The sequence below is a fragment of the Phascolarctos cinereus genome, unplaced genomic scaffold (genome assembly GCF_003287225.1).
Source record: "Phascolarctos cinereus isolate Bilbo 61053 unplaced genomic scaffold, phaCin_HiC Scaffold_726;HRSCAF=1367, whole genome shotgun sequence".
NCBI classification, from domain to species: domain Eukaryota; kingdom Metazoa; phylum Chordata; class Mammalia; order Diprotodontia; family Phascolarctidae; genus Phascolarctos; species Phascolarctos cinereus.
The window spans coordinates 197,519,563-197,591,651 of record NW_027556098.1 but is presented as its reverse complement, the minus strand read 5'-3'; the positions used below and the strand labels follow the sequence as shown (position 1 = coordinate 197,591,651).

Here is a 72,089-nt window from a genome sequence, read left to right as displayed (position 1 = left end):
AAAGGAGTTACTTAGCAATAACATTAAAAGGATACTCAATAAGGATTCTAAAAATACTTAGCTTGGCTTGGCACTGCGCATCTTTCCTCTATATGTTAATGAGTCTGGCTAACAGAATTAGGGGGGTGCCGTGACTTACATGATCTTGAGATGAATTCCATATTGGAAAGGTCCAGATTTCATGTCAGTTGACCTTTTGATACTTTTAGGTGACTAGATCATATGGCCAGAGACCACTAGGAAGCTAATTTAATGAGGCAGGGGAATGGGGAATTTGTTCATTAGTGGCCCCAACTCAATATAGATATTAACAATTTTAAGTATATTCAAAGATTGGTTAAGTAAAAAGTATGTTGATGATGAGGGGTGGGAGGAAGAGTATGTAAGATCACACTAGCATTGAGGCAGGTTAAGAAAAAAAGCTAATCACAGGGACAAATTGTAGACATAACAAGGATAGAGAAAACATCGATATAAAAAGCATTATATATAATATACATAAGTATTAGATTTGAATAAAATAAAAATAAAGAAAGCAGCAGAATCGATAATAAAATATAATCCAATCATTTTCTATTTCAAAAAAACTGAAAATAGGCATAAATATTAAACAAGAATGAAACAAAATTCACAATTGGTTATTTATTCAAAAAAGGGAACAATTTTACCATTGGTTATTTCCTCAAAAAAGGAAGAGTTACAACCATGCTATCAGATAAAGCAAGGGAAAATGTTATATGGTCAAGAGAGTTAAACAGGCAAGGAAAATACATTTAAGGTACCACAGTCAATGAAATAATATGTATTCTAAACATATATATATACCAACTAACATAGCATCTAAAGTCATAAAGAAAATATTGATGGAATTTCAAAGATACTTAGGTAGAAATAGTGACTGTAAGAGATTTTAATATTTTCTCAGAATGGACATAAAAGAAAAACAAATGAAAAGGAAACTATAGAAAAGAATGTCTGTGGAAGAAGATAGATTTGTAATGATTATAGCAACTTCCAGCATGCAATTAAAGAATAAGAAACTAGAAAATCAACAAATGCATATAGTCAAAATAAGTACAAAGTAATATATCTTGTAAATTTGAGTCAAACAAGTAAACAGTAAAACAAGAACACTATGATTAAGGACTAAACGCTGTTTCCATAATAAGATTATCAACATTGATAACGTTCAGCTAATTGATCACAAAAGAGAAAAAAATTGAAATAGTTTTTAAATGACCAAGAAGAATTCATGAGAGAGGAAATTAAAAGAAAATATTATCAGAGCCTAATATAAATGATATATTCCAACAAACCAAGAACTTACAGGAAATGGATACTTATCCACAGAAATATAAATTATCCAAATTTTTAAAAATAGATACATGAAAAAACCTAATCTTTTAAAGTGAAATTGAGCAAACCATAATGGAAAATCAAAAAAAGGAAAACCTGGACCAGATCCATTTATTGAAGAATTATATGTATCATTTAAAGAGCAATTAATTATGATACACAAATTATTATCAGTAATTAATGAAGAGCACTTTATCAAAATACAAATACAGTCCAAATTCCTACATTTAAAAGATATTAAAGAGAAGAAAATTCTAGACCAGAGGTGTCAAATATGCAGCCTACTTCCTACCACTGTACCCACAATGCTTCTAAGAAGTGTCTAAACAAGATTAGAATATAATTAAATAATTTATTTAAAATAACTTAATAATACAATAAAACATAGAAAATGTTAATGTGTCTTTTTTCTAAATCAATGTATGGCCTGCAGGGATCATAAAGTTTAATGGGTCCTATTTCTATATGAGTTTGATCCCTTTGCTTTAGATAATTATTACCAATAGATATTGACTCAAACTTTAAAATATAATCCTAACAAAAAGACTGCTGCGATAATACCAAAATATCTTGCATTATGAACAAGATGTATTTCTACTGGAGATAAAAGAAAGTTGCAAAAATATCATTTTCAGAAATATAGAGACAGTAGAATATAAACTCCTTGAGGACAGATGTTGTTTCACTTTGTTGTTGTTTTGGAAATGATACAGTGCATAACATAGTACGTTGCTCATACATACATTTAACAGATATTTCTTAAACTATTGACAGAAAAAGCTTTCAAGATAGCTTTGAGAAGGAAAAATGACTTTAAAGAGGGTAGAAGGAGTACTTGAGTAAAGAACAATCAGCTCTGCAGAAAATTACAATAAATTAAAATATCTAATACAAAAACAAAATAAATGATTTCTAATGTGTTTTGGTCATAAACAGTTAAACATGTGACCAAATGGCCTCCAACTTACTTAATAAAGAGGAATTATGTAGTTATAAGTTGTTATCCTAAATTTGAGATATATTTCTAAATGTAAAATTGAACTAGTAATTCTGTTTACAGACACATATTTACATATGTTTTAAAATTTATTTTATTAATTTATTTTGATTTGTCAACAATCACTTCCATATGCTTTTGAGTTTAAAATTTTTCTCCCTCTTCCTCTTCACCAGCCTCCCCAAGACGGTGCACAATCTGATGTAGGCTATACATTTACATTCCTATTAAACATATTTTCACATTAGTGAAGGTATAAGTAAAAATTAAAACCAATAGGAGGAACCATCAGAAAAAGGAAACTAAACTCAACAGAAGAGAAAAAAAAAGATAGCGATTCAACTTCCACAGTTATGGTCACTAACTGTCTTTTTCTCCATCCTTTTTTCCCCATATTTATGCTTTTCTTTCTCCTTTCTCCTTCCCCCCCATTAGTGTTTTGCTTTTGACCACTGCCTCCTTCAGTCTCTCCTCCCTTTTATTATCCCTTTACCTTTTCTTCCCCTTTGCCCTTCTGTTTACAGACATATATTTATGTTACAATGTCTTATAGGTATTAAATGTAAATTGAACCATACAAGTTTGGTCCATTTTTATTCACATTAATATCAAGAATAGTAATTTTATTATGAGGGGAAAATAAAGATTAAATTGATATGTTATATTCACCAAACAACATTTAAATCAAGTCATGGGAGTGATTTTTTAATTGCACAAACTTTTATTAATTTAAATATTGTACTAATTAGGTTACATGAAATGAAGGTAATGAAGAACGTAGGGCAGAAGGGTAATGTACCAAATGGATTGTGTTTGAGATGCATAAACCTGATGTAAACTACTGTGGATGCTACAAGGAGAAAATATTGAACTTGTTTCCCACAGGGTTGCTGTGTTCTTCATGAGTAATCAGTCATGAGGTTAGACTTTGTAAGTTGTCAAAAAAGACAGTGAAGTGAATTCCAGTTATATATCTATTCCAATAGACACAGGCTAAATGCGAAATTTTTAGTATATAATGAAACTACTTAGAAATATTGGAACTAAGTAGGTCAGAGTGATTTCTTATGTTTTGTCTTCCAAGGGAAGTGAAAACACTCATTTCCATTTCCATAGGGGTATATAAAGGACATCTAGCATCCTTAAATGTCAGTACAATCAATGAGTGTTATATAGAGCAAAGCATTGCCTATTTCCTTTGAGAAAATGATGTGCTAAGTAAAATGAAACTTTATCCTTTTACTATAGTTTTAACATCTGGGGATTATACTCTTATCTCAGGTAGGTTTTCACTTGTCTTTGTTTATCCTTCAGTATCTTTTCAAAGTCAAATGCTCCATCAAGGCTTTATCATTGGATTTAACTCTGATTAAATTTAGGCATTTATTAGGTACCTGATATATTCCTAATTGTTTCCATCCAGTTTATATTAATAGAGTGAATGATAGGAGTACTCCCCAAACTAATATAATATTAGGTTGCATTAGGAGAGCCCCAATATCTAGAACATGAAAAGTCACAGTTTTGTGGTACTCTGTCCTGGTTGCACCACAGCTAGAGTTTTGTCTTCAGTTTTGAGTGCTACATATTTATAGAGATTTTTAAAGTAAAAGAATGTATATAAGAATTAGTTGCAGGAACGGGGACTACTTAGCCTGCAAAAGAGAAAGGTTACATGGGAACATACAGCTGTCATATTGTTGTTTTTGTTGTTCTTTGGTCATTTTCAGTTGTGTCCAACTCTTCATGGCCTGATTTAAGGTTTTCTTGGCAAAGACATGGGTGTGGTTTGCCATTTCCTTCTCCAGCTCGTTTTACAGATGAGAAAACTGAAGTAAACAGTTATGTGACTTTCCCAGAGTCACACAGCTAGAAAGTATATAAGACTAGATTCAAACTCAGGGGAGTGAGTCTTCCTGATTCCAAGCCTTGCACTTCACCCAGCAAACCATTAATTGCCCTTAAATACCCTCTAAAAGAGGGTATAATTCTTCTGATTAGCCTTGAAGCTCAGAATTCAGAAGCAATATGTAGAAGTTTCAGAGGAGAAATTATCAGCTCAATCCATGAACTGATTATTCAATTATTATTCAACATCTTACCAGAAATGCAAACTATATCAATAAGAGAAGAAGAAACTGAAAGAATAAAAATAAATAGTGAATAAATACAACTTTCAGTCTGAGGTGGATATGATGCATACTTAGAAAACTTTAGAGAATCAACTAAAAAGTAGTTGAAACAATTAACTTGAGCATACTTGCAGGATAAATATATTTCACATTAATAATAAATAAACCCACATAAAAGTCAGCATTTCTATATATCACAAACAAAACCCAGCAGGATGATAATGAAAGATAAATTACATTTAAAATAATTGCAGATAGCATAAAACACACAGGAGTTTACTAGCCAAGAAAAAACCCAGGAACTCTATGAACCAAATGAAAAAAAAACACTTTTCACACTAATAAAGCAGATCTAAACAATTAGGAAAAATATTAATTTCATGAGTAGGCTTTGCCAATATAAGAAATTGCAATCCTCCCTAATTTATTTATTCAGACATATATCAATGAAATTACTAAAGAATTATTTTCTAGAGCTAGAAGAAATAACATTTATATAGAGGAACAAAAGGTCAAGAAACTCAAGGGAATCAATGAAAAGAATGTGAAGGAATGTATCTTAAGAGCACTAGATTTCTAACTATATTATAAGGTAATAATCATGAAAATAATCTGGCACTGGCTAAGAAATAAAGTGGTGAATCAGTGGAATAGATTAAGTGGAAACTACACAGTACTAAGTGGCCACAATAATCTAGAGTTTGATAAGCCCAGAGATCTAAGTTTTGCAGATAAGAATGCACTACTTGAGAAAAACTGCTGGGAAAACTAGAAAGCAGTTTTGTAAAAAGTAGGCATAGACCAACATTCACACCATCTAGCAAGATAAGGTCAAAATGAATGTATAATTTATGAGTATATCATAATCAAATTGGGGAACATGAATTTTTTTTCCTGTTAGATTATGGATAGGGGATGATTTTCTGAAGAAACAAGAGATAGAGATGATCACAGGAAATATGATGTGTAATATTGATTACACAAAATTGAAAAACAGATTTTGTGCAAAAAAAAAATCAATGCAGCCAAAATTAGAAGAAAAGTGGGATACAGGGAGGAATTTTTAAGCAAGTTTCTCTGATAAAAGCTTCATGTCTCAAAAATATACAGAACTTTACCATATTTATAAAAATAAGAGCCATTCCTTAGTTGATAAATGATCAAAGGATATGAACAGGCAGTTTTCAGAAGAAGAAATCAAAGCTATCAATACTCATATAAAATGCTCTAAATCATTATTGATTAGGGAAATGCAAAGTAAAACAGCTCTAAGGTACTACTTCACACTATCCAATTAGCTAATATAAAAAAATGACAAATGCTGAGTTTGATGTGGGGAAATAGGAAAACTAATGCTGGTTGGAAAACTAATTGTTGGTGGAGTTGTAAACTGCTCTAACTATTCAGGAAAACAATTTGAAATTATGCCCAAAGTGCCATAAAACTACATATATCCTCTGATACAGCAAACTCACTACTAGGTCTATTTCCCAAAGAGATCAAAGGAAAAGGAAAAGGACTTATTTTTACAAAAATATTTATGGCAGTTCTTTTTGTGGTGGCAAAGAATTAAGAAATCAAGGGATGCTCATGAATTAAAGAACAGCTGGTCAAATTGTGACATATGGTAGAGATGGAAAACTATTTTGCTATAATAAATGTTGGGCAGAATGTTTCAGAAAAACCTGGAAGATATCTGAATTGAAAGAAAGTGAAGTGAGCAGAACCAAGAGAACATTGTGCACAGTAACAGCAATATTGTAAGGATGATAATTTGTGAAAAACTTAGCTGACCAAGACAATGATGCAAGACAATTCCAAAGGACCCATGAAAAATGCTTTCAACCTCCAAATAGAGAAATAATTAAGTCTTGGTGTAGATTGAAGCATAATTTTTTCACTTTCTTTATGTTTTCTTGCTTTCTGTAATGAGGCTTTTATGGAAATGTGTTTTGCATGACTTCAAATGTATAATGGATATCATATTATTGCCGTCCCAATGGATGGTGGAAGCACTACAGTGAGGGAGGGAATTTGGAACTCAAATTTATTTTTAAATGTATATTTAAAACAAAAAAATGAAAAAAATAGTTTATAAAAATAGATATGGGTAAAAAATAGCCATCTTAGCAAAAAAGAACTGTCTAGAATGGACTGTATTGTCCCTGAAGGGTCTTGATTACTTATCACTTAAGGTATTTAACCAGAAACTGGAAAATGTATTTATCAGAATATTGTAAATAAGACCCCTTTTCAGGTACATGTTGGATCAGTCTGCACATGGAGTCACTTTTAATTCTTAGATTCTATGATTCTGTAAGTACTTTGTATGTGCAGATATTTAATTATTAGCATGTATCTACACAAACGAGTTTACTCAAATTGTGTTCCACAAACTACTACAGTTTTTCAAAGCAAACAGTCGAAAGGATTCCATTAAAAATTGTTTCATGGCTTCTGCTTCCAGGAGCCAAGATGGCAGAATGAAAAGGTATTCGCTCTCACCCTCCCCTATCAACCTCTGAAAACCCAGAAAATACCCCAGGAAAAAAAAAAAACCTGGAACAGCTGAGCTAGAAGAAAGACGGGGAACAGCAGTGCAGCAGGCCAGCAAACTGGTCTCCCAGTGCCTCAGCAAAAATAAGGGAAGCAGCACTACAAAGGGACCCAGGCCGATAAGCACCCTGCAGCATTCATCTGAAAGGAGCTGAGGAAAGCAACCTAGAGTCTTCCTAAAGTCCCAGTCTTGCTGATTCCAACCCAACCCCAGGTAAGCTCTCAGAACCCTACAGCCTCCAACTGTCAACCAAGAGGAGATCCAGAAGCCCAGGTGGTAGAGCAGGCAAACACCAACACCTGGACCTCCAAGTGCCTCAGTGAGGACAGGGAACTGGTGGAAACAAGCTCAGAAAACTACCAGGTGCCTCTGCACTATACCTCAAAGGAATCTCCCAGTGCATTACCAGAAATGAGGGAGGCAGCATTGCAAGGGGCCCCAGGCAGATTAAACACCCTGCAGCACCCATCTAAAAGAAGCTGAAGAAAGCTAAAGGAAAGGAAAAGCAGATAACCTAGAATTGCCCAAAAGTTCCAGCTTTGCTGATTCCAGCCTAACACAAGGTAAGCTGCCAGAACCCTACAGCCTCCAATTACCAACATAAGGCCCCCCAGCACACAAAGCTGTAAGGCAAAGTAGCTTGGATTGCAGCCAAGGATCAACTACCCTGCAAAAATTAGCATGATTTTTAAGGGAGGAAATGGATATTCAATGAAATGGGGACTTCCTAACCTTCCTGATAAAAAGACCAGAGCTCAACAAAAAATTTGGTCTTCAAATAAAAGATTCAAGAAAGACATAAACAGGTAAATGGGATAGAAAGATACAATATGTTGTTAATAAGGGCAAACTGTTTATATCCCTACAAGTGAAGATGATACTTGCAACTCTTGAGAACTGTATTGTTATTACACCATGTTAAAGGAGTATACATGAAGGGGGTAGATATTAGTTGACTTTGATGTAATGATAAAAAAAATCTAATCAAGTGGGTTAAATGGATCCAAATAAGTGGATCAATCTGATTTTAGAAAATGTACTGAGAAAGGAGGAGGCAGACAAGGGTAAATTACGTTACAGGAAAAGACACAAAATCCTATTACAGCAGAGGGAAAGAAGGGAAGGGGGTAAGCATTGTTTGAACCTTACTCTCATCATATTTACTCAAGAAGGGAATAAAACAATCAGTTAGGTATAGAAATCTAACTTTCCCTATAGGCAGTAGGAGGGAAAAGGGGAAAGAAAAGGGAGGGGGGATAGAATGGAGAGAAGAAGCAGTAAGGGAAAAGGGGATTGCTTCCTGGCTACCTACAAAACATGCCATGTCTCCCTCATCCACAAAATAAACTCGCTAGACATGTCATTCCTCACTGATTACCCTCCTATATCTCCTTCTCTTTCTTGGCTCAAATGCTTCAGAAGTCCATGTATAGTCAGTGCCAATACTTCCTTTCTTCTCACTCTCTTCATAACTTTCTTCATTCTGGCTCCTGATTTCACAATTCTACTGAAAAAGCTCTCTCCAAGGTTACCAATGATCTCCTACTACTTGCTAAATCTAATGGCCTTTTTTGTTGATCCTTGTCCTTCTGATCCTATGACCTCTCTGTAGCCTATGACACTGTTAATCGCTCTCTTCTCCTAGCTACTGCCTTCTCTATAGATTCTAATGACAGAATGCACCACTGGTTCTTTTCTTACCTTTCTGCTTGTTCTCATTCTCCTTTATTAGATTTCCATCCAGGTTGCACCTGATAACCATGTATATCTTCGAAGTTTCCCTCCTCGTCACTCTTCCCTTTTCCTCCAAAGGTATTTTGCTTAGTGATCTCAATATGTTCCATGGATTTAATTATTGTCTCTATGCATATCATTTTCATATCTATTCATGCAGCCTCAGCCTTTCTCCTAATTTTCTTACTCAGATCTCCAAATGCCTATTGGACATTTGGAATTACATTTCCATTAGATATATTGGCTATGTTGAACTCACCATTTTACCTTTTCTCCCAAACTCTCCCTTCTTCTTCATGCCTCCATTACTGCCAAGGGCTCAACCATCATGCCAGTCTATCAAGCTTACAACCTTGTATTCTCTTTCTCCACCCCCCACAACAATCCATTTTGAATCTACCTTCACAGCATCTCTCAGGTACACATTTTTCTCTCTAACACTGCTATCTCTCTGATATAGGCTTCATTCCCTCACACTCCAACTATGGCAATAGACTTTAGGTTTGTCTCACTGCTTTGAATCTTCCACACTTTAGTCCACTGCTTTAAGTCTTCCACACTCTAGTTCATCCTCTGCTCAGTTATCAGATAGATTCTTCCTAAAACAGAGGTCTGAGCATATCACCCTCCCCACCAATCAATAAACTCCAGAGACTCCCTCCTACCTACAAGAACAAGTATATAATTGGGCTCCTCTACTTGGCTTTTAAAGCCATTCATAACTTGGGCCTTCCCAACCTTTCCAGTCTTTTTATGTTAACTTGCTTTGCATACTCTTAGATCCAGTGACTCTGTCCTTCTGTTTGTTCCTCATACAGACACTCCATCTCCTAATTATGCATTTTCATTTGCTTTCCTCAGTGACTAGAATTCTCACCCTCTTCACCTCCACCACCCAGTTTCCCTGGCTTTCTTCAGGTTTCAAATAAATATTTCATCTCTAAAACACCTTTCCAGATCCTCCTTAATTCCTGTTTTCCCTCTTAAATTATCTCCATTTTGTCCTCACTTCTTTTTTTTTAATTAATATATGTATTTGCATGTTGTCACCACCTTGAAAGCAGGGACTATTTTTTCCTTTCTGTCTCATTTTTAACACAGTATCTGGCACATAATTAGCACTTAGTAAATAGTTATCAGCTTGACATTTCTGGATTCTGAGGACCGATTTTGTTATGTTACATTTTTTTCTAATGAAACACAAATGCATTTGCAAAATACTTTTAAATTGTAAATTTTAAAATTTTAAAGGCAAAAAAATCTGAAAAAAATGAAACAATCCCCCCCCTTCACACATCATGTCAAATACTATAATTTAATAGATGAGTCCACAACTTAATTCATTGATGTTATGGTTGCCATATGTGTCATGTCAGATACAGCTTTCACTTAACACATTGAATACAAGAGGGCACTGCATTAGCTGTCATCATATGGTGTTTTAAAATGACATGACTTTCCCATATGTTTCAGTAATAGGCTTTGTGTATGAATAAATCAATCTGTAAACAGAAGAGTTTCTAAATTTCAAGAGGTGGTTTTAATCTTTAAAGTTCACGTGATGGAGTAATAATGTCAGAAGATCATCAGTTGTATGAAAGTACTACAATGACAGCCCATAAATTTGACAAAGTCAAGTAAATACCATGCAGAAGTCTGAAGCATTGCTAGGAAATTTTGATTAGTCTATCCATTATTAATCAGTAAGGTAACAAAACCTCATAACTACATGTAGAATACTAAATCTACCATCTGCCATGAGCTAAATCATTAAATCTCCAAAAAGATATGACTAAATTCATACTCCAGGCCTCTTTTCTAGATGTTTAAATATTTTACAACAATACTTTAATATTACTCTAAATATCCTTTGACCTCTTTAGAAGAAAGTTCCTCACATAAAATGAGTTTCATTAGATGACTTTTGAGGTTCTGTACATGAAGTCTAAATTCATTAATCATTGATTTTGTTCATTTTTTTCTTCTTTTTCTTTGTGTGTATGTGACAGTAAATTTTTTTGAAATATCTCCATCTAATCTGTTTCTATTTCCTAAAATTACTGCATTGTAATCGGTCTAGTGTATATTCTAAATGGAAACAATGAATACTAGATCTCTCCAATCCTCCCATCTTATCCCCTTCCCTTTCCTAATCTCTATTTCCCTCCTTCCTCCCTCCCTCCCTCCCTCCTTTCCTAGCAGCCAGGATTTATGTGCCATTGTATAAGAGGCTTATGATCTTGTGGCTTTGAAATTCTATTTCTTAATGTGAAGTTGTGATTTAATGCATGGATTCCTTACATTTAAAATTCCATTAAATTAATTTCTATAAATAAATACCTATTAAATAGCAGAATCAAGTAAATTGACTTTAATCAATTTTATGCCATTCAAGGAATAGCATTCTGAAAATCACACTGAACTTGAGTTAATGATTGCTGAATTCTCATCCCACTTTTTTTTACTGATTTGACCTTGAAAAATCCATTCATCTCTTAGTTTCTATATCCATACAATCACAATGATTAAGTCTAGCCTGTATGGACTACATTAAAAGAGCAACAGATTTTGAGTAAGAAAACTTGGTTTGAATATTACTACCTGTATAACCTTATAAAACCCATGTCACTTCTCCAAGATTCTTCCCTCATCTGTAAAATGATAGAATTTTCTAGATTAAACTGGAGTCTGTAAACTTGCTATCTATCTATATTTGTACATATATATATATGTATGCACGTGTATATGTACATGCATGTATACATGTGTATGAATACGTGGTTACATGTACACATGTTATATATATATGTAATATAAACCATATATTTTATAGGTTCATCTCAATATAATTGCTTTCCTTTGTAATCATGAAGATTTTATTTTATGCAATTAAAAACATTATTCAGAGGTATTCATAGGTTTCATCAGATTGACAAAGGGTTCTTGAAAAGGTTAAGGACTTATGCTCTAGATGGTCTTTAACTTTACTTCCAATTCTTTGCATAAAGGTTTTCTTAGATATCCAGAGGATGTTTCTTCTCCCAATGTGATTTCATACATTTTTAACACATTTTTAATGTAATCTTCTGTATGTATATATGTTGTCTTCTTTATTAAAATGCCTTGAAAACAGGAACATCTTTGTATCTCCAACACCTAAAACATTGGTCAGGATACATATCTCATCAGGGCAGAGAATCTCTAGTAATAAAACTCTATCATTGTGGATGAGAATTTTCTGTGCAATTTACTGTCTTAAAAAGATAGTTGGGTAGTGGGGCAGAGCCAAGATGGTAGAGAAAATGCAGGGAATCTACTGAACTTTCCTGCATCCCTCTCCAAACAGCTTTAAAACAATGTTTCAAAATGAATTCTGGAGTTGCAGTAGGGGGGAGGAATTTTTCAGGCCAAGGTAGTTTAGAAGGTCAACAAGATGAGAGTAGAACACAGCCTACCACAGGCAATGCCCAGGCAAGATAGCAGAAGGCCAACCATCAGTGAGACACCAGCAGGTCTTGGGGACAACTGAATAGGCAGCAGCTGCTTCCAGAGATCTCAGTCCACAGATGGTATGGGAATTGATAATGGTCATAAGGAGATTACAAGGGTCCTTTTCCTGGCATTGGGTACAGGCCTGTTGTATTGTCAATATGGGACCCAGGTCGCAGTCTTCGGTCATAGTCCAAGGGTAAGGAGGAGCACTAGCATACCAGAGAATATAGACACAGGTGAGCAGGGATATTGGTCACAGCTCTGTGGTGGAAAAGAGTGCTTGTGGTCAATCACAGACCAGAGCACAGGCCAAGAAAGAAGCAAACACACCCTTCCTTAGATCATACCAACTTAGAAGAACCAAAACTTACAGACCTCCAAAATTAGCTCTGAAAGAAGCTGCATTAAAAAAAAAATCTGAAATGTGGGTCAGTGGCCCCCTTGACACCCGGGGAAGAATCCAAATTTAACATAAAGTTCCAAACCAAGAAATAGACTGGAAAAATGACCAAACAACCACAAAAAGAACCTAACCATAGAAAGTTACTATGGTCACAGGGAAGATCAAAACACAAACTCAAAAGATGACAACAAAATCAAAACCACTACATCCAAAGACTGAAAGAAAAATAGGATTTGCACTAAGGCTTAAAAAGAATTCCTGAAAAGCACTCAGAAATTATTTTTAAAATCAAATAAGAGAGGTAGAGGAAAAATTGGGAGAAGATATGAAAGTGATACAAGAAAATCATGAAAAAAGAGTCAACAGGTTAGTAAAGAGGCACAAAAAGTACTGAAGAATATAACTCTTTAAAAAACAGAATAGACTAAATGGTAAAGGGGCACAAAGACTCACTGAAGAAGATATTTCCTTAAAAATTAAAACTAGGCAATTGGAAGTTAATAACTTTGTGAAACTTCAAGAAACAATGGAACAAAGTCAAAAGAATGAAAAAACTAAGAAAATGTGAAATATCTCATTTGAAAAACAACTGACCTAGAAAATAGATCAAGGAGAGATAATTTAATAATTATTAGACTATCTGAAAGAAATGATAAGACAATGAGCCTAGATATATTCTTTCAAAAATTTTCAATAAAAACTGCCCAGATAGTCCAGAAAAAAAAGGGTAAAATAGAAATTGAAAGAATACACCAATAAAAATCTGAAAGAGATCCCCAAATGAAAGCTCCCAAGCACATTATAGCCAAATTCCAGAGCTCACAGGTCAAAGGAAAAACACTGCAAGCAAACAGAAAAAAACATTTAAATATTGTGGAGTCACAGTCAGAATATGAAAGGATCAGAGGGCTTAGAATATGATATTCTAGAGGGCAAAGAATTTATGATTACAACTATGAATCGCCTACCCAATAGAACTAAGAATAATCCTTCAGGGGGAAAAAATGAGTATTTAATGAAATACAGGACTTTCAAGCATTCCTAATGAAAAGGCTAGAGCTCAATAGAAAATTTGACTTTCAAATACAATACTCAAACGAAGCTTCTAAAAAAAAGGTAAACAGGAAAGAAAAATCATAAGGCATTCCATAAGGTTAAACTGTTTACACTCCTACATGGGAAGAGGATATTTGTAACTTCTAAGAACTTTATCATTTTTAGAAAAGATAGGGTATGCATATACAGAAGGCATGAATGTTAGTTGAATAATATGGGATCAAATCTTAAAAAATAAAATTAAGGGGTGAGAAAGAGGAATGCATTGTGATAAGGTAGAAGGGGGAGGTAGAATGGGATAAAATATCATATAAAAGAGACACAAAAGAGTTTTTACAGTGGAGGGGGAGTGGGAGTGGAGGGGACACTTGAGCCTTACTGTCATCAAAATTAACTCAAAGAAGGAATAACATACATGCTCAGTTGGGTAAAGAAGTCAATTTATCCTACAGGAAAGTAAGAGGGCAAGACTATAAGAAAAAGATCTGAAAAAAGGGAGGGCAGATTGGAAGAGGTGGCAGTCAGAAGCAAAACCCTTCTGAGAATTAACAAGGTGAAAGAGGAGGTAATGGGATAAATAGAGTGAATAGGATGTAGTGAAATATACAGTTAGTAATCATAATTGTGAAAAAAAATTACAAGTTTCTCAAAGTTCTCAAAATTCTTAAATATGTAGAGAACTGAATAAAATTTACAACATCATTCCCCAATTGATAAATGGTCAAATGTTATAACAAACAGTTTTCAGATAAAGAAATCAAATGTATTTATAGCTGCATGAAAAAAATGCTTTAAATCACTTTTGATTAGAGAAGTGCAAATTAAAACAGCTCAGAGGTACTGCCCCCATACCTATCAGACTGGCTAATTTGACAGAAGGAAATGACAAATGTTGGATGGATATAGGAAAATTAAGACACTAATGAACTGTTGGTAGAATTGTGAATTGATTCAACCATTCTAAAGAACATTTTAGAACTATGCAAAGGGGCTGTACAATCATGCATATCTTATGACCCTCTGCTAGGTCTGTCTTCCAAAGAGATAAAAAACAGAAAAGGGAAAATTCACTACATTGCAATGAGATACAAGAATGTATTTAAGGCTGACTAAATTCCAATATCTCCCAGAGGACTTGCAGAGAACTGGATTTGAATGCAATACTAAAAGGGTATTGTAGAGCTGGAAGAGACCATAAATTCCATCTATTCCTGCTCCCTCATTTTACATATGAGAAAATTGCAACCCAGAAATATTTGCCTGAGTGTATACAGATAGTAAATTGCATAGTTGGCACTTTAATACAGTTCCCTAATTCCCAATCTGATGTTCTTTTCATTATACCACTGATTTCATAAATATGATCCAAATAACTACAAATCCATGAATTAAGATGGAACAAAGTTTATATCCTTGATAAGAACAAATACATTCTCTGAAATGAATACTTCAAAACCACTAATATCATTTCTGAATGATATTGGCAGGAAATTGCTCTTCCACAGAACTTTAAATGGCACCAGAGGATTCATCCTCTAAGGTATCATTTAGAAGCCCTAGTCATAAGCAACACAAGTAAAAAAAAAAATCTGTAAGATATCATAGATTTCTGGACCTCCCTCTAAAAATCTTTTATTGGTGAAACCTATATAATATGATAGCTGTTCCACTCTTCCCCTCAGTAATTTGTCTGCAACCTCATGGCAGGGCATGTTATCTTTATTAGCCTCCAGGGAGGCTGATCCCCTTGGGTGTTTTCTAACAGTATGTAAAAATGTACTAGAAACTCACTGCAATGCAAGGTGCTTTAGATTCCATATCCACAAGATAGTTTGAGAGTTAAAGTACTAGACAGAACACCTTATGAAATTGTTCCAAGAAAGAAATAATCCAGGATGACAAAAAACTATGGAGTAATTGCCTCTATTACACATGTCAGAAAGGGCATGGTTTTCCTTCATTGACATACACATAAATATGAGAACCTGGTACCATTGAGATGGCATTCTAAAGTTAAACACTTGCAGATTCATGATGGAATCATAGAACTTTCTTGTATTTCACTACAGTGTAGTGAATTTTCACTACAATGTAGTTGTTTTTGTAGCCTAAAAAGTTTAGAAAGAATGTTGACAAGAAAAACACAATAAATTTTAGTTTATATGGCTATACATACACAAATCAAAACTTTATAGTAATTAGGATTTTTGTGCTGGTTAGATAACTTCTTTTACAATGTTCATAATGATAGCTTTGAACCACTACAAGGCTTTGAAATGCTTTCTAACCACCAAAAACATTTTATGTTTATGTTTAGTAAAGCTTAATACTTAGATAGATCTTTAATATGATCAGTGTGGCCTCTAATATGACACAAAATTTTACCATTCATTTCCATCCTCTGTTCCCTCTTCATGTCCTTATGTCAGTCTTCTTTAAATATTCCACAAGGCAATCAGTCAACAAACATGCCAGGTAGCGTGCTAAGTGCTAAGGATGAAAAGAAGTGCAAAATACAGTCCCTGAAGTAACTTACAATCTAATGAGGGGGACAATATGCAACCAACTATGTACAAAAAGCATCTATAAAAGATAATTTGAAGATAATCAATGAAAGGAAAGCAATAGCATTAAGGGGAATGAAGAAAAAGATTCTTATAGAAGGTAGGAATTTAGCTGGGACTTGAAAGAAGAGGTAAAAATGAAGAGGGGCATATTCCAGGCATGTGGGACAGCAAGGAGAAATGCCTAGGGTTTAGAGATGTTGATTAAATGGGGAGGGAGTAACATGGTCAAATCTGTGCATTAGGAAGATTAATTTGACAGTTGAGTGGAGAACAGACTGGAATGGAGAGAGAATTGAGGCAGGGAGAGACCAATTAGCAGACTATTACAATAGTTCTTGCAATATAGAAGGGCAAAGGGAGAAGTGGAATGAAAACAGGTTTTGATCAAATAAGGGAACTTCAGAGTTCATGTTACATAGAAGTGACATACTTGTGAGTAATGGAAAATGACAGATATTGACATCTTTTGTGTAGGTACGTTGGATGGAAGAGTAGGTCATGAGAAGTATGCAAGCTAATTAACTGGGAAGTTAGAGTGTTTTATTTTTGTTGCTGTTGTTCAGTTATTTTAGTTGTGTCCACGTGACCACATTTAGGGTTTTCTTGGCAAAGATCCTAGTGTGATTTGCCATTTCCTTCTCAAGCCAATTTTACAGATGAGGGAACTGAGGAAAACAGGGTTGAATGACTTGCCTGGGGTCAAACAGCTAGTAAGTGTCTGAGGCCAGATTTGGATTCAGGTCTTTCTGATAGCAGTCCTGACCCTCTAGGCACTGTGCCACCTAGACATTTTAGGGGCTATCAGTATGTGTGTTGGAGTCCCATAAAGCCAGAAGTTGAGGAATAGAAAAAGACTGTGTGCTTTGGCATTGTATTCATTGATGTAGGAGGGACATCATCCTGGATGACAGTAGACAACAACTACCAGAATTTTGATTGTGTGGCAAATGTGGATTGAGTTGAGTTAAACTCACAGTAGGAGATATCTTTGAATAATGGTGGTAGAAGTAAAACCTGAAAGAGGCAATAAAGATTAAGGAGTATTCCAAGTTCTTCTTGACCAGTGAGTCAGGGGAAATGAGTAAAACTACAAAGAGTGCTAAAATCAAGCCCAGAGAGGCTGCTTTATCAAGAAGAAGCAAGGTCTCAGTGAAAGCCAGAATATGGAGGGGATGGGAAAAATAAGATTTAGGATAAAGAAAGTTTGTTATTTATGGAGCAGGCACGTCAGAGAGCAGAATTGAAAGGGTAAGTAGCTTTAAGGGAGACTTCAAAGGGTGTTGAGGGACCTGGGAATGAGAAACTGATCAGTGGTGTACAGGGCTGGAGGTTCACAATCACTGGGATAGAGATGGTATGACCAAATTGAGGTTTGTTAAACATTGATGAATGAGTTCAGTTAAATTAGCAACATTCCTATGGGTTTGGCCTCAGAGTGATGTTCTCTCAGTATGTCAGATAGTTCAGATGAAGGGACAAGAAGGGAGAGCTGAAGGAATAGTATTACTTGCCTTCCCATGAATGCAGAAGACCAGGCAAGAGATGAGACGGAATGGTGTTTTTTCTCTTCTAACAGAAGACAGGAGACCTAGCTCTATGGAATGCCCATTGCAATCTTATAAGTTATAGATGTGTATATGTGTACATATATATGCATGTATATATATATATATGTGTGTGTGTGTGTGTGTGTGTGTACATATATGTATGCACACATATGAACATACATCTATAGCTATGTCATTTCATGTATCTAATATATATCATCTATATATCTCTGTATCTACAGATATACATATATATATATATATACATATATTCAAATTTTCCTAATAAATATTTGTGTGTATATGCACACACATACACACGCACACACACACACACCCTCAAGGGAACCAGTGTACTAAGTGTACTACCCCCAGATTTAATTCTAGCCCTAGTCTTTCTCCTGAGCTTGACCTTTAGGCCAGTATTACCAGTCACAAATTGACTATTTCAAACTGGTTGCCCTATAGGTATACAAACTTAACATACCTTTTTCTAACTCTCACACCTTTGAACTTCCTTAGTACCATAAAGAGTATCATCACCTCCCATCATCCAGGTTCACAATTTCAGTGTCATCCTTGACTCCTTATTCACCCTGATCTCACATATATCATCAATTGCTATGTCTACTTTCACAAGATCTCACCAATATATTCCTTTTTCTCTATGGACACAACCACCATTCTGGTTTAGGTCCTCTTCACTTCCCACCTAGACTGAGGTAAAGACCTTCTAATTAATTCCTAGTCTCAAGTTTTTCCCTACCTTCATCCTCTATAGAACTACTAATGCAATTTTCTTAAAGCATGTGTCTGACCATACGAATGCTGTACTCAAAATACTACAGTGGCTCCATATTACCTCTGGGATAAAATCCTTTGACATTTAAACCTCTTCACAGCTTGGCCTTTCTCAGCTTTTCCAGTCAGCTCTTAAATTTTACTCCTCTTCATGAACACTGATCAACCACAAAATATTATTTTCCATTTCTTAGATAATCTCTTGCCTGTATGCTTTTCTACTAGCTGTCCCTTATGATTGGAATGCCCTCTTTCCTCACTTTTGCCCTTAGGATTCCTAGGCTTCATTCAAGACAATTCAAATTCATCCTTCTATAGCTGACATTTACCAGTTCCCCAGCTGCAAGAGTCTTTCATTATAAGTCAACTTTTCATCTACTATATATCTTGTATTCACTTGTTACTTACATGTTGTCTTACCCACTGTAATATTTTTTCCTTGAGTACAAGGACTGTTTTTGCCTTTCTTTGAATCCTCAGAATTTACCACAAATCCCTGCATATAGTAGGTGATCAATAAATGCTTGTTGAGTGATTGAATGTAGCTCTTGGACTGCCTATCACTTCCACCTTAATCTTTCTGCATGAATACATCCACTTCCTTTTCTGTTCATACATGAAATGATTTTTTTAACAACCAATGAACAAAAAGTTTAATGCTAAGTGTGTCTTTATAATTATTAATTTTAATGGCATACATGGACATTTGCTGTTAAACAAAATAACCAGTTCTTTAATGACGCAAAATACAACAACTTAATGCACTTTTAATTTATGTGGCACAACTTTCAAAAACTTGTGCCATTTGTTATTTCACTTTATACATGGAACTATCCTGGGAACAACATACTACAAATATCATCCTTAAATGTCACCTACTAAACACAAGCCATAGGATGAATGAAGAAAAACAGGCTTTTAATGCCATGTTAAAACTGTTTATACCACTATCTCTGACAACTAAACTTTGAATCAGGTAAAATTTAATAGTGTCATATCATTAATAAGTATTCTATTTTTATGTTAAAAGAAAACTCTCAATTAACTGAAATTCAGCTAAGTAGATCTGTCAAATTGATCCCACCCCCTAAATCATTCTAATTGTAGAAGGAAGGATCTGATGGGAAAGTCTAGAGACATTTAAAACTTTTGGGGAAAAAAATTCTGCCCTATATTCCAGAGTCAATACACTTCAAGATTGTCTTCTACATAATCATATCATGATAGATTCTCAAGATGTTGGACATAAGACACTACAACATCCTGTATCGCTGAAGTGGATCATTTGCATTAAGCATGCTAAACCAACCACAAGGATGAAAACGGACAAATATATTTAAGAAATATTTTAACAACTAGGTGAAACAAAAATTATTTTAAGGGTTTTCACATTAACACCTAGTGAACAAAATAATTAACCAGAAATTCTATGCTTACAAACATATAGTAAATCAAGATCCTATATTATTTTTTAATTTTAGGGATTTTTTTATTAGGATATGTGATTTTATCAGTGAAAGAAATTCTTAGGGTAGATTCTCCTGCTGATGCAGATCATCACTCGAACAAGTGGAAAAGGCAGTGGAATCTTCTTATGCTGATGATTTTAAGAAATATGACTAACAATTCCTTCTTTAGTTAATTCCTTTTGGGAATCTGGGGTCCAGGCATATGATTTCATCTATTTTGGAACTCCTGATGTGGAAATTCTACCCACTGATTTAGAAAGCAATTTCTGAGTAACTTTTGATCTTACAGATTTATTTGGGGGCACAGATTTTAAGTGACTTGCTCACCATAGTCACTCAACTGTGTTATGTTTCTTAAATTCAATTTATATTCAAATCATAGTGACTGTTTTAAAAAAAAGTCTATGAAAAAATGATGTTAGTCCAGGATCCCAGGTACACACACACACACACACACACACACACACACACACACAAAGTGAGTGTGCTACCATATAATAGCTTATATATATTATATATAATAGCCTATTCTATATTCTGTATATATATATATATATATACATAATTATATACATACTTATATATAATAATATATTATATATCATATATTGTATTCTATATATAGAATATATATGTACATACATATACATATATATTCTATATATAATATCTATTACATATAATAGCCTATTATAAAATGAATAAGGTTAGACATAGATGTATACTACTGAATACTTCAAATCTGAAAACTAATACATATGGTATGAAGTAAAAGGAAAAATTTGCATTTAAGGTATTCTTCAGGTAAGAATCTAGAAGAGTTTAAAATGACATCCCAGCTTGGGTACTTACTACTTATTTGACCTCAGACAAGTCAGTCATTTTATATCTCTGGGCTGTAATTTCTTCATCAGAAAAATGAGGGATTAGTCGGAATTATCGTTCAGATCCTGTCCAGTTATACATCTATGATTATATTAACACATTTTAACCCATCATATTAATCCATTATATTAACCCCATTCATTAGGCTCTTTTGTTAATTTCTTTTTGGAAACCATAAAAAGACTCAATGAGCTCATATGACATTCTTAACATATTTCAGAGCTTCATTATGCCTCTACAAGTTGTATGATAGAGGAGGAAAATGTTCATTTGGTATAAGAGGGATATCTAATAGATAAGGACAGAATTTTGCATCTCTATATAGAGGAAAAAGAAAATTATTAATATTATTTTGTACATTGTATTTCAATACAGACTGGTTAGACTGAGCTTCTACACCTAAAGAGAGGACAAAGGACAAGAAGAGAAGCAACTAAAATTATGGATTTATCCATGAATTCAGTGCAATCTTTCAAAAGATCTCTTTAAACCTTGTATTTAGCTTTATCTAACCTATTGTAAATGATACATTCAAAGATTTCTTGCTTCAGCTCACCACAAACTGTTGTGTTTGTCAAAAGTTCCAACTCCCCTGATCTCTGTTGTTTTTAACACTTCAGTCTGTAACTACTTCAGATGATAATGAATGAGTCAATATATAGCCTGAATGGGGACAATTACTTGGATCGTGTTCAAATATGAGGATTCATATTTCAAAGAGCCAAACAAGACTGGGTCACCAGGGTGGCAGTGAGATGGAAGTAACTCTTTTTATATAATTTTAGAGTGAGAGAATATTCCACCAGGGGTTGCATGCTATCACTAAATACTGTTGTTAGCAAGATAATGAGTACAGTTGTATCTCAGTTCCTTAAAATTTTAGGCCATATTAGAAAGGATTCATGCCTGAAAAGTGTGCAAAATATAAAGTTTTTGAATCATATCTCCTTTACCTTTTACTGTAATTATAGCAAGATGTTCCCCTAGAAGAATCTATTGATCCAGAACATTCAATAAAAATCACTCTCAAAACTGTTCACTTTCCCTTTAGTAGAGCATTTTACATCTTCAATACATATTCTGTGTACATTTAATTTTCTTCATGCAACATTCTGAAATAAATTTAGTAAAGATGCAATAAAGTTACCTAAACAATTATTTATTGACTTTTTAAATCTCTAATGGTTAACCCACATTTTAAGCCTACATATTCAAATATTTCACACAGCTCATTCATATTTCACTGAGAATTTTCCAAAAATTCCATAGAACTGGAAATGACATTAGGCATTCCTTTTGGTACTGAACAGAATTTCCTAGCTAAGGTACTTTTGCAAATATCTCATAGGATGTAAATCACTCATAGTGACACTTCATGGAAAGTTATAACTGTTTATCTAAATGAACTTGTAGAGTTCTATATAAATGACTTTAATCACTGGTTGATAAGAAAGCAATTACAAAACCTGATTAGTGAATTATTGATTGATTCAACTGGTGTGGAAAAGTCTTTGAAGATGTTTTAGTGGCAAATCCTTTTTTTTTGGCCGCTCCATGGTTTTGTGTCATTAGTATTTAGTTCAATCAATATATGTTTATTAAGCACCCATGAAGGTGCTTAATATTAATAGTGAAAGTGATATGTTAGATATTGAGGAAAGGAGGATAAAAAGGAAAAAAAACCATCCTTATTATTCTTTTATTTTACATTTAATCTTAACTTTATTTTTTCTCAATTACATGTAAGGAAATTAACATTCTGTTCTTTTGCATTTTTTACTTCTAATTCACTCTTACCTTCCCTTTCCTATCCCCTCTTTGAGAAGGCAAACAATTTGATGTAGATTATACATGTGTGACCATGCGAAACATTTCCATATTAGTCATATTACAAAAGAAAATGCAGACCAAAAAGAATAATAAAGATATTTTAAAAAACAATACTTCAATCTGTAGTCAGACCATCAGTTCTTTCTCTGAAGGTGGATAGCATTTTTCATTATAAATCCTTTCAACTTGTTTTGGAGAATAGCTAAGTCATTCACAGTTGATTATTGTACAGTATTGTTGTCACTGTGTGCAGTGTTCTTCTGGTTCTGCTCATTTCACTTTGCATCAGTCCAGGTAAGTCCTCCCAAGTTTTCTGAAAGCATCCTGCTCACTTTTCTTAAAGTAAAATAGTTTTCCATGACAATCATATACCACAATTTGTTCAGCTATTACCCAATTGATGGGTATCCCCTCAATTCCCAATCCTTTGTCACCACAAAAGAGCTGCTATAAATATTTTTGTACCCATAGGTCCTTTTCTCTCTTCTTTAATCTCTTTGGGATGCAGACCTATTTGGTTCAAAGGGTATGCACAGTTTTATACCTGTTTCACCCTAGTTCCAAACTGCTCTCCAGAACAACCTTTATTATTCTATTAGTGAACATAGCACATAAACAGATAAATCAATACAAGGTAATTTGATGGTGGGGGGAGTATTGTCACATAGGAAACTTGAAAGTATATTTTAGTTAAAGGTGACACCATTCCTGATCCCTGTTTTGAAGGAAGCCAAGGATTTTAGGAAGGAGAATGATTACGTACCAGGTATGGGGAACAGTAAATGCAAAGATATAATAGGAGATAGACTATCATGTTTGTTGAACAATCCATAAACTTGTTTAGCTTCAATAAAGTTTGTAGAAGGGATTAAAATGAAATAAAAATAAAACTAGAAGAGCAATAAATGCTCAAAATGGAGTTTCTATTTTATCCCAGCGGAAAAGGAGCCACTGGAGATTCTTAAGCAAAGGAGTGACATAGTCACATCTGAGTCTTAGGCTGTGAACCCTGATGACTAGATAGTAATATCCTCAACAGCGGTAGGGATTTTGAGAGGAAGAATAATCCTTTCTTTGGGAGATGGAAGGAATGAAGGGGAATATAAGAAGCTCTTTTTGATACGTTGAATCTTATATGCCTAAAGGATATCCAGATGGAAATGTCCAGCAGGCAATTGGCAATGAGAGACTTCTAGTATGGAGTAGAAAATAGGTATCAGGGCAGGACATGGGAATTATCTACACAGAGATGATCACTGAATTGATGCAAGGTGATTAGATCACCAAAAATAAAGAGAATGAAAAGAAAAATCAGAACCATAGGGAACAGGAGATAGATGGTGAACCAAGAAAGAAAACTGATGATTGATCATATTTATAGGAAGAGAACAGTGTCATGTAAACCATGGGTAGAAGATAAAAATCAAGCAGATAAAGTAGTTAATAGTGCCAAAATCTATTAAGAGATCTGGAGGGATAAGAACTTGGAAATGTTCATCAGATTTAGCCAGGAATAGATCAGTGCTATTAGGGAGAAACCAATTGCAGTCCAATGGTTGAGGAAGAAACAGATTACAAGGGTTTTAGAAGTGAACTCAAGGTAATTAATGAACAGTCAAGGCTATGAATAAAAATCACCAATGTACCAACTGGATCATAGTCAGCCTTTTACCAAAAAATGTAAATCTGAAATTTCACTTACTGTGCTCTCAGTGTCGTTTTCCTCAATCATAAAAAATCAGAAACTAATAATGTGCTGTTCACAAGAAACATACTTGAAACAAAAACATACATAAGCATTTCTACATATTACCAACAAAATCCAGCAGTAAGAACTAGAAAGAGAAATTCCATTTAAAATAACTGTAGACTATTTAAACATTTTGGAGTCTGCCTACCAAGACAAACCCCAACACTATAGGAACACAATTACAAAGCAATTCACATACAAATAAAGACAGATCTAAACATCTGGAGAAATATTAATTGCTCATGGGTAGGCCAAGCCAACGTAATAAAAATGACAATAGTTAGCTCACTTATTTAGTGCCATACCAATCAAACTACCAAAATTCATCTTTCATTTCAATCCAACTTACCCCCTGCCTTTTTAACTTCAGCTGAGGTATAATAGATTCATGCTCTAGTACCTTATTTTAGATGAATTTTGTAATTATTTTTTCTAGCTCTATAAAATAGTTTTGGTAGTTTGATTGGTATGGCAGGTACCAGAGTAGCATAGGCCTCTCAAGGAAAAGGTGCATGGATAATTTGGTGTTTCTGGTTAATAATGACTTGAGTTAAACTCTAACTGGATAGCATTCTCTACTTCTTTGAAAGATGGAGTACTCGAGAAGATATGGCGAGAGATGGGATGTTTGCTTCAAAAGTTTCAACAACTCAGCTTTGCAACTACTAGCCACAAGCTCTTTTCTTCATTGCACTGTGAAAAAGCTGCAAATGGGACCAAGAGCCATGCATTTTTTTTCAAATGAGGATAACTGAAGGAGTTTGATCTTCATTGCTTTCTAATCACAGTTGGAATTTCCCCCACAGAAATAGAATGCAAGAAAAAGAAAATCAACAACATCTTGCATGGTCCTTGCAATGGAACAGGATCTGGAACTAGAATTGATATCAGACTTAGGTGAAGATCCCCTGTACTTACACCAATAGAAAATGCAGCAGCAGAAAGCATCTCAAGTGACGAAGATGTTCAAGAACTTGTAAATTCTGATAATCAATACAATATAAAAGGTGGAGGTGGCTATGAATGTAAATATTCTACTTTTCAAATGCCAAATGTTAGCATGTTTACCTTTAATATTGATTCAGAGTATCCCAACATACTGTTAAATTTATCCTATGTTTGTGCTGAGTATAATTTTCTTACTAAAAGATGTGATATACTTTCTGAACATAATTTAAAATGTCATCCTGGAGAAGATAATTTTAAGCAGACTATGGTAAAATGAAATAATCAGACAATCTTTGAGCAAACAATTAATGATCTGACTTTTGATGGTAGTTTTGTTAAGGAGAATTCAGATCAGGTAGAACCTATAGAAACTCCTTAATCAGGGTTTTCTATCAGTAAAACTCCTATAATGAAAATGATGAAAAATAAAGTAGAATATAAATGGATTGCAGTTTTCCCATAATTCTGAACACATTCCAGAAGAGAAGAGAATGAAACTAAATCAGGTCATGAAGAAATGGTAAAAAAAAAAAAAAAATCCAACTTCATCAGCATCTGAGTCTAATACAAATTTTACTTCTATTGTAAATAGTATACATCCAAATACTATAAACACAGTTTGGAATTTCTAAGCAGCAGTTCTTCAATCTGGCCTAGCACAGGTGATAACAGCAGCTGTATGAGTTTGACAGAATTCTAATATGATTTCTAAAGTTTTAATGCCTCTTAGCAGCATTTCCACGTATAATGCTACTTTGGAAAACAATTCCCTTTTGCTCAACACCTACAATAAATTCTCTTGTCCAACAATGTCTGAAATTACAGTTCTATCTGCTCCAACAGAATATGCAGAGGGATAGGTCAACATATGGTTTTAAGCCCAAAACCTGAAACATGGTGTTAGTTGGACTCCAGAAGTAGAGGAGACAAGGAGAAAACCATTCAATGGCACAGTACATACTGTACCACAAACAATAACAGTGATTCTGACATACATCTTAGCTGTTCATAATGCTTTACCTCCCATTTTACAGACGTGCCAAATAGTTGGTCAGCCAGATCTAGGTCTTCCGCAAGTACCCAGCACTAACCAATTACCTTTGTCTAATGACACCTATACCTTTGACAGTTGCAGGATTTCCAAATCAAACTCATATGCTAAAAGTCAGGTGCACAGCACTCAGCCTACTGCAGAAACAGACTAGTAGCTGCAGCTCCAGCCCTAGTCCCAGCTCCTCAGTTAATTGAACATGAAACTACATTGGTAAATCCTGATACATTTGCTATCCAGGCCAAAAAAAAAAAAAAGACAGCTGGCAAAATTGAAAGTTAGCTACCTTAAATCAGTTTCCTCATGACTCAGATGGGATCAGGCTTATGAAAATAATGTACCTCACTAAAGGCAAGATCAAAAAGTGCTTTTGTGACAGAAGCTATAGCCAGAGAAATTCCAAGAGTAATCACTATATCCATCTCAACAGTGAAGCTTGTACCACTGTCATTATAGACCTTAGTGACAAGACTGCAGAATCTCCAATAGTTGTTGCTCCACAGTCTAAACAGCTAGGGGATTCTTTCCCTAACTTTACTCCATGAAAATTTTTTTTAAAATTTATTTTCTTAATTTTTTTTTTAGTTTTCAACATTCACTTTTATAAGATTTTGAGTTCTAAATTTCCCCTTCCGTCGCTTCTCTCTTCCCCAAGATGGCCTGCTATCTGATATAGGTTATATATGGACAATTATACTACACATATTTTCACATTAGTCACATTATCAGAACAATAGGGGAAAAAAACCATGAGAAAGGAAAAAAAGAGAAAAGAATGTTCTTCGACCTGCATTCAGACTCTGTAGTTCTTTCTCTGAAGGTGGATAGCATTTTCCATCATGAGTCTTTTGAAATTGTTTTAGATGATTGCATTGCTGAGAAGACCTAAATCTATCAAAGTTGGTCTTTGCACAATGTTGCTGTCACTGTGTACAGTATTCTCCTGGTTCTATTCACTACACTCAGCATAAGTTCATGCAAGTCTTTCCAGGTTTTTCTGAAATCAGCCTGCTTATTATTTCTCACAGAACAATACTACTCCATTACATTCATATACCACAACTTGTTCAGCCGTTCCCCAATTGATGGGCATCCCCTCAATTTCCAATTCTTTGTGACCACAAAAAAGAGCTGCTATAATTTTGCACATGGAGGTCATTTTCCCGTGTTTATGATCTCTTAGTAGTAGTGTTATTGCTGGATCAAAGGGTATGCGCCATTAGATTGTCCTTTGGACATAGTTCCAAATTGCTCTCCAGAATGGTTGGATCAGTTCTCAACTCTGTCAACAATGCATTAGTGTCACAATTCTCCCACAATTTCTACAACATTTCTAATTTCCTGTTTTGACATATTAGCCAATCTGGTAAGTGTGATGTGGTACTCAGAGCTGTTTTAATTTGCATTTCTCTAATCAATAGTGATTTAGAGCATTTTTTTCATGTTACAATAACTTTATTTTCTTCATCTGAAAACTGCCTGTTCATGTCATTTGAACATTTATCATTTGGGAATGATTTGTATTCTTATACAAATGACTGAGTTCTATATTGTGTTATAAGAAATGACAAGCAGGATGATTTCAGAAGAACCTGAAAAGACTTACATGAACTGATGCATAGTGAAGTGAAGAGAACTAGGAGAATATTGTGCACAGTAACTACAATATTTTTCAATGAAGAACTGTGAATGACTTAACTCTCCTCAGTAATACTACGGCTAAGACAATCACATAGGACTAATGATGAAGCACACTAACCACCTCCAGAGAAAGAACTGATATTTATTGAATATAGAATGAAGCATGATATTTTTCACTTTCTTTCATTTTCTCTTTTATTCACATTTTTTTTTGTACAAAATGACTGATATGGAAATGTTTTACGTAATTTCACATGTACAATGTATATCTGATTGCTTACTATCTCAGAAAGGGGGAAGGAAGGGGGAGGAAGGAAGGATAGAATTTGGAGTTCAACACTGAATAGAAATTGGGGAAAATGTCTCTTCTAGTTACAAGTCTCTGTTTCCATGATTTTATTAATAAAAACACAAGTGCCAAATTATATATATGTGTGTGTGTGTGTGTATGTGTGTGTGAAATTTTGTTCCTTAGGAAATTCATTGATCAAATACATATAAGGACATCTATCTCCTCTTATTAACTGCTAGCAAAACATATCTCTGAGCACGAGGAACTATCAGCTTTGTTTTCCTCATATTTATTTTCCTTAGTAATAATAGCTTATAAAAATATGTTCAAGTTTAGGAATTATTTTATATCCATTATCTCTTGAGCCTCAAAACCATCAAAATTCATGTTTAGAATTAGGTCTAGAAATGCAGTTTCTATTATTATTTCATTCATTTTAGGAAGAATGCAATTATTTTTAAAGCAAGTGAGGGATTATCAACTGTTCTGCTTTTGAAGATAAAAAGCTTAAGAAAAAATCCAGATACCTTTGTGGCAGATACTTTTCTCTGTCTCCTTGTCTAACACTTCCTTTCTTGCAGTTATAGCACTGTGTGCTGGTTGTTACTTCGTCAACCATATCACACTCCCTATTACTTTCCTCAGTCCTTGTCTCTTTTCTCTGTACTCTCTCACTTGGTGACCTCATCAACTTTGAAGGGTATTGTTATCAACTCTACACAAATGGACACCTATCTATAGATCCAGCTCAAATCTTTTTTTTTTCTTCCTCTGACTATTGTGTGGGGTTGGGGGGAGATAAGTGAATGTCTGCCACCTGCAATGAAAATGCCTGCAAAAAGACAGGAATATAGAATAGAAATTAGACCTGTGACTCCCTTGACATTGGGAACTCTAGGTTGAGGAAACTACCTCTACCAATACAGTTAGGCACAGTATAACAGAATAATAAAGACACTTTTCCCAACATCTCATTGGAGCATTCCTACTGGGATGCATTGGCACTCCTAATTAGGCAAGAAAAAAAAAAGAAGTGAATTCTGGATCATCAAAACCTTCAGAAAAATTGAAAGTGGTCTGAGGATTTGAGGAGAGAAATGTCCTTTTTGTGTCACTTCAGGTAGAAGAAACAACAAAATGATGATTTTGTCTTTCCTAAAAACAAAAGTGAGGAGAGAGAAAAAAAAAGATAAAATTGTTAAGATGCATCAGTAGTAACAATACAGAGGGGAGAAATGTCTCTTCTTTGGTATCTATTTTTATTATATTTTTCAAATTGAAGAGTCCATGGGTATAATTATCACTTCTTATTTTTCTATAGAATCAATGTAGAAAATATATTGCTACGTACATATGCACATATGAGACGCAGTGTGTTTTGGACAGAAAGCTAGCATAAGAGTCAAACAGACCTATGCTCAAGACTCACTTCTGACATATATTGACTGTTAACATCTCAGTTGCTCCAAACAACTCTATGAAATATAATGTAAAGAAAAGCTACCAATCTACAATTCTTCACAAGAGGCTTCCTACATTATCAAAATCACAAGTCTGTTTAAAAAACTATATCTGTTTATATAAATGTTTTATTCATATATTTTTTATTTTTGCAAACATTTCTCCTCTATATCAGGAAGATAAGTTATTGAACACTACATCCTTACATAGAAATTTTCTGTGAGAATCATGCTAATTTACTATGGAAGGTAGTTGGAGTTAGGGGAAGAACCTCAACAGGGATTTTTTTTTTTGATCAGGCAATTTCTAGCTTTTTTCTGGGAAAAGTTTGGTTCCAGAATTATCAACTTACATATCTTTGGGACTAATCAAGAAGTAAAATAGTCAGGCCTTTGGTCAGTCATCTTGAGGGGATTGATGGTACATTCAGAAAAAACTCTATTATGGCCTTTATAGGACAATTTCTCCAAACTGTGGTTTTCAGACTTAACACCAATTTCCCTATACCTTTCTGCCTTACATAAAGGTACAGGTGGTGTCTGATTTGTAGTGGTAAGATAATATATTGTAACAAAAATATAGTGAAATTATAGAACAGTAGTAGAAATGAATGGATTTCTTGTGGAAGAACACCTGTGAACAATTTAGGCATGTAAAGAAATAATGAGAGGGTTAGAAGGAATATAGAAGCAGATGTATAAACAAAGACAGGTTTTCTGTGGACACCACTGTGACTTCTCTGCTTTGTTATCTATTCTATTTCTCTCTACCACTATCTATCTCTATATCTGTCTCATCTACATCTATCTATATCTATCTATACCTATATGTATCATGCCTCAATCTCTATCTAGGTAGGTAGTTCTTTTAAGCATAATACACTTTAAGTACACACAGATTGCAAATATTATATGTGGGAAGGAGAGAGAGAATGTGAGATGAATGATATTTTTCTTTCTCCATAACAAGGCACATATAAAAAAGTCTTTACCATTATATTAACCTACTTTCTATCCTCCTTCTCCCCTCTCCTACCTCTCCAATGAAAAAACAAAAAGGCTCATTCTTTCATTTTTATCTTCTTTTCCGTTCTGTTCCAAAATGCTTTCAGGAAAACCATCTGCCCTCTGATACTTAGCTACAACTCTAGTAGTTTAATGAGTTTTGTTTTGCAGTCTTGGCTTCAGGAAATCTTCCACATTTGATACTAAAAAAAAAAAGGTTGCTGACAAAAAAAAATGCATGGCAATTTAGTCTGGATAAAGGCAGCAAAATTAGGTCCATTAACTTCAATGGGAATTGAATAACCATCTAGGGGAATTTTGCCAGTGTAAGGATTATATTAGTGAAATTTAAGATGGGTGCCATGAGTATATCTGAGAGTATAATTTGGCCTGAGGTTGTCCAGTGTAGCCTATTAATCACACCTAGATGTATGTTCTCATAGTTGATGACACAATAAAAATAGCTGCAAGAACAATTAAATACCAATTCAGGGTGCCTTGGAGAACTTCCTTTGGTGGAGAGATTATTTAAAGTAAGCATAGCCCCCACCAAATAACTCAATGATTGTATAATGTTAAAGGAAAGGTCACATTTAAATATTTTCCTAGAATATGGCAAGGGTTTCCCAGGAGTACTAGAAGTTTGCCTTGCTTTACAGAAATTGTTTATAAAAAGTTTTGTAAGCTAAATACTATTTTGAATGCATTTAGGGAAACTTGTTATTTAAAGGAACCCTTTGCTGAATCCTTACTTAAAGTGATCACCTTCAATATGTCTTTTGTATAAATGCAGATTTTAAATGTGCTTTACATATATCAAAGTACATTTTGTTTTTCTACTCAGATTTCTGAGGCAAACTTAACCAAACACATTCAGGAGTCACAGGAATTGATACTAGAATACCAGATCAAGATAAAGGCTCTTAAGGGAACAAGGAAGTGTTTTTGTGTCTAGGAATCCTCATTTACTCCCTTCTGAGAAATTGAGATTGGGGAAATAGAAGCACTAATGTAGGAATTAGGATGCACAGAAAAGTTTAAAGAAAACTAACGCAGCAGTTAACTTCTATAGGCCTCTTTCATCATCTTTAAAGTTAGGGGATTGGACTAAAACATATTTAAACTATTTTCGAACTCTGACATATTTTGCATGTGCCACACAAAGCCTACTCATCTCTGTAATCATACATTACTTGGGTTTATTGTGGGGTGGTGTGGGCAAAAGATGAAATGACTGAGGGAGACAAAGTTTCAGTCTTCCAAAAGTATTGATTTATTAAGTGATGAACACCAGTTGTCTAACAAATTGTGACCAGACCTTCTCAGCTTAGTCTTGGACCCTAAATACAGGGAGAGACAGACTTTTATATATTGAAAACAACAAAATGAGGCCAACTAATTTACAAAACAATGCATTAGATAATTTGATTTCTAAATGGAGGAACTATTAGGGACTTTCCAAGTTGAGAGGGGGAAAACAAACAGGTCTAATTCCCTAATTTCATAAAAAGATGTGTCCTATTCCCCAACGACCAAACATCTGTAAACAATCAAAGGAACAAGGAAACAATGACTGATTGATCAGTACTGGGCCAGTTTTCAGTTAAGATATATGATTGCGTGAAATGTACAACTGGGGGAAAACTCTTTGCATCAACCTTTGAATCTGACTAGGTTTCTTATCAGTCTAACCTAGGTCCTTGGTTAAGCTTTACTAAATAGCAGGGAGAGATGGTTCAGCTTCCCAGAGATGCAAGGCTAGGTTGAAACAGTGCAATAAGGTTTTCTCCCAATTCCAACAACTGAATAAAATTTTATCATAAGACAGAAATTTGGTAGACTCATAACTGAATGGAAACTAAGCTAGCTCCAAAATTGAGTCACAAAATGGAGTCAGCTTGGTTCACTCAATTCCTACAATTAACTGCTTGATGTACTAATCCCCTGAATTCCCTCAGGGGAAAATATATAGCTTAAACCTCCTTATGGGACCTATATTCTATAAAGTCTACTTACCAACCAGGCATGATTCATGAATCAAATCGCAAAATATTTAGTTGAGACAGTATAACCTTGTAAATGATAGGTAAAAGTCAAACAAAATAATAACATACATATTATTTTGATCATCAGAACTATCAAGTTATTCAAGACATCTACCATGTAACTTTAAATGAACTACAGAGCAGATTGGCATAGTATAGTGTATTGGCAAGAAGTTTGGCTCCATTAATTCAGGGACCTGATTACACTGAAACTTTATCTATCTCCCAGTGTTTAATGGATGTCCGTGGTATGCAATTGAACTTAATTGAATGGATGAAGTTATGGGACAAAATATGGTGATAAAAAAGATTCCAGTTAAACCTACTTCATCCTAAAACCATCTTAAGAACAGCAATAAAATATGCGAAAGGAAACAAAAGATCAACACACAAAGTAGATGGATGAAAGGAATGCTGATGTAGGTAGGCCTCTCAAATACTGACTGGGAAATGACAAAATAACAAAAAACCATACTACAGACAACTAGGTCTTCTATGAGACAGTGCAGAATTGAGGGACAGAGGACAGATTATTTACCATTATAATCCTGATTCTTTGCTGAGCCAGTTTGGAGATGGAGGAAGGTTCATGAATGAGTTAGTGTTGAAAATCCAATATGATGTCTAGGTAAGTCTTTAACTTTTCCATACTAAAAGCTCCAAAGTATTGTTGCTTTTTTAATCATTATACTTACCCACAATCCTAGCACAGCACCTTGCATAGAATGGGATCTCAATAAACATTTGTTGAATTAATGAATTTGAAAACTTTTTACTCTGAAGGCTGTTCCTTCTGTCAGACCTGCTAATAATTTCTTTTTAAAGCACAAGTACTGATTTTAAGAAATTATTTTTAATATATAAACAATTGTTTTTATTTCAACATTATTTTAGTTATGAAACAATTCAAAGGTAATAGTCAACTACATCAAAGGTAAGGAAAGTATATAGACACAGTGCAAAGAAATATTACTCACTATACCTTTTATATATATTTGCCTAAATAATATATTTGAATTGTAATAATAAGTCATTCAGGAAGTTCACTATTTATCAGCAATACTAGAGAGAGTTTTTAGCAAGCACACCTAATATCTCACATTCTACCTCTCTGAATTAATATCAGACTTCATTTTTGCTTTTTTAAAAATGTATTTATTTTTAGTTTTCAACTTCCACTTCCATAAGATTTTTTTTTGGGGGGAGGGGACAATCAGGGTTAAATGACTTACTCAGGGTCATATAGCTAGGAACTGTCAAGTGTCTGAGGCCCAATTTGGACTCAGGGCCTTCTGACTCCTGGGCTGGTGTGGTGCTCTATCCACGGTGGCTAGTTCACCCCTTTATAAGATTTTGAGTTCTAGATTTTCTAATCCTTCCTTTTCTCCCCCCTTCCCCAAGATGACATGGATGTGCAATCTGAAATATGCTCAACATATACATTTCACATTATTCATTTTGTAAAAAAGAATTAGAACCAATGAGGGAAACCATGAGAAAGAAGAAACAGAGAGAGAGTAAATAGTATGCTTTGATCTGAATTCAGACTCCATGCTTCTTATTCTGGATGTGGATAGCATTTTCCATCATGAATCTTTTGGAGCTCAGACTTCCATTTTTGAAAGATACTTTGTGTCTCCCATTTTCAGTGAGAAGGAACATGTTAGTGTCTATTTTATGTCCCTAAGATTAGGTAAACTAAACCATCATCATTTAGACATCCAGTTGGTGAAAAAATTGCTAAAGGAAATTAGCATTTGTCTTTTGAATATCCCATGACTATTTCAAAGTATTGCTCAGTTATGTCCTCTAAACTTTATGCTACCTAATCATCAGGGCTTTTCCAGAAAATGTATACCATACTTTGTTCCTTTAATAAGGAGTTCAGAAAGAACAGGATATTCCTGTGCTCTATTGCTATGCAAGCCTCCTATGGAATAATTTTGTCCCAAGAAATTAAGGGATTCTTTGGGAACCCAAAAGATGAAAATGTGTTGCAACTATCTAATTACCAAAAACTGCTTTAGGGGCTAGATTGTATTCACCTAATCAAAGTAAAAATAGCACCCAGAGAGCTTTTTTACTTCATTAAACAGTTATTAGGACAAATATACCTTAACTAATAACACATGAAAGAAAAATAAAACTAAACAAAACATATGGGTGACTGCCTAACTAAATTGTACAAGTATATATATTTTTGTTTTGTTTCATTTTGATAAGTTTTTTAATCAGATTATAGTCCTGTTTCATAAAAATGATCTTTTATGTTGAGCATCAATTTAGCTTTATTTCTATTTTAAGAATCACCAAAAAAGCTTATGTTCCTGAGAATTTACAGAAAGGAAACTTGCATAAGACCCTGTGCTTAGTAGGCTTTCTCTTCAGAAACTAGTTCTGCTCCAATAATATACTCTTCAATAGCACTTGTGAAAATCTGAGGATTTATTACACACTTGGATCATACCTCAGGCAAAATAATAAATTGTCTGTAAATTCAGCACTTTCTAAACCTTTATGAGGCAGAGTTGGCATTTAAGAGAGCTCCTACCCACAAAGAGTTTATAATCTAGTTGGGCAAAGAAAACATATTTTAAAATATAAAGAAAAAAGTGGTATAGAAGAGTACACAAAATTGTGCATTACAATCAGAAAACAGCACAAGGTATTACAAGGCACATTTTTGGTTTTACAGAATAACAGTGCCAAAGGAGTTTAAGAATAAGTAAATCAGTATGGACAGGAATCACTGGGAAAGACTTCTTAGAAGAGCTAGTCTTGAAGGATGTTTAAGTTACATAGAAAAAAAATGTTGAACTATTATCTGGACTATTTCTCAATATTATACAGCTTCAGAAGGACATATGGAAAACTAATTACTAGGTCCAGTAATACTCAATCAACTCACTTTTCTGAACTTTGTCCTTGATTATAAAAATGCAATAGATAGGTATAAAATTTTGCATGAACACCATTTGTAAATATTCAACCAATTTAATGAATACAATTGCATTAGAGAAGAAATAGTTGACAATTTTATTTATTGCTAAGTAATAAAAGCATGAAACAATATTTGCAAGGACTTTAAATTTTACTAGCACTAGGTTTTAAGTTTTAAGTTAAGATTAATGGAAGATCTAGCAGTTAACTATCATGATTAAGCTAGGGACAGTAAATTTGCCTAACTCCCCATGTACATTTCCATTAATGTAAGTCAAGTTCAAATTCTGAAAATCCAAGTTTTATCATTACACTCGCTTCCCCGTATTTCTGGAAATTTACGTATTATGGCCAACGTCTGAATATCAACTAATTCTTATAGTCACTGAAAGAAAATAAAATCAATGGGTCTAGTCATATCTACTTAAAGGATTATCTTCTGGAGCATCTCAGGGGATAAGTATAGAGAATAACTCTTATTTAGGCCTCTAAATTTAGACATTAAAATCACATGTCTGATCCAGTCAAAACTATAATGCAGATTTTATGTTTATACACTTTTGCTAGAACTGATGAACACTTTTGATTTAAAAATGTTTACCCCAATACTTTTCTGATTAAAGAAAGGTTTCGCAAAGCTTTTCTTATTTTAAACATGGGAAATTTCTGAAGATCTCTTTTCTTTTTTTTGTGTTTGTTTTTTATTTTTTATTTTTTAATTTTATTAATTTATCTTGATTTATCAACAATCACTTCCATATGCTTTTGAGTTGAAAATTTTATCTGACATAGGCTATACATTTACATTCCTATTAAACATATTTTCACATTAGTGAAGTTGCAAGTAAAAATTAAAACCAATAAGGAGAACCATCAGAAAGATGAAACAAAACTCAACAGAAGGTAAAAAAAATGATAGCATTCACTTCCATAGTTCTTTCTTTGGATGTGGACAGCATTTTCCATCCGAGGCCTCTGGAGATGTCTTAGATCCTTAATGCTGAGAAGGGTTCAGTTTAACAATATTAGTCATCATAAATGGCTGTTATTGTGTACAAAGTCCTCTTGGTTCTGCTCACTTCACTCAGCATCAGACCATATAAGTCTTTCCAGGTTTTTCTGAAGTCAGCCTGTTCCTCATTTCTTATAGCACAATAGTATTCCTTTACATTCATATACCACAACTTGCTCAGCCATTCCCCAGTTGATGGGCATCCTCTCAATTTCCAATTCTTTGCCACCACAAAAAGAGCTGCTATGAATATTTTTGTACATGTAGGTCCTTCTCCCATTTGTGTGACTTCTTTGGGATATAGCCCTAGAAGTGCTATTGCTGGATCAAAGGGTATGCACATTTTTGTAGCCCTTTGGGCATAGTTCCAAATTGTTCTCCAAAATGGTTGGATCATTTCACAACTCCACCAACAATGTAGTGTTCCAATTTTCCCACATCTTCTCCAACATTTATCATTTTCCTGTTTTGTCATGTTGGCCAATCTGATAGGTGTGATGTGGTACCTCAGAGTTGTTTTGATTTGCATTTCTCTAATCAATAACGATTTAGAGCATTTTTTCATATGACTATAGATGGCTTTAATTTCTTCATCTGAGAACTGTCTGTTCATATCCTTTGACCATTTATCAATTGGGGAATGGCTTGTGTTCTTATAAATTTGTCTTAATTCTCTATATATTTTAGAAATGAGGCCTTTATCAGAGAGACTGGTTGTAAAAATTCTTTCCCAATTTTCTACCTTCCTTCTAATCTTAGTTGCATTGGCTTTGTTTGTGCAAAAACTTTTCAATTTAATGTAATCAAAATTATCCATTTTGCTTTTCATAATGTTCTCTATCTCCTGTTTGGTCATGAATTCTTCTGTTCTCCATAGATCTGATAGGTAAACTATTCCTTGTTCTCCCAGTTTACTTATGGTATCAGCCTTTATATCTAAGTCATGAACCCATTTTGACTTTATTTTGGTATATGGTGTGAGATTTGGGTCTATGCCTAGTTTCTGCCATACTCTTTTCCAGTTTTCCCAGCAGTTTTTTTCAAAGAGTGGGTTCTTATCCCAGAAGCTGGGGTCTTTGGGTTTATCAAATAATAGATTACTATAGTCATTGACTACTGTGTCTTGCATATTTAACCTATTCCACTGATCCACCTCCCTATTTCTTAGCCAGTACCAAGCAGTTTTGATGATTGCTGCTTTATAATACAATTTAAGATCTGGAATTGCTAGGCCACCTTCCCCTGCATTTCTTTTCATTAGTTCCTTTGATATTCTGGACCTTTTGTTTTTCCAAATGAATCTTGTTATTATTTTTTCTAACTCTATAAAATAATTTTTGGTAGTTTGATTGGTATGGCACTGAATAAGTAAATTAGCTTAGGTAGGATTGTCATTTTTATTATATTAGCTCGGCCTACCCATGAGCAACTGATGTTTTTCCAATTATTTAGATCTGATTTTATTTGTGTGAAAAGTGTTTTGTAATTGTGTTCATAGAGTTCCTGGGTTTGTTTCGGAGGTAGACTCCTAAATATTTTATAATGTCTACAGTAAGTTTAAATGGGATTTCTCTTTCTATCTCTTGCTGTTGGGCTTTGTTGGTAATATATAGAAATGCTGATGATTTATGTGGGTTTATTTTATAGCCTGCAACTTTGCTAAAGTTGTTTATTATTTCAAGTAGTTTTTTACTTGATTCTCTAGGATTCTCTAAGTATATCATCATGTCATCTGCAAAGAGTGATAGCTTTGTTTCTTCTTTGCCTATTCTAATGCCTTCAATTTCTTTTTCTTCTCTTATTGCTAAAGCTAAGTTTCCAGTACAATATTGAATAACAGTGGTGATAATGGACATCCTTGTTTCACCCCCGATCTTATTGGAAATGCTTCTAGCCTGTCCCCATTACATATAATGCTTGCTGAAGGTTTTAGATATATGCTATTTATTATTTTAAGGAAGACTCCATTTATACCTATGCTTTCTAGTGTTTTTAATAGGAATGGGTGTTGTATTTTATCAAAAGCTTTTTCTGCATCTATTGAGATGATCATGTGGTTTCTGTTGGTTTTGTTTTGATATGCTCAATGATGCTGATAGTTTTCCTAATATTGAACCAACCCTGCATTCCTGGTATAAATCCTACCTGGTCATAGTGTATTATTCTTGTGATAAGTTGCTGCAATCTATTTGCTAGTATTTTGTTTAAAATTTTTGCATCTATATTCATTAGAGAAATTTGTCTATAACTTTCTTTCTCTATTTTGACTCTTCCTGGTTTAGGTATCAACACCATATTTGTATCATAAAAAAATTTGGTAAGACTCCTTCTTCACCTATTTTCCCAAATAGTCTATATAGTATTGGAATTAATTGTTCTTTAAATGTTTGATAGAATTCATGTAAATCCATCTGGCCCTGGAGATTTTTTCCTAAGGAGTTCATCAATGGCTTGTTCAATTTCTTTTTCTGAGATGGGGTTATTTAAGTATTTTACTTCCTCTTTGTTAATCTGGGCAATTTATATTTTTTAAATATGTATCCATTTCACTAAGATTGTCAAATTTGTTGGCATATAGTTGGGCAAAATAATTCCTAATTATTGTTTTAATTTCCTCTTCCTTAGTGGTAGCTTCCCCTTTTCATTCTTGATACTAGTAATTTGGTTTCTTTTTTTTTTTAATTAAATTAACCAAGGGTTTATCTATTTTATTGTTTTTTCATAAAACCAGCTCTTAGTTTTATTTATTAGTTCAATAGTTTTCTTAATTTCAATTTTTTAATTTTTCCTTTGGTTTTCAATATTTCTAATTTGTGTTTAGTTGAGGATTTTTAATTTGTTCTTTTTCTAGTTTTTTTAGTTGTATGCCCAATTCATTAATCTCCTCTTTTTCTATTTTATTTATGTAAGCATTTAGAGATATAAAACTTCCCCTAAGAACTGCTTTCTGCATCCCATAGGTTTTGGTATGTCTCATTATTGTCATTCTCTTGAATGAAATTATTGATTGTTTCTATGATTTGTTGTTTGACCCAATCATTTTTTAGGATTAGATTATTTAGTTTCCAATTATTTTTTAGTCTATCTTTCCATGGCCCTTTATTACATATAATTTTTATTGCATCATGATCTGAAAAGGATGCATTTAATATTTCTGCCTTTCTGCATTGGATTGTGAGGTTTTTATGCCCTAGTACATGGTCAATTTTTGTGTATGTGCCATGTACTGAGAAAAATATATTCCTTTCTATCCCCATTCAGTTTTCTCCAGAGGTCTATCATACCTAACTTTTCTAATGTTCTATTCACCTCCTTAACTTCTTTCTTGTTTATTTTGTGGTTAGATTATCTAGTGCAGAGAGGGGGAGGTTCAGGTCCCCACTAGTATAGTTTTGCTGTCTATTTCTTCCTGTAACTCCCTGAACTTCTCCTGTAAGAATTTGGATGCTATACCATTTGGTGCATATATGTTTAGTAATGATATTACTTCATTGTCTATGGTGCCTTTTAGCAGGATGTAGTTTCCTTCCTTATCTCTTTTGATTAGATCTATTTTTGCTTTTGCTTTGTCTGAGATCAGGATTGCTACCCCTGCTTTTTTTACTTCAGCTGAAGCATAATATATTCTGCTCCAGCCTTTTACCTTTACCCTGTATGTGTCACTCTTTTTCAAATGTGTTTCCTGTAAACAACATATTGTAGGATTATGGTTTTTAATCCATTCTGCAATCTGTTTCCTTTTATGGGAGAGTTCATCCCATTCACATTCACAGTTATGATTACTATCTGTGTCTTTTTCTCCATCCTTTCCCCCATTTATGCTTTTCTTTCTCCTTTTTCCTTTCTCCCCTTACTAGTGTTTTGCTTTTGACCACCCCTCCTTCAGTCCCTCCCCCTTTTATTATCCCTTTCCCTTTTCTTCCCCTTTAGTCTTACTGCTGCTTCCTCCCTTCTTTCCCCCCCTTTTCTTTCCCCCTCCCTTTTCTTTCCCCTTTTCCCTCCTACTGCCTATAGGGCAAGTTAGATTTCTATACCTAACTGATTATATTATGCCCTTCTTGAGCCAAATCTGATGAGAGTAAGGTTCAAACAATGCTCCCCCCTTCTTTCCCTCTGCTGTAATAGGATTTTGTGTCTTTTCCTGTAATGTAATTTACCCTTGTCTGCCTCCTCCTTTCTCAGTACATTTTCTAAGATCAGATTGATCCACTTATTTGGATCCATTTAACCCACTTGATTAGATTTTTTTTATCATTACATCAAAGTCAACTAATATCCACCCTCTTTATGTATACTCCTTTAACAAGGTGTAATAACAATACAGTTCTCAAGGGTTGCAAGTCTCATATTCCCTTGTAGGGGTTTAAACAGCCCCCCATTAACAACATATTGTATCTTTCTGTCCCATTTACCTTTTTAAGTCCTTCTTGAGTCCTGTACTTGAAGATCAAATTTTTTGTTGAGCTCTGGTCTTTTTATCAGGAAAGTTTGGAAGTCTCCTATTTCTTGAATATCCACCTCCTCCCTTGAAAAATGATGCTCATTTTTGCTGGGTAATTGATCCTTGGCTGCATTCCAAGCTCCTTTGCCTTATGGAATATCATGTTCCATGCCCTGCGTCTTTTAATGTAGAAGCTGCAAGGTCCTGTGTAATCCTGACTGTGGTTCCATGATATTTAAATTGTTTCTTTCTGGCTGCTTGCAGCACCTTCTCTTTCATCTGGTAATTTTGGAATTTTGCTATTATATTCTTGGTGTTGTCAATTTGGGATCTCTTTCAGGTGGTGAGGTGGATTCTTTCTATGGTTATTTTCCCTTCTGGTTCTAGGACTTCTGGGCAGTTTTCCTTTATGATTTCCTGAAAGATACTGTCCAGGCTCTTTTTTTCATCATGATTTTCAGGTAGTCCAATAATTTTTAAATTGTCTCTCCTGAGTCGATTTTCCAGGTCGGTTGTTTTACTGATGAGGTATTTTACATTTTTCTATTTTTTCATTTTTTTGTTTCTGTTTGACTGATTCTTGCTCTCTCATAGAGACATTAGTTTCCATTTGTCCAATTCTAGTTTTTAACAGATTGTTTTCTTCTGTTAGTTTTTGTACTTCCTTCTTCAATTGGCCAATTGTGTTTTTTAGGGACTTGTTTTCTTCAGTGTATTTTTTTTCCAATTGGCCAATTGTATTTTTGAAGGACTCTTTTACCTCTCTCATTTGACTATTAAAATCCTTCTTGAGCTCTTCTAAGAAGGCTTTTTGGGCTTCAGACCAATGCATATTTCCTTTTGATGTTGCAGATGTGGGTTTGTTGACAATGTTGTCCCCTTCAGAATTTCTGTCTTGATCTTCACTCTTCTCATAATATGAATCTATGGTATGTTTCTTTTTACTCATGGTGTTTCTTTATTTCTGGCCTTTAAAGAGATTGAGCTCTCCTGCTGGGGAACAGAGGGCACTGACCCAAGCTTCTTGTGTTGGGAGCCTAGGTCTTGGTCACTGGCTTTGTGTTCTGGGGCCTCTTACGCTGGGATTTGGAAGCTGTAGGTTTCTGGCAGCTTACCTTGTGTTGGGCTGGAATCAGCCAGGCTGGAACTTTCATGCAATTGTAGGTTGCCTGCTGTTCCTTTCCTTTAGCTTTCTTCTGCTCCTTTTAGATTGGTTCTGTGGGGTGTTTATCTGCCTGGGGCCCCCTGCAGTGTTGTCTCCCTCGTTTCTGCTAATGCAATGGGAGATTCATTTGAGATGTTGTGCTGAGGCACCTGGTGGTTTTCTGAGCTGGTTTCCACCAGTTCCCCCCTCCCTCACTGAGGCACTGGGAGGTCCAGGTGTTGGTGTTTGCCTGTTCTACCACCTGGGTTTCAGGATTTCTTCACAATTGGAGGCTGCAGGGCTCAGACAGCTCACCTGGTGTTGGGCTGGAACCAGCAAGGCCGGGGCTTTAGGAAGCCTTTAGGTTGCTTTCTTCATCTCCTTTCAGATGAATGCTGCAGGGTACTTATCCAGCTGGGGCCCCTTCTAGTTCTGCCTCCCTTATTTTTGCTGAAGCACTGGGAGACCCATTATCTGGGCTGCTGCACTGCTGCTCCCCATGTTTCTTCTAGTTCAGCTGTTTCAGTGTTTTTTTCTGGGGTGATATTTTCTGGGTTTTCAGAGGTTGATAGGGGAGAGTGAGAGCTACTACCGTTTCACTCCACCATTTTGGTTCCCAGAAGTGGAAGCGAAGATCTGTTTTCTTATAATACTTGATATTCAATTCAATTAAATTCATCAAGTGTTTACTAAGTACTTGCATGTGGAGATCACTATGTGAGACTGTGAGGATGCAAAGACGGATGAATGAATCATCTTATCTTCAAGAATTTTCCAATCCCATGGAGAGAGGGAGGCATATATCATGGATACAAATAACTATAATGGTAAAATATAAGTAGAGCAACAGTTGTATCTGTTAAAGACCTTGTCAAATGTTCAACAAATAAAATGATCAGCTACTTCGATCTCTTGCCACCAGGAAGCATTTTATACATTTACCTGAAGTGATTTCAAACTTCTTACGCATAGGAATTATGTTGTTCTACATCATTATCCATCCCACAGTTGAAAGCATACCATCATTACCAAGATCTGGTAGATTCTGCAAACCTGGGAAAAGATTTTGTATGTGGGCATCATGACCTATTGATTTTCTAATATGAAATGACCAACTTGTAGTTTGGAGACACTCATCACCACATTGGCCACAAAGTAACAAATATATTAGTTATAGCAAGTCTCAAAAGCTTTCTAGTGCTTTGTAGAGGAGTAGCTAATACGTGTTTCAGGAAAGAATTCCTACCCAAAGATGGAATATATACACGTGCTTTTTAGTTTTTAGGTCTCTCTATTTCCCAATGAAGTAAAAGCTTCACCACCAACCGCACTGACCTCCTCCACCCCAACAAAATTTTGTATTTCTTTACTGTGTACATATTTCTCCCCAATAGAATGGAAGGTAAGCTTTAAGGGAAAGGATTATTTCACTTATTTCTTTATATATGGAACACCTAGTAAAAAGCCTTCAACTTAGTAAGCAAATAAGAAATGTTTTTAGAACTGGATTGAATTTCAGTTTTGAAAGAAATCTGTGCAAAGCGCTATGCTAGCTTCTAGAACATAACAGTATAAAATGGCATACTGCTTGGACTCCAGAAGCTTGGAATTTATGCATACTCCCATGTCTTAGTGTATCTGTGGTTTTATTAATGTAGGTACTCTCTTCAACATCACAGCTTGCAAAGATCCATACAATCTCAATCTATGTTATTCTTGTGACCATCTTTCCCTTCATTCCCCCATAGGTGATCTAGCCAATGCACTAGACAAACCTTCTAAAAGATCTTTGAACATTTTAGAGTACCAGAGTAGCACTTAGGATGTTCATATGTTATGTCTTATTATTACTGTATAGGTCAGTCTGCATTGAGTTACAAAGATCAGAAAGACAGGGCTAGGCCTGGAGTCAGAAAGACCTGAGTTCAAATCCAACTACAGACATTTACTACTTCTATGACTCTGAGGAAATTACTTAACCTCTATCTGCCTTGGTTTCTCTGAATGTAAGTTGAGGATAATAATACCTACTTCACAGGGTTATTGTGAAGATCAAATAAGATAACATTTGTAAAGTACTTAGGACAATGCCTGGCACATAGTAGGAACTTAATAAATGCTTATTTCCTTTCCCCTTTTTTCTGGTTACATATTTCCTTGATGATTTGTTTTATGCTTACCTTATTATTGGTAATAAACTACAGAGGACTACCATTCACTTTAAGTCTCTGTTGCCCTTCAGATTACTTGCATTTTTAGTTCTTTAGAGACTGTTGTATTCCATAATCCATTACTATATAGGAAAAAGGAATGTTGATGCTTAAAAATATCATCTTTTGTGTTAGAAAGCTTTGTGAGCTTACTGAAAGTATTGTACCAATTCCCAAATATAATCTAGATCAACATCTTCTTTTTGTCCCCATTCTGCACCCATGTCATGATCCATATGCAGAGCCCCTTCACGATACATAGTGGATTATTGGGCTGAATATAGAACTGCTTATCCTTCTCTCAATGATAAGTGTTATTTATTCATTTAGTTTTACTTATGTGGATTGTCAGGTTGATTTCTTTTGAGTGGCCATGAATTTTATTTAGGATTCTCAGTATTCTTGGGCTCAATCAAATTAGCATTATGGTAATGTAAGGGATATTTTGCACCCATAATCTCTAGGCCATTGAGAGGACAGAAGGAGGTTTCATTGTTGCTTTATAAATTACATGGAATTTTACTCCCTTTTAATGAATTTATTATTTGTAGTGTTGTATTAATTAGATGTTCTTCTGTTTCTGCAACATATCATACAAATCCTTCATGTTCCTTTGAATTTCTCATTTTTCTCTCACAGTTTTATACAAAAATATTACATTATATTTTTCTAATTCTTGCTAGTAATAGATTGAAAGAGATTTTTAAATTTTCAGCACAAACATTCATATCTTAGAGGATAGCAAAATCCATAAATCAGGGCCTGATTTATTTTTTCATTGATTATCTGGGTATCATAAAGTGATGGAGAATATGTTAACAATGTAGATTAAACTGAAAAATATGACATAGATCTATTTTACCCCAGGGAATTGGTTGTTAAACATTTACCAGCTTGCTCCCACTCACACCTCTCACACAGAATATGCAGACACATGTTCAGTCTCTGCTTTGGCTTGCTTTCCCTGACTTGCCCTCCTTATGGCAAGCCTAAGTTCCTGAATTAGAACCATAGCAACCACAAAAATAACAATGTCATCAACAACAAGTGGCATTGATATAGCGCTTCAAAATTTGAAAAGTTCTTTACATGTTATCTTATTTGATCCTCATAACAAACCAATCGGGAGACTGCTATTATTATCACTCTCTCTTACTGTTGAGGAAACAGCCTCTGAGAGGTTGTGAGTTGCCCGGATCACATAATTAGTTATTCTCTAAGCCAGAATTTTAACCAGGTACAAAGACAAAGACCACCAAGTCAATCACCAATCAAACTCTTTCAGAGTTCTATTGCAATGTAATGCACTTCCTCTACTCATTATTATCATTTCCATTTATATTAAACCATATAATTACAATGAAGATAATTATCTTAGATATACCCATTTATTTTTCAATAAGGCAAAATAAATAATAATAGCATCACAATTATTCATAAATTAAACAAATGCAGGAAAAATAAATACATCACAATTCACATACTACTATGAACACTACATTTTCTTATCAATGTACTTTCTTACACTTATCCATCTATAGAGATTAGGGAGACACAGAAAACTGCAAGGAGGCACAGGAATGACAAAAATCCATATGCTCAGGGTAACTCATAACTTTGGAACTATAAGCTTCAAAATCCTCTTTTGTCTCTGGATTTATCCATATAAGTTCACTGACAAATGCAGCTTCTGTGCTGAGCAAATGCTTCCACTAATAAGTTGAGATGATCCATGCTATACTTTACTACCCTAAAGGTCTTCATTGACAATGATGTCTCATGCAAACTAATTGATCTGCCATGAGACTTCTACAATTTCCTGCTTCTAAGCTCTTCCTCTGTTTAACTGAACTGTTTCCTCTTAGCAACAAATGATTATGCTGAAAAAAAGTTATGGTTTCTCTATAACACAATTCTGAAATTCATCCTTTCACTTTTCTCTTTTTTATCCTGGATATCTGCACATGATTATATCCTAGCTGAATGTTAGTAACCCAAATCTAATATTTTTATAATCAGCAAGTTGTATTTTGTCCTATACTCCCAAACAATTTTAGTGTCCTAATTCTTCAGTGATTAATTTCTGATTTTTCACGTGTGAAACACAAACATGCTGTGTACTCCATTGACTCTAGTATTCAATAGCTTGTTCCATTCACAAATGAGCAAGGGCTGTCTTGCTAGTAAGCTAGCTGTTTTCCTTAGAACTCTTACCAGACCTATACCCCAGACAAGTATCAAGGCAGACTTAACTCCGCAAGTGACTTTTTTCAGAATCAGATTTATGTTCCCAAACAAATGAAATTTCAAGAGTTATTTTCTTATTATGTCATTCATTTATGTACCACAAATTAATCATCCAATGGACGATTACTTTTTCTAGTTCTTTACTACCATAATAGGATGTTGGTATATATTGGACTTGCCTTTCTGTGTTGTTGTTTTTTTCAAATTTATTTCTTTGGCCATAACTCAATTTATGGGATGAAACCTGATCCACTTTCTTAAATGTTGTTTCTACTTTCTCAGAGACTTTAAATGGTTGAGTCTACATATGGTGATTGAAATTAATAATGATAGTTTAAAATAGAAAGGTTGACAAAGCTGTTATATTTATTTTTGCTTCCTTTTTCATCTATAAATACCCTTAGGATGTTGGGTCAAAGATAAAGTTGTTGTAGATCTGTTTTCCCATTCACTTTATTTCAAGGTTTTATGAAGATTCCTACGAATCATGCATAAATAAGCATAATACATGATAGAATGTGATAGGGAAAAAAAGAAAAGATCTGCATAAATTATGCTAGAACTATGTGAAGATGGAGACCATATTTACATTTGAGGGATGAATCCAGAAATTGCTTATTTCACTGCCTATTACAAATAGATATTTTTGGAATTGAATGAATCTGATACTCCCCAATGTGTTTTAAAGATCACTAAGAAAAAGTCCAGGGCAATTTATGTAACCTTGCTGAGACATGAGAGAAGGAAAGACACGTTATAAGGGAGTTAAAGAGCTGGAGTAGAATTTATTATGTAAAAACAAAAGGGTAGTAATCATTGTTTTATATTGAATTACTTTATATTGAATCCTTTCTTATATTTTGCTGTGTATGTGGAAATGTTCTTTTTCTTTTCTTTTTTCATTTTGTATTTAAGTTTTAAATGAATAAAAAATAAAAAGGGAAGACTTAGACGTTGAGCATCTGAGATGAACAGTTTCAGAATCATCCTAAATTGACTGTAAGTAGTAATTGAGTAATTACTAATGTCTGGTGTCCCCTCCTCACATTCCTTCCCCACCCTCCTCACTGAAGTCACAGCCTTCCTGGCCACCCTCTTCACTAGTGGCTATACTTTTATTCATTTTCCTTGACTCCCTGATCAAGGTGGGATAGTTAGAATATTTTCTTCCCCATTGCCACTTCCAAGTTCTCCTTCTACTTCCATCACTAAGTAACCTTGGTTCCTTTGAGGTTCATGCTATTCATATCTACCATCCAATAAAAGTTCTAGAAGCTATTGTCTACAGACCCTTAGGTCACTCCCCTTACTTCCACAATGAGTTCAATACTTGGCTCACAATTTTTCTCTCCTCTTCAATTCCTGCTCTCAAAACAGAGGACTTCAAAGTACAGATTGACTCTCTCTCAAACACCGTAAAGTATTCAGTTTCTCATCCTACTCCCTTTGAATGAGCTACTGCTCTCCACCTCAACCACATACAAAGACATTAACCTTGATATTGGCATCATTCATAAATGTACCACAACTATGTTCAAGAATTGTAAAATCCCCTTATCTGATCATAATCTCTCCCTTCCCTTAAAAAATCTTACATTTTTCCACACTGTGGCCCTTGAGCCCACAATTCTCTTCCAGGCCATGTCACCTGCATTATTCATTCTCTCCTCTCTTCTCTATCTTGACTCCTTTGGTGTCTGAATGGAAGATGGAATGGAGTAGAGAGAAACTTAAGGCAGGACATCTGACAGCAGAGTAAACTGTCCTCTTTTGAATCCCTAATCCCTTTATCATATAACACTGATAATGCCCAGTCACACCTCAGGTTTGAGTCAATCATATTATTTTCCTCCATTACTCCTACACAAGATCTTGTGCTTCTGAAAAGCGATGAAGTAAGTCATACAACTCTTCTGACTGGCTACACAACATATTCATGTTGCACAACCTCAACTAGACCCTCTCTGCTCCTAGTCAATCCTGCCATGCCTCCTTTATCATCCTGTTCTCCAGAGTAGCTGTTTCAAACCTTGTCATCTATCTACAAACCTGCTATGGTTCCCCCTCCTGACCCTCTCTCAGCTGAGAACATCGCTTCATACTTTACAGAAACAATTCAAGCCATTCACTATCAACTCCCTTTTCTCTCCTCTTTCTCATTTCAGATTCCTTCTAAAACTATATCTTTTTTCACTCTTGTCACACATGATGGAGTGGTCTTACTCCTTCCAAACCTAACACCTCTACTTGTTCAAGTAATCCCATTCCATCCTGTCTCCTCCAACAGATTGCTCCACTCCTGTCATTCCTACTCTTTTGCTTGTTTTCAGTCTCTCCTGTTTGACTACTGACTTCCTACAAAAATACCTGTCTCCCCCACACTGAAAAAAACCTCTCACTTGACCCTTCCATCTCTACTATAACTATCATATCTTGTCTTACCCTTTGTATCTAAACACCTAAAAAAGCCATCTACAAAAGGCAACTCTACTTTCCTCCAATTCTGTTCTTGACATTCCACAGAAACTTTTCTTTCCAAAGTTACTAATGCCCACTTAGATGACAAATCAAATGGCCTTTTCTGAATCCTCAATCTCCTTGACCTAAGTGTAGACTTCAACACTATTGATCACTTCCTTCATGCTCTTTTCTCTCTAGGTTTCTAGTAAACACTTCTCTGCTAGTTTTCATCCTATCTATATGACTGGTCCTTTTATGTCTCCTTTGTTTGATCCTCTCCTAGATCATGCCCTCTAACTCTAGGTGTCCTTCAGGGTTCTCTTCTGGACTTCCTTTTCTTTTCTTCCTCCATACTACTTCCCTTATTGTTTCATAAGCTCCCATAAATTTAATTACTATCAGAAGAACTCCAGTCTCACACTTATAATATTAACAACAACAATGAAATCAACAACAACAAAGGAGAGGGACATTAAGAGATTCTTTTTTAAAAGTATACAAAGAGACAATGATAAAAAAAAATGACAGTCATAGATATGGTGGTGGAAGACTAGACCTGAAATGCTATGACTAAACTTTATAACATCATAATAACAAGCAAATCAGTGGGGGTTGGGGAGAGAAGGGGGAGAGGAGGAGTTAAAACTACAGAATAGGAGGACTTATACCAGGGGAAATGTGATGAAGAATTTAGAGGTGAATGTGTGATGCACCCTAATCAAGTCAATGAAGAAAAAATAACTCCTATTCTCTCTCTGGAACAACTGTGACTACAAGATAATAGGTCAGGTGACAAAAGGAAGGGAGAAAACAAGGAGGAAATAAAAAGGAAAATCTAGAATCAATTGTGATATGGAATAGTATGAAGGAATATACCAAGAAGTATTCTTTACTTGAAGATAGAGTTTTAAATGGCATAATCTGAATAGATTTTTTTGCTTAGAGAAGACTACCACCTCCGATTGAGTGCTGTACATCCAAAACATGATCCTGCCTCAAGAAAGGAAAAATCATAAGTCCTGGGGACAATTGCCATCCAGAATGGTAAGATGGCATGGGCCCAGAGAGTTCTTGGAAAATAGGATAAAATTATCATAGAGAGGAAAAGAACTACTAAGGAAGTGAAAAATCAGTGATGACAGAAAAATTTCTATGATGGGACAATAATTGTATCTTCACTATCTCCCAAAGAAACTGAATCTTCTAAGAGTGATGCACAATTGGAAAAAAAAAGCAAACAGGGAAGTCAAAATATCCACAAAGCAATGACATAAAAAACTGTTCAGAACAGGAACTCCAAATATATTCTTTAGCTGCTTTTACAACATGAGAAATATAGAGAATCAGGAAGCAATAAATCAGTATAAGATCCATGAATCAAAGAATAAAAATCTGACAGAAAAGGAAGAGACTGACTCAAGAGAATGAGGGAAATATTTTTTCAAATGTATGAAGGAAGGACAGAACCAAGATGGAAGAATAAAGGGAGCATTTTTTCCAAGCTCTCCCAATATTCTCCTCTAAAAAAAAAAATTTTCAAAAAGTTGAAGTGAAACAACCGACCAAAGGTCAAAATGACCCATTTTCCCAGCCCAAGAGGTCAAGCTGTACCACAAAGTGGAAATAATCAAAACAATCTAGTACTGGGTAAGAAGTGGAAAACAATTTTAGAAAAGTTAGATATGACAGATGTCTGGAGAAAAATGAATGTAAATAAAAATGAATATGTCCATTTTTTCAGCTGTACATGGAACTTTCACAAAAATTGATCATGTATAAGGGCATTTAAAAAATCACAAACAAATTCAGGAAAGCAGAAATAATAAATGGATCTTTTTGGACAAGGCAATAAAAATTACATTCAACAAAGCATCATAGAAGCATCAATTAGACATTAATTTAAAACTAAATAATCCTAAACAATGAGTGGATCAAAAAATAAATCATCATAGAAACAATCAATAACGTAATTAAAGATAATGAGAACAATGAGACAACATATCAAAATTTGTGGGACGCAGCCAAAACAGTACTTAAGGGAGATTTTCTATTTCTCAATGCTTACAACAAAGAAAGAAAAAAAAACAGATCAATGAATTGAGCATGCAACTAAAAAGTACAAAAAAGAGAAAAAAAATTTCCAATTCAATACCAAAATGAACATCACAAAAATAAAGAGATTGAAAGTTAAAATACTGTGCCTAGGTGGCACAGTAGATACAGCACTGTCCCTGGAGTCAGTAGTACCTGAGTTCAAATCCAGTCTCAGACCAGATACTTGACATTTACTAGCTGTGTGACCCTGGGCAAGTCACTTACCCCCCCCAAAAAAAGAAAGAAAAGAAAGAAAGTAAAAACAAAATTGAATTAGATTTTTAAAATCTGGCTTCATGTTGAAAATAATAAGGTAGGTAAACATTGGCTAATTTAACTAAAAAGAGAGAAAGAAAAATCTTTAAATTTGAAAAGATTAGAAAGGCAATCTAAATGAAATGGGTCAATATTTACAAAAATACATGATTACATAAAGAGAAGATGAAATAGCTTTTGACAACTTATAATACATAATACATAGGAATAAATGGAGTCTTCCTTAAAATAAGTAGTATCTGTCTAAAACCAAAGACAAGCATCATCTGCAATGGAAATAAATTAGAACCTTTTTAATAAGCTAAGGGTTGAAATAAAGATGTCTATTATCACCTCGTGTGTGTATGTATATGCACACACATATATACATGCACATGTGTGTATCCACATGTATCATACATATATGTATACACAGGTATATTGTGTATATACACACAATATGCATATACACACACACATATTTGGAATGAAGAAAAGTATTAGCTCATAACTTTAAATTTGAATTGATTAAACAATTTGATAAAATTAAAGAGTAATAAATTTAATTTTTAAAAATAGAACCTTAAAATCTTTTTCTTTCAAGAAACACACCTTAAATACAGACATAAAAAGAATAAAATTGAGGTGGGAACAAAGTTTCCTCTGGATGATGAAAACCCCCAAAAGTACTAATTACATTGATGTCATTTGACAAACAAAAAAGTGCTTACAATATAAAATGATAGAACCTTATCTACATTATTCCAAAATGATCCATAGATAATGAATTGACATCTATATTTAACTTGTATACACCAAATGCCTTAGCATCTAAATTCATAAAAAGAAAAGTTAACAGAATTACAAGATGATATAAAGAATAAATAAAAGCAAGAGACTTTAATGTCCCTCTCAATTTTCAGCAAATTTAACAGAAATATAAACAAATTAGTGATTATATCAAATTAAATTATAATTATGAAACCACATATGAAAATTTCATGTATTCAACTAAATTAGTCCACATAGGGAAAAATATACCCCAACAAAGTATAAAAAGATATCTCTAATGAACTCACTGTGCACTTGAAAATTAGAAAGAAATCAAACAACCTCCTACAAGCATAGTAAAAAGATACTGATAACAGATATTGGAAATTAGAAGAGAAATAGATAAGCCAGAAACAACAAAATAGAGAAATTATTTTTTAAAATATTGAATCATCACTGAGCCATCAAACCAAATGTTTTTAAACAATTTAACAATATTTTAAAATAAAAAAGTAGATGAATGGAAAAGACTAAACAAAGGAGAATCAAAAATAATGGCCCTCAATAACTCCTCATTCAATAAATTTGGAAACAAATTACCTAGGAAAAAATTCCCTATTTGACTAAAAAAAAGCTACAAAAAATGGAAAAAGGCTGGCAGAAATTAGGCTTACTCCAGCATCTTATACCAAATATCATATATAATACCTTCAACATTAATATATGGCCTTAACATTAAAGAATGTCATAAAAATGTAGAAGAGAAGATGATATAATTTTTGCAGCTATCAGGAGGTAATATGTTCTTAACCAAACATGAGACAAAGTCAATTACAATTATAAATGATAAACTATATAACTTTGACTACACAAAACTGAAAAGTTTCTCCACAAACAAAATTAACACATCCAAGATAAAAAGGAAGCAGTTGAATGAATATATATTATATAGACATGTATACATATCTACATATGTATGTGTGTATGTGTACATATATATGCATGTATAAATTTACATTACATGTGCATCTCTATATATAACAACCAAAAGTCATTCTTTAATAGATAAGTAGTGAAAGAACATAAACAAATTTTTTAACATGTAAACAATTTCCATAAAAAAGATTGTACCTCAAAACAACACAGAGGTTTTACTTTACACATTGCAAATTAGCAAATGTGACAAAAGATGGAAATTGTCAATGTTGGAAAGGTTATGTGAAAATAGGCCTAATAGGCTCTGCTTTGGAACAAATTATTTCAAAAAGCAATTTGGAATTATATAGAGATACCACTCTAGGTTTCTACTCCAAACTGGATATTAATAAGAAGAAATTACATATACATGCTAAAATGTTTATATCATCATTTTTTGTGATGGCAAAGATTTGGGAAAAAATTAGATGTTCATTGGTTGGGAAGTGGTGAAACATATTGTAGTATTCTATGTTGCCCTACCATATGTTTGGGCACAGCTTCTCTCCACTGGCTGATTATACAGAGCTGGATATACCTGTAAAATATCCCTGAATGAGACACTCTCTCTCTCTTTCCTGCTCTTCCTGGAGATGAAGACTAGGTTTATTCACAGCACATGACACCAAGTAGTAAGCTGATGAAGAACCTGAGAGATATATTCCCATCCCATGTTGCCTCAAGAAACAGACTGAGGATTTTGATTTTTTTTTTTGTCTGTCCTTTTCAGTTCTAGGTAAACAGAATAAAGTCCTGGATCTGGTAGGAGTTAACCAAAGCAGTTTTGGCAATGAGCAGTCCTGGCACAAGAGAACATCAAGGAATTTTACAGTGTTGGGTAGTGAGTCATTGAATTGGCTGGCCTTAGGGTCATACTTGAATGAGACAAGAGTAGTCTCAGTAGGAGAAATAGGCTGGGGATCAGTGAAGGTTTGCATTAATAATGTTTTTATAAAAGCAAAATGTGAATCAGCTGGATTAAAGACTTTTCAAAAGATATCATCCAAATATTATCCTATCATAAATTATATTAGAATAAATGTGATCTATAATTTCATATATTTAAAATGTGCTATTATATTACATTTAAGTAAAAGAAATGCAAAGGACAACACTTTCAAATAAAATTAAAGTTCATTAACTTGGAACATGAGGTCAAGCAATTTTGTGGATAAAGTAGTAGAAGATGACTTGGGAAAAGAAAACAAAACAGATCAGCTATGTGTAAATATCTCATTTTTCCATATCATAACAAAGGGACTTTTTAACTTAATTCAACTTAAAGCAAATCTGATGCACAGCTGGAAGAAAATATATATTTGACAGCAGATTTTATGTTTTTCCTCTAAAAAATATTATCTGGGATGGAGCCAGAGCAGCCAGCTATGAAAACTTTCATCAAAACACAAATAATAAACAAGGCTTTCTATTCTTGTAAATTCAATTTTTTATATATATAAAGGTAGAGGGCATTTATGTCATATTTCAAAAGAAACAAAATACTATGTTTTCCATTTTAGTTCAGTAGAGTTATCCATTTCTTCAATTGTATTTTAAATACTTATCTTGTTTAAAATGTGTTGTGTTTTTTCTGAGTCAATTTCCTGAAAGGTAAAAAAAGGCCACTCTGTACCACAGATGGTTTTTATATCTATTGTCACCTACCATACTTTATTTCAAGATGTCCAATTTCATGTGAGGATACTATATGGCATGGAGTTATTGTTATTAGAATCCCATTATAATATTGGGAGGGTGCCGGAGGCAGGAGGCCCAAGAATCATTTATGCAATGTAACTAAGTTAGAAGCCATGCACTAAGAATTTAAACATTACAAAAACATGGAAATTTCTTTTATTTTTTTTCAACATATTGTTTAAAGAGCTTTGGTTTGGAGTCTAATAAAGCTTAGATTTAAATTCTAGTTGTGTTATTTACTCCTCTGGACAAGTCACTTAAATTCTGAGTTATATCTAGAAATTTGGCAAAGATAATAACAGAAAGAGTCAATACTGGAAGAGCTATAGGAAAGGAAGGCATGCAATTCATTTTTCATTATTTTATTAGTAATAACTAATACACTCAACTGCTCTCAAAAACAGTTTGGAATTATGCAAAAAATATTAAATGGATCTAACCTCTCACTCAGCAATCCCATCATTGAGCATGTACCCCAAAAAAGTCAAATATCAAAGACAGTTATCATATCTATAAAAATATTCATAGCAGCATTTTTGTGGTAGTAAAAACAAATCAAAATAACTTGAAACAAGCAGACATCTATTACATTTATAATTGCTGAATAAATTATTACACATGAATAAAAATGAATATTATTTTGCTATGAATTAATGGATTAAGATATTCAAAGAGAACAAGGACAGGCTCATGAATTGATGCAAAATGAAGAAAATGGAATCAAAATAATATATATGAAAATTACACTGATATATGTCAAAATTCAGATTTATTGAAATAACCAATGGCAATAACCAATCATGGTTCCAGAAGTCCCGTAACCAGTTCTGTGCTACTTGCAAATTCATGAAACATCCAAAATTTCTGGTGGTATAATGATATATTAGAGCATGGTATAGTGGAAAGAGAACCTCTATTTACATACAAATCCCACCCCTGTTGATGACTGTCATTGTGACATTGGGCAAGTCATTTAATCTCTCTGAGTCTCAGTTTCTTCATCTGTAAAAGGGATCATGGGGCTAAATGTCTTTTGTTGTCACTTTCAGCAATAGAACTGTGATCTTATTACACCATGTGATGAAATATACACTGAAAATGGCTTCTGACATAATAAACTATAAATTTCTCCATCAGAATCTAAGATCCTTGGGGATGGGGACTATTTAAATTAGGTTTGGATTCTCTATAACTTACATTACCTTCCACATAATAGGCACACCGTAAATATTTATGGAATGCATGTTTTGCTTGTTGAATGAATGAATTGTGGGCACTATCAAAGGTTGTGTTGCTTATGTTTATTTATTACAAGGGATATTCTATGGGAGAAAGGTTTCTTGGGAAGTGATAGTGGTGTAAAACATTTAAGAAACAGAAAAATATTTCAAAAATAAAATAAGGAAATTCAAGCGGATGATGACTACAGACCTTTCTAGGTCTAAATTTATGACATTATCATCCTATTCCCTATCACTTTAGAACCATAGAAATTAGATGACATTTGCAATATAGCATAGCGTAGCTGAAAGGAACCTAATCTGGAAACTAGGCTATGGGACCTGAGGTTCTAAGCCAGTAATTAACTTTCTAAAACTTGGCAAAGCATCTATCCTCTCTTGGCTTCAATAAAGTGAAAAGACTGTACTAAAATGAGTTCTAAGTTCTTTTTCTGATTCTAAATTCTGAGTCTCTGACTAAAGCTAATTTCCAGTTCCAATCATGTGCAACAAAAAACCATGTAACAGAAAACATCATTGCTTGATTTTCAACAATTGATTTTATGATTGCTGACAGTCGCTATTGTGTCTAGTATCAGTGAAAACCAAACAACCAAAGTTGTATTGGTTATCAATAATGAGCAAATAATAAGCAGAGAAGTAAATTGAAATATGATCCGTCCTAGGTAACAAAGTCACTAAGCATCTGAGGCGAGGTTCAAACTCAGGTCTTTCTCACTCCAAGTCAAATTCAATCATGGCAATACTATAGCATTATACCTCTCATAACATTAATGATTATAGCTAACAATAACAATCTATTACACAGAAAGATGGCATCTGCTTGCGAAGATATCTCTATGCCACACTTGGAGATGTCGAAATACCAGGTGACTCCACTTCAGCAGCTGCTGAAGAGAGAAATTATTGTTTCCTCCCACCCATGGCGCTGGTGAAGGCTAGAAAAAGCAGCATCTAAACATTTTATAATTAATGATTCTGCTATTGCCAAGTTACCCAGGGACAAGCATTTTCATAGCTTATCAACATGATATGTTTCACCCACAGGTGCTACTGAAAACATATTAATCTATTCCTTCTTCCAAATGACAGCCCTTCACATATTTTAAGGACAGGTATTATGTCAGATCAAGGCCTCTGAACACTAGGCTAAACATCCGCAGTTCTTTCAATATTTCCTTTCTAATGTGGCATGGTTTTCAGTCCCCTCACCAAATCTGCTGCCCTCCTCTAAACAAACTTCCGCTTCCTAATTTTGCCATTGTTGCTGTTCAGTTATTTTTTTTTCAGTCATGTCTGACTCTTCATGACCCCATTTGGGTTTTCTTGCCAAAGATACTGGAAAGGTTTGACATTTCCTTCTCCACCTCATTTTATAAATGAGGAAATTGAGGAAAATAGGGTTAAGTGACTTCCCCAGGGTAACACAGCTAGTTAGTGTCTGAGGCTGGATTTGAACTCAGGTCAACCTGACAACAGGCCCAGTTCTTTATCCACTGTGCCATTTGGAGTTTCCTAAGACTCTCTTTAAATTGTATTTACCCAAACTGAAGATATTTCATGCATGATCTGAGTAGCACAGAGCATATTGTAGTGGCAGGAATGCAATCAAAACCCTTCAAATTTATTTATTTAAACAAGCAGATGAAATAGAAAATATAGATTATAACGATGTTAGTTAGGTGACCCAATGGATAGGGTGGTGGACCCAGAACCACCCCCTAGCTTTGTGATCCCAAGTCAGCAAGTCACTTTACCTCTGTATGGTTCAATTTCCTCAACTGTAAAATGAGATAATGATGGTGCCTACTTCCCAGGGTTTTGGGAAGGTCATGTGAGATAATATTTACAAAGCAGGTAGAACAATGCCTGGCACATACTGGGTATTTATTAAATAATCATTTCCTTTATCTCATATACTACAGAAATTTAACGGTTTTCAAGCAACAAGGACTGTGAGAAGGAGCCTCAAACCAGCAAAACTTACCAAGACGAGAGATCTGCAATCAAGGGTAGTACTACTTTAAAGTATCAATTACATTATCAAATGTTAAATAGGTAACAGAAAGCTATAAATTTCAAGAAATGATAGAAGAAAACATGAACATACAGAAATCTTGCTGTGAGAACCAATTAAGACCAATAATCCTTGAAACTTGTAAGAACTGTTTTGGAAGACAAACAACACCAGCACCAAAAATTGTGTGTGGGGGGTGAAATTTGTCAATATGTCTCCATCAAGCTATCTTCTCTATCAATGGCAGTGAAAAGGCCACTACATTAGGCCCCTGACATTTCAGTCCTTGATCTTCCACATCAAAGAGTAGAAATGACACTAAAGAAAACAAATAACAGGAAGACCATCTGGACCAGACCAATCATATAAAAAAGAGATGCACACTATGGAGAAAACACACATTTGAAGAAATTAGGAATCAATTCTCAAAATAACTGGAAGATTTGAAGACACATAAAGACTGGAAAAATCCCAGGCATAAATACTACTGAAAAAAACTCAAGAAAATATCAGTAAGTATTGACCTATGTATTTACTATTTCACTGTTACAAAAGTTTTATGATAATACATATTCCACAACATCATCAAAGAAAACATGAGAAGAAAAATAGAAAGCTTTTAAATTAACTGAAAAATGAAGTAAATTGGTCATGTATGAGAATAAGGAATAACATATGGACAGCCCACACTGTACTCATTGTACCCATGTGGTCGTCAAGGAAGCCCCTCAGTACATTCAGTGAATTACTTGTGGGGAGAGAAATAGTGGAAAAATCAGACAGTTAGACTAGACAGACTCTATGTTCTCTTCCAGTTCAATGTCCATTGTGCCATTGTTTATGAGAGGACATGAAAAATTACTATATAAGATGACAAGGCATGAGTGGGTTGTAATTTTTACTTTTAGAATGAGTAGCTATGTCAATGAAAATACAGATATATTAAAGTATATTGTAAAGTCAGTCCTTTCTGATGGCAAGGGATGTGCTTAGAAAATAAAAAGAGATTCTTCACAGGAAGTTTGTCACAGCATGAATTCCCAGGCAATGATAACACATGCTAGAATTAGTCATCTAAATCTAAATCTTGGTGAATTGAATTACAGATGATTTAAAAAATATATATGTATGTACATAAATCCACGTGTAATTTACATACACATATCTTAATAAAATCATTTGAAACTATTTTGGTAATGAAAATCTGGAGATAAGTAATGAGACCATATTTTAAAATTCACTAATTACTTAAACAGTTTTCATGGCTTCAGGGTCCTCTAAAATTCTCTACAACTAAATTGGACATATTTATTATAGAACACTTCAAGAATAAATCAATACTTGGCCATTCAGAAGAAATGTGATATATGACGGCAGTATAACTGGAAGCCTGGCATGCTTATTTGCATAGGTATGCATTCTTTTTATTGCTTACTAGAAAGTGATGACACAGTGATCTCGACCATAATGACTTCCTAAATTTATTTGCCTGCTTCGTTTTCAGACATGTTCTTAGGAAATTCAAATGTCTTCCTCCCATGTTGGATAGGAACTGTCAAGATAAACCCGGAAGTCAAATCAGTGGATTTATAATCTTATAATCTCCAATAGATTCCTAATCCTTTTCTTTGGTAAATAATATTCTGCAAATCATTCCACCATTAAACTTAGCATTTCTCTGTTAATTCCATTTTTATAAATGAAATGTGTGTAACACAAGCATATTTCTTATAGACAGTAATTACTAAGTTTAAAAAAAAAGAATGTCAATTTACTGAGGGCTTTGCTGCCAATTAATTTTGTTCAAGATAGGCAAGTACAGAAAGCAAAAAGAAAAACCTCAATTTCATGGCAAAGAATGCTATAAACTAATTGAAAATAACAATTTGCACAATACCAGTTAGAATGCCACTATACCTTCTTAGATGCAAAATTACTAAAGAAGAAATGTGGGAGTGAGGGTCTCATTCTTCTCTGTGGTTATTCTGGAAGTGGTTCTATAGTGGAGCAGCTAACACTTATGTTTTATTCTGGCCTCTTTTTGGAACCAATGATTTAATCAGCAATTCATGAGACTATATGCTCCTAAAAAGCAAATACTTTGGTTAAGAGCACTTGTTTCTTATTTCTCAAAATGCCTATTAAATTGACAGATACACAGCCGGTGCTAACAATCTTTTTTTTTTTTTTAACATTGAGTCCACAGGATTCAAGGTATGTTTGGGTTTACAAACACAAAAAGGAGAGAAAAGGAAACTTGGAAAGGAACTACACACATGTAGGCAGAAATAGGGTAAAAATGTGAACCAAGAGAGCTAGTGGTAGCTTGAGGTTTGTGATTAACTTAGTGATTAATTAATCTCAACTAATCTCAAACACCATATTAGTTTGGTCTTTTTTTTCCTTATCTATGTGTATGTAATATTGATAGGATATTATATAAAGTCTTTTGCTTGAATTTTGAATAAACTGATAAGCAGATAGGAATGGTAAAAGGAATGGTATCTCATTTTTTGTCTCAACAGTCCTAGCCCTCACTATACTGTTTTGTATATGGTAATCATTTAATAAATGTTTGCTTAATTGAACTGAATTTTAAATGAAGTGCAGTCAAGTGGGATTGGGGGAGATTAAGCATACTATGCTTGGTCCCAGATAGTAAAATGAAGAAAAGGTGATGGAAGTTTCAAGGAGGCAAATTTATAAAGAAAAAAACTTCCTAAAAATTAAAGTGGGATGAATTTCCTCAAAAAGCAATAGTTTCCTCCTCGTCGGAGATCTTTGAGAGGAAGCAGGATGACCTCACTTGTATACTTATTCTTAATGGATATTCTTAATGATACATGGATTACACAAGATAGCCTCTGAATCCTCTTTCAACTAAGAAGGTCTGTGCTTAGTGAATTAGAGGTAGACAAAAAAAAATTAAACTACTTTAGGAAGACCATCAATGTATTGATAGATCCTCTATGGAAGATATATGTAAGGACAAGTCTATGAATCACAATCAATGATGAAAAAAGAATGAATATAAATCAAGTATGATAGAAAGAATGCCTAGATCAGAAGTTTCTCATACTTTTTGGTCTTGGTTCTCATTTATTCTCTTAACAATTATTGGTGACCCCCCCCCAAGAACTTTTATGTGAATTAGGTTTATAAGCATTTGCTGTATTAGGAATTAAAATGTCTTAGTATTATTATGAAATCAGGTTTGGCCTTGAAGAACCCCTACGAGTATCTCAGAGACCTCAGGGGTCCTAGAACCACATTGGGATAATTGCTGGCCAAGATTAATTAGTTCACATCCAAATATATCAAATTTTGTCCAACTATTTAAAGTGAATGTTTCAACAGTGTTACCAAAAGCCAAACTATAGAGCTGATTTTTAAAAAGCGGGAAAAAGTGTTTTATGAGGTACTGGGTGACAAATCGGATAAACTGCTATACTTAGAGTTAAGATGAACTGAATTTTAATTTTGCCTCACATTTTCTGACTGTGTGTCCCTGGACAAATCACTTAACCTCTCTTGGTCTCAGCTTCCTTACCACAAAATATGAGGAATACTATCAAATACTTCACAGGGTTATCGTGAAAATTAATTGATACAACGTATGTAAAATACTTTTCAAAGTTTAAAGTTCTAAATAAAGATTAGCTGTTAGTGTTATGACAAAAATTATCTTACATTATATATACATATTTAACAAAATATGTTAGCTTTGATGAGTTCTCTTCTTCCCATCCTACCCCTGCCTAGAGGAAGAATAATTGCTGTAAATCTATCTTGAGGGGCCCCATACTTTTACAAAGAACCATTTACTCTTCCCAGAAGTGGATAAGACTAAGTAGATAACAGTGTGTTCATACACAGATCCACAACTGTACTCTGCAACAGCTGTGTTAGAGGCTGCCCAATTATTCACATACAATCATATTCAAATGTGTAAATATTAAACACCTGAGTATACCCTAAAGACATGTACTAGGCAATAAAACTACATAGTTTAAACAAACTCAATGAATTTATATTTACATAATAACAATAGCATATTTTCCATCAATCTTGTGATATAGGAAGTTATAGAACATCAGTATTAGAAATTCACTGCTTCTCCTAGTTGGAAATAACACGGGATATCATCTAGTCTAATCTGAATCTCATGAAGAATCCCCTATATAAAATATTCCCTACAAGTGTCACCCAGACTTCACATGAAGGCCTCAAGTAAGGGAAAGCCCAATACCCCCCATAGCAGTCTATTCCACTTTTGGATAGGTCTAATCATAAAGAAGATTTTGCTTGCATCAAATATGAAGTTGCCTTTTTGAAATTTCTACCCAAAATTGTAAAGTTATCTTTCTTCTAGCCATTCAGTTTCCTGGTTTCTCTCCCTTTGAAAAAGTCAAGAATGACCCTTTATTAAGCAGGTACAAACATGATCATGTGGAGAAGTCAGCTTAATGCTGAAACAGCTCAATTTGAGGAAAGCAAGGAGTATTTTATATTATTTTCAGACAAAAGGAGGCAATAGATGGGCTAATTTGGGGATGGAAGGGGGCAGTTATAGATGTAAACTGGGCATGAAGGGGTAGAGAGATCCAGGAACAGGGGCAATGACTTCTTGGCACATTGAGATGAGCATGATGAGTTTAAGGCTTGAGTACAGACAGATGTTTAGAACATCCTGAGCAAGGTCTTGAGTCTGCAGCTTCTGCTCAAGGTTGCCCCTGAGCTGATCAAGGCTGGTTCTGTGGTTTCTGGTAGCTACAAGCACCTCTAAATTCAGCTAGAGTTCACTTACAATGGATCGATGATATGTCAAGCAGCTCTGAGCCTCAGAAATTCTTGTAATTGGCCAATTATTGTGTAACTCCATTGTCCTGCTCCCCTGTGAAGAAGGAAAGCTCTAATATATTTAATTAGGAAGTACAGACATTACAGAGCTCATGTTAACACATTCAACACCCTCTCTAATTTTTAGTACGCTTTAAAATTTTTTTTATCAGAAGTGTAATATCAAAATCAATATAACCAACTAAATGTACTAACTACATACATTTAAATTAAATAGTTTTAAGGTGTAAATTCTCATAATAATTTTTAGTCACTTATTCATGAATACCTCCAACAATCTCTAACAGTATTACTAAGAGTAATTGAAATTTTCTGTTTAGGAGGTATAACATTTTGTGTTTCCTTGGAGTGATATCTATTGTTCAAAAAACAGAATTTAAAAGTATAACAAATGGGAACAACAAAAAGTTTACATGGCATGAAATACAGCACTCCAATGATAAAGAAATAACAAAGTAAGGAAATTAACTCAATCAAGTTCAGTTGTCCTGACTCAACCTAATATCAGTGAAGCACACAGAAATGACTACTGATGCCGTACCATGAAATTGTATCATTCCATTCTCCCAACATTTTGGTAACATTGCTTTTTCTGGGTCCTTCTCTTACTAGTCTGACCAATTTGTCTTCTTTATTACATTTTCATTCAAATCATGTTCCATAATCATGGAGGCCACCAAGGCTCTGTCCTGGGCTCTCTTCTCCCTTAGGTCTACAAACTTCTCCTTGTCTCTACCTATTGAAATCTTTGTTTTCCTTCAAGGCCTAGTTTAAGTGCTATAGTGGAGCAGCTAATACTCATGTATTATTCTAGCCTCTTTTTGGAACCAATGATTTAATCAGCAATTCATGAGAATATATGCTCCTAAAAAGCAAATACTTTGGTTAAGAGTACTTGCTTCTTATTTCTCAAAATGCCTATTAAATTGACAGATACACAGCAGGAGCTAACAATCTTTTTTTTTTTTAACATTGAGTCCACAGGATTCAAGGTATGTTTGGGTTTACAAATACAAAGAGGAGAGATAAACCTTAATGTTAGAGCCATGATATGAATTGGTTCATATGAATTTGAACCAGTTTTTTGAATCCTACTCAAGGACACGAATATGGTTTTAATAGCTAAACCAGGGAGAGGAAAACAGAGAAAGAAAACTATGGGCTGATTTACTTAATGAATGTACAGGCAGGAATTTTAAACAAAATACTACCAAAGATATCATAGCAATAAATCACCAAGATCATCTAGTGCTAGCATATGGTTACCCTGTAGTATCTTTCTGACCAGTCTCTTTACTGTTAAGTTTTACCAGGACTTTCTACTGCTATAGAATGGCTTACTTATACTCCTAAATAATCCCTTTTGCACTGCATAAAAATGACATTTACACTCATATTTAAAAAAACATGTTTGTCCTTTAAAACATTTCATCCCGTTAAAAAGGAAATGTAAACTACTCATAAATGATAAGTTAACTATGCCAGGAGTTAGATCATACATGGTATTAAGTTTCTAAGGAATGATTAGGATCTTTATATATTATGTTATGTATAAAATCCCTCTGGAAGCATCAGTGTTAAAAATAATAATTCTCTGAATTGAACTTGGAGTTTAACTTCCATATATATATATATATATATATATTTGGCAGGAAAGGAAAATAATCTAAATTGAGAAGTTCTCATAGGGTTTAAGATCCAACAGCTTTAGACACCATACAAAAAGTTAATACTGGGAAGTTAGAGTCAGCCTAGAAAATGAGGATTCCATAAGTCAATCAATAGTTGTTAGGTATGCACCGTCTTCTAAGTATTAGGTAGGGCAATTTTTCTGTTTCCATCACTCTTGTTACTCTAATGATATGAGATACAAATATCTGTCTTATTTCCATCAATTTTAGATGAATCACAATCTAAATAGCTACAAATTCTAAGAAAAGTAAAAATAGTAGTTTTACTTAAAATTGAACTTTAACCTTCTTAGGGAAGATGAAATCATCTTACTCTTCCTTTGAAATTCATACTTTAGGGGGCAGCTAGATGGTGCAGTGGATAGAGCACCAGTCCTAAAGTCAGGAGGACCTGAGTTCAAATCTGACTTCAGACCAAACACTTGACACTTACTAGCTGTGTGACTGTGGGCAAATTATCCCCAATTGCCCCCCAAAAAATTCATACTTTAAAAAATCCAATTGTTTTTATATATTTTGCACTGGATTTCACTTCAGGTCTGTCTCATACCTTTTGCATCATTAAAGACAAGAAGAATTCCTCTTGGCTGTATTACCATAAGAGGAAGCAAAAATATGAAGAAAACCTTAAATTTCTAAGTAGGCGCAATAATGTGCTAGAGATTTGGATGGGGAAATGTAAGTCAATGCCATTTTTCATGATGGCCTATTCCATTGTGAGATTGGAAAACTTTTTATTTCTATCTTGTCTACTTTCTCAGCTCTTTCTTTCCCAGACAAGATAATGGTGTGAAGTTTCCAAACTGAACAATCCTAGAATGAAATGACAAAAGCTGACTTGTATTCCCTTTATCCAGGTATGGGATCTCATATCACACTCTGAAGTGTATTAGGTGCTGTGCTTTTTCTTCTTCTTCATCTATTTTTCTTTTCTTTTACTAACATTCATTACTATCATAGAGGAAAAGTGATTATACTTGTCACATTTTCCCCTGTAATTATCCATATCTGACCTGCTGTAATTCACAGGTGACAACATAATTGTATGTTTCATCTTTTCTAGGGTCTAATACTATGCCCAGGATTGTGAAGATATACAGCTCCTTCTGCCAGTTCTTCATTCTGAAGCAGGTAATAAATAGAACATTAAGATAAAAATTAAGAAATAGTTATTTCAACAATTATTTATTCCTACTAAAGATTTTGAAAGAAAAAAAACTCTTCCTTTTAATCACCTTTACAAAAGAAAAGTCTTCTTTACTATTACTTATAATTTTCAAAATATTTTAAATGGAAATCACATTAGCATACTTAGGAGATTAATCTTCAAGCATCACCACTACCCCAAGGATAAGCAAATTAGTTGATAATTCAGCTGATAAAGATATATTTACAATAATTATATACTCCGTCTAAGCAATCTTTTCTGAAGCCTGGGGAATTAAAAGTCTCATTTGACTACTTTGAATAATAACAGCTTCAGGTATTTATTATAAGATGATACCAATAATTTTGAGTCCCACAAATAATACTACTTTGTATTTCCATAATAAACACCTTTCCTTCTGTAACTTTAATGAGTTTCACGACATATTATTCAGACTCACAGCTACTCAATGAACTGTGTATATGCATTTTCGTAGGAGATACCAAAAAAGCTAAATTGTTCCCTAAATTGAATTTTTATCAATGTATATGAGGCAGGATAGAAAGAGGGAAAATAAATAAAAATAGTTATTTCTGTAGGAACTTTGGAACAAGTAACTTTATAAACCAAAAGCTCTCATTGAAAGATTCTTATTTTGTCTTCTTGTACAAAATGACTAATATGGAAATGTTTCATATAATTACATGTGTATAATCTATATCTGATTGCTTATCATCTTAGAGAAGGAGTGAAGGATATAATTTGGAACTCAAAAACTTTAAATAAAAATGTCAAAAAATTTTAAAAAGATTCTCATTTTTATTTCCTTAAATCTCATATATTAATATTATTAACAAGAGTGTTACATATTGTTTCTAATGACTTGGTAATACATTAAAAGAATAATACTACTCAAATTAAAGGTCAACTATTTAGGATGCCCAGCTTTAGGATTTCTGCTTACTCTATCAAAATGTAGATGGGAGCCTAGGTAAACTAGAGAATATGGAACTCCGGTTTAATATTTAAGAAAAATCTCTGTGAGCTCAGAGAACACTGGATATATTCTCATATGGAGGGAGATATGTGTGAGAATGATTTTAATTGCTTGCCCTTTATAAAGAAGGGAAATACTGAAAAAACCTGAGCTGTCATAACAATAAGAAGAAAGGAAAGAGTCAGGATTAATAACTATTAATAAGATTTAAGAGAGGGTATACATGAGAGAAGTCACAAAAACTAAGCCAAAAGAAAAGTTAAATGAATATTTATTAAGCACCTGCTCTGTACAAAGCACTGTGCTAGGCAAAATAGCCTTTTGTAAAACTGAAGAGGTGAATAAGTTACAGCAGAAAGCTTCTCTAACTTTGAATAGGAATTTCTAAAGGGTACCACAGAAAAGGAAGAAAGTCAAGGCAAGAGCACATTAGTCCCAATTGCAGTTGTCACTTGCTGACTGTGTGACTTTGAGAAAAGTGCCTCAACTTCTCTGAGCCTGAGTCTACTCATGAAGATATTAGCATGTTACTATGAGTTTCCAAGGTTGTGGTGGGATGAAAATGAATTAATGTATATGAAAGTTCTTTAAAAGTATAAAGCACCATATAAATGTAAGTGATCAGCAGGATATGCTGCTACCAACACGCTATTTCACACAAAATGAAGAGGTAGTGCACATTGGATAACTGATAGTACCTGACGTTATCTGTAAAACTAGGGCTCTGTATGGCATGATCTCTAAGGACCCTGTCAGGCCAAATCAAATGATAGTGCAGCATTATCTGGATATAATTTCTATAATAGTGGGGAAACAGCTAGTAACAAGATAAACTGTCCCAGGCTTGGCTTCCTATTGCAAGTCAGTTTCATCCCTAAGATGTTTCCCCTCAAAGCTCAGCTCAAGTTCCATTTTCTACAATATGCCTTTCCTGACCCCTACTGCTCTAGTCACTAGCATCTCCTTTCTGAAATCACTTTCTACATAGAGGAGAGCCAGAGAAACAGAGATGAAGACAGATAGTTATTCAGCATTTACACACACATAAACATATGCATGCATGCATGCATGTATTTATACATATATAGACATACAAATATATGCATGTGTGTATGCATGTATCTACATGCATATATGTCCACATAGACATGTATTCACATACATGTCCATACACACATATACACCCATCTATATATCTATATAAATATATGGATGTGTGTGTGTGTGTGTGCGTGTGCATATTGTTTCCTTCAATGGGATGTAAACTCCTTTTGGTTTTGACTTTGTATTCCCAGCACTAAACACAGAACCGGGCACATAGCTGGTAATAAATACTTGTTTTCCTTAATCCATTGAGGGCAAAACAAACTATGAAGTTCTTTGCCTCTGACCTTGAAATACTATATTAACTGAGTTTACTTACAGAATTGTGAACAGAAATTGAAAGAAGTAAAAATATTATGTATAGTGTAAATAATTGTGCTCTGGAAGTCCAGATAATAATAAGTTATTTCAAGTTTTCCTGAGCATAAAATAATTTGATTTATCAATAATATAAGTTTTTGTAAAAAAAAAAAATAATGGTGCACTACTACATTAGCTGAACAATTAGAATTTCCCATTTTCTGTTTCCTGTGTTTGTTCTGTTCCTATTGGTTTACTTTTGTGACTTCCTGGAACCCAGCATGCCTCTTACTCCATGCCTCTGCCACTTACCCTTGGACGGTATTTCTGTATAATTGCCAGCTGTATGTCCTAATGATTTTCACTACTGACCTTCTCTTCTGCATCCCTTCAGACATTGTTTGCTTAACTGATTGCATGGCTTGTAAGTTTACAATATACCCTCAGAGACATCACAGATACAGGGAAGACTGAAAGGTGATAATATCAAATAGGAATCTGTATGACTATCTTCTTCCCAAAAAGGAATACACCTTCATCAAAAAGTAAAAGAATATATGTATAGCTTATATCAGATTGCACACCGTCTTGGGGAGGAAGTGAGGGGGAGAATAATTTAAAACTCAAAAGCTTGTGGAAGTGATTGTTGATAAATCAAAATAAATTAATAAAAAATTAAAAGAAAAAGAAAAATGGTGACCTTGGTTACTTTCTCTCTTTAGGCCTATTTCCTCATCTGTAAAATGAGGAAGTTGCACTAATTTCCAAGATCATTTATTACTCTAAATCTTATGTAAGCCATGAAAGGAGATTGAGGCTATTTTTTTAGAGTCTCTATTTATGAATGCTAGCTCAATAAATATTAATTACTTTCATTATTGATATTGTATATTTTGATGAAATTAGGTGCAACACTATTCATGTAACATATTTTTTTTGCCATTTCATGTGCTCCATCTAGCACAGATAATGTCTGCTTGGGTTTCCTAGCAGGGAATACTTATAAAAAGACATCACAGAATGGCATAGTGTATACAGTATTACACTTGGAGCCAGGATGACCTCAGTTCAAATTCTGTATCTGGCACTTAATATTTTTATAATTGTACAAGTTGTTTATCTTCTCTGAGCTTCACTATTTTTGTATGCAAAATACCTGTAGCACCTAATTCATGGGGTAATTTTAAGGATTAAATGAGATCATGCATTAACACACTTTGCAAATTTTTAAACATCATATAAATGCTAGTATTATTATAAGTTGATTTTGCATAGCCTTATAGAAAACTAGTTCTCATCAGGGCACAACACTTTAGGTAGAAATTGATGGTTCTTTTATTTTTTAAATCCCAGTCTATTTTACATGTGCTCTATCAATCATCCTAAAGAAGCACCGATTTCTGTCCCTCAGTTTTCTCAATTCCACATAAATGTATTAAGTACTGATTACAGAAAAGGAAGCAGGCCTGATGCTAGGTTTATGAAGACAAAAGAAAAATATTTTCCCTCAATGGAGAAGGGAAGAGGAGAAGAGGGAATGAGAAAACACTTCAGAGTGTTTTAGCTTGTGCCCTAATATATAAACAGAAACTTGATTCTAGTTCCTGAAGGACTATCTTACATACAAATCTAGATAATTGAGGATATGGTCAAAATGGTTCAATCAGAGGTAGAAATTTTGCCTTAGCTCCTTCACAACAGCCTAAAAAATATGCCAAACTCAATTCTGATTAGGAAAGCCAAGAAAAAGTCACAGTCAGTACTTTTTCCAACCCAGAGCAGCTTGAGAAGACGGGCATAGAGGTCAACAGACATTGGGGTAGGATCTAGTTAGAACTTCAAAAACCAGACTCAACACTTTGGCAGAGAGATATCCCAGGGGATCCCTATACTAGTACTAGGAGCAAGAACAAATGTCACTCATTACCCAGTTCTTCATCACAGTCACAAGATAAGTGGTCATAAGGGAGCACAAACAATACCTATGTAAAGAGCAAGGAACAGGCACAAGAGGTGGATTTCAGAAATACCTGGAAAGACATACATGAACCGATGCTGAGCCGAACCAGGAGAACATTGTACACAGCAACAGCAACATTGTTAGCTACAATAGACTTAGCCCTATCATAGAGCTCAATACAATAATCTAGGACAATTCCAAAATGCTGGTAATGGAAAATGCTAACCACATCCAGGGAAAGAACTAAGAAGTGTGAATGCAGATTGAAGAATGCTATTTTCACTTTTTTTTGTCTTTTTCTTTCTTGTGATTTTTCTCTTTTGTTCTGATTCTTCTTTCATAACATGACTAATGTGAAAATATGTTTAACATGATTGTACATGTATAATGTATATCAAATTGCTTGTTGTCTTAGGGAGGGGAGAGGGAAAGGAGGGAAGGAGAAAAATTTGGAACTCAAAATTTGACATGTAAACTATCTTTGCATGTAATTGGAAATAAATAAAATAATATTATGCTTATATGTATATGCATCCTCCATTTACAACTGTGCAGATATGTATGTTTCTTTGATTGGTTGCCCACTAAACTGGAATCTGACCTGCCTCATTCATAAACCCTGTCATTCACAATAGGTTTTCATTAGTTTTTTTAAGGTTATTTGTGCCCCTTAAGCATAAATTGCATCACTAAACCCTCTTGCCCTGCCACCTTCAAATTAATGTAGTCCTGGTTTTCAGTCTTCACTCCTTCATTAGGCTTCTCATAGGTCATGGTGAGTCTGGTAGCCTCCTTAACACCTCCCCCTACCACTTCACAAAAGAGGCACTAGGATGGTCCACATCAAAGGAATGGGAAGAGAAGCAATCATGGAAGGAGAAGGAAGAGGAAGAAAAAGAAGAGAAGAAAGAAAAGGAGGGAGAAAATAGCATGAGAAGGGGAATGAGGAAAAAGAGGAGGAGGAAGAAGAGAATGAACAATCATTTGTTATGAAAAAATAGTTTATGTGCTAATGATTCTTTGGTGACTAAAAGAAAGTAAAGCATTTCAATGTGACTCAATTTTGGATAAGTATGAGACACTTTCAAATTTGAGTTTATGCATGAAAGCTTACAAGAACTACTTAGTTATGCCATTTAAGGTAGATTTCATTTGTATTGCTATCAAAGTTTAGCCCAACAACCACAATCTCTTCTAGAAATGTCAAACTTCCTCAAAAATGTCGTCAGACAAATATATAAAATAGACAGATAGCAATTAGCAACTTCAATTAAGTCCTAGGTCATAGTGTGCTTTAAAATAAAAAATGAAAAATATCTTTGAAGACAGTTATTATAAATGTTATGATTTACTCCAAAAATAGGAATCTAAACAGCCCTGTTAAACTTAACCACATAACAGTCAGATTGATTTTCCAAAGGCATATTACTTCAAAGATATAGCAAGAACAAACATAAAGAAATCCCCTCCCTCTCCTTCCAACACCTGGAAGGAAAGCATAAAGCCC

General features: G+C 34.2%; 1 pseudogene; it reads left to right on the top strand.

The window, feature by feature from the left end:
* Positions 1 to 24,378: 24,378 nt before the first annotated feature.
* On the top strand, positions 24,379 to 57,464 carry LOC110201712 (zinc fingers and homeoboxes protein 1-like; annotated as a pseudogene).
* The last annotated feature ends 14,625 nt before the right edge of the window (positions 57,465 to 72,089 follow it).